At 48.2% G+C, this 71,731-nt stretch overlaps 2 protein-coding genes, 1 long non-coding RNA gene and 1 pseudogene across 3 annotated transcripts; 1 reads left to right on the top strand and 3 right to left on the bottom strand.

Annotated features, from left to right (window-relative positions):
* The first annotated feature begins 15,212 nt into the window (after positions 1-15,212).
* LOC146177882 (G-protein coupled receptor moody-like) lies at positions 15,213-17,517 on the top strand. Its single transcript, XM_084580628.1, has one exon. It carries the CDS (start codon positions 15,308-15,310, stop codon positions 16,421-16,423), a length of 1,116 nt encoding a protein of 371 aa, XP_084436754.1. The 5' UTR covers positions 15,213-15,307; the 3' UTR covers positions 16,424-17,517.
* Positions 17,518-18,142: 625 nt separating this feature from the next.
* Positions 18,143-26,487, bottom strand: LOC146177881 (uncharacterized). The gene is made up of 2 exons (XR_014701100.1): positions 26,373-26,487; positions 18,143-18,661 (listed from the first exon to the last, which is right to left on the bottom strand). It is a non-coding gene; the product is annotated as an uncharacterized LOC146177881 (long non-coding RNA).
* Positions 26,488-29,087: 2,600 nt separating this feature from the next.
* LOC146177880 (uncharacterized) lies at positions 29,088-32,165 on the bottom strand (annotated as a pseudogene).
* Positions 32,166-48,124: 15,959 nt separating this feature from the next.
* Positions 48,125-57,447, bottom strand: LOC146177879 (cystatin-2-like). The gene is made up of 3 exons (XM_084580627.1): positions 56,839-57,447; positions 49,192-49,299; positions 48,125-48,574 (listed from the first exon to the last, which is right to left on the bottom strand). The coding sequence occupies exons 1-3, from the start codon at positions 57,031-57,033 to the stop codon at positions 48,494-48,496; spliced, it is 384 nt and encodes a 127-aa protein (XP_084436753.1). The 5' UTR covers positions 57,034-57,447; the 3' UTR covers positions 48,125-48,493.
* Between the last annotated feature and the right edge of the window lie 14,284 nt (positions 57,448-71,731).

Below are 71,731 nucleotides of genomic sequence, written 5' to 3'. Positions count from 1 at the left end.
GGCCCAGCCTACAGCACCGGTTGTTTTCGTCCAACCCCGTGAGCCTCCCCGCTTCCATGGACGACCGGATGAAGATTTAGGAGACTGGATGGACCTTTTCGACCGTGTGGCAGAATTCAACGGCTGGAACGACGCTGCGAAACTCCGGCAAGTCTACTTTGTTCAAGGACATGCCCGAGTTTTGTTCGAAAATCACGAGGCTTCTTTCAAGGATTAGGAGATATTCAAAGCACAGTTTTTACTGGCCTTTGCAAAGTTCTCTCCGAAGTGAAAGAGCTCAGGCCCTCCTCCAATCAAGACTACAACTCCCTAACGAGCCCGTCCTGTTATACGTAGAGGAGATGAAGCGCCTGTTTCGCCGCGCAGACCCTAACATGACCGAAGGTAAGAGAGTGAAAGTGTTAATGAGAGGCTTTAAAAAGTCGCCTTTCGCAGGACTTTTCCGGAACCCGCCGGAAACTGTGGACGAATTTCAATGGGAAGCATCAACCATCGAGAAGACGTTGGATACCCGGATGCGCCACTACGAGCGACCACTTCAGCAGGACTACTCAAGCCACTACCCCAGCGCATCTGCAAGCTGAGAGAACATTCGGGACCTCATCCGGGAGATCGTGCGAGAGGAACTCCTCCGATTGCTGCCATCATCGCAACAAACCCTGGTGGCGACGCTCGCGGACGTCGTCCGTGAAGAAGTCCAGCAGGTGCTGGGCGTTCCTCAAGCGATGGCTGCAACTGTTACAGCAGAAGAGGCAACAGTGATGAATTACGCTGCTGCATTACGTCGCCCTGCGCCCCGATTTGATGACTTTCCAAGCCCTCGCCACTACCGTCCTGTTCATGAAAGCCGCCCCCTTGGCCCACCAAGCCTACCAACGATTCCCAAGCCCAAGGAAGTGCGATGCCTGGAGGACAGCGAACAACCGGCCGTTAGGCGTCCACTGCTTTGAGGCCGGCCACATTCTGCGCCACTACCCGTACCGACGAAACGGTCTCCGCGGATTTGCAGTCGACGCTCCACGACCACGCCCTGGTGAACGACCGCAAGGAATCGACAACTATCGGCGTAGCAGTGCGATTGCGCCACCAAGCCGTCGGTTCAGGTCCCCATCGCCGTTTAGGGCCCGCTTCGCGTCGCCAGGACGTAACTACGATGAGAGTGTAGCGGAAAGTCACCTAGCCCTCGTAGTGGAAACTAAAGGCAACCTTTGGAGGTGAGGTTGCACAACGGCGCAAAGACGAAGATCCTCCGCCGCCGACGACCACTAACGACGACGCAGCCATTTCATTGCCCCTCCACACGACGACATCGACGACAACGCGCCCGGAGTGCAAGCCGACACCGCCACCCAGAAAAATAACAACGGTATGCCCCGGCCATAATCTGAAGAAACAACGGATTCCAGATCGGACACCAAGGCCCACGTGCAATGCAAGGACGCGAATAAGCGACTTTGAAGTTGATGTCGACGGTCGCAGAGTCACTGCCTTAGTAGACACCGGTGCTGAATATTCTGTCATCAGTGAACCGTTAGCCTCTCAGCTCAGGAAAGTTACCAATGCTTGGGATGTCCCGCTGATTCGCACCGCAGGTGGCAACCTGATTACTCAATCGGGACGATGCACTGCAAGAATACCCGTAGATGGGCATACTTACCCTACCAGCTTCGTGGTCTTGCAGCAGTGCTCTCGAGACGAGATTTTAGGCATCGAACTCCTAAATGAACAAAGGGCTATATTCGACCTCCGAACCAAGCTCATCAAGCTCCCTACAGACAAAGCCATACCGTTGCAGCGTTGCAGTCAGCGTAGGTAGCGCAGACATCGAAACAGCTGAAGGCATCGTTGCAGAAAATATACAATTGCTCTTGGAACAAGGTATCGGCATTGCAAGAGGCATCGCGAAATTCCGGAGAGGACAAGCTAAGGTGCTGGTAACAAACTTCACCGAAGATTACCGGCATCTAAACAAGGGCACAAGCATCGCTTTTCTCGACGAGTTAGCGGACCTCAAAGACGAATTCGCCCTCCACGACCAACCACTGGAAGACGAACCGGACCAATTCAGTCAGCCCACATTTGACATCAACCCGGCATTGACCCACAGCAGGAAATACCAGATTCGCAGTCTTCTTCGCAGCTACAGAGAGGGCTTCTCGTCATCATCTAAGGTACGACAAACACCACTGGCCAAGCACCGCATAATAACGGACGAACACGACCGACCTCTACGCCAAAGCCCTTATCGCGTATCGCCGCGAGAACACCAGGCCATTCGCGATCACGTTGAGGAAATGCTGCATGATGACGTAATCCAACCATTGAACAGCCCCTGGGCAGCACCAGTCGTTTTGGTGAAGAAAGACGGCACACTTCACTTGTGCGTTGATTACCCGGCTTGAATAGCATAACTAAGGAGGATGTCTACCCGCTTCCCCGCATCGACGACACTCTCGACCGGCTCTGCAATGCAAGGTACTTCTCATCGATGGACCTGAAGAGCGGATATTGGCAAGTTGAGGTCGACGAAAGAGATTGCGAGAAGGCCGCATTCATCACACCGGAAGGCCTTTTTGAGTTCAAGGTGATGCCATTTTGCCTCTGCATCGCACCAGCCACGTTTCAACGAGTAATGGACACGGTCCTGGCAGGCTTGAAGTGGCAAATTTGTTTGGTATATTTGGACGACATCGCTGTCTTCTCGTCAAACTTTCAATACCACCTAAAACGACTACAGACAGTGGTGGAAGCCATCACGTCATCGGGGCTAACGCTAAAAGCAGAGAAGTGCCGCTTCGCCTACGAAGAACTGCGGTTCCTAGGTCACATCGTAGTAAGTATGGTACCCGCCCAGACCCGGAAAAAAGAGCTGCAATCGCACAATTTCAACAGCCTGCCGACAAGAAAGCTGTGTGCCGATTCCTTGGGTTGTGCGCTTATTATCGACGATTTGTCAGAAACTTTTCGCGCATCGCCGAACCGTTGACGCAGCTTACAAACTCTGACGTACCTTTTAAATGCCAAGCGCCACAAGGAGAAGCCTTTGACGAACTTATGCGCCGCCTGCAGGGCTCTCGTGTACTTGGCCACTTTGATGAAAACGCCGAGACCGAAATTCACACCGACGCGAGCAGTGTGGGCCTAGGAGGCGTTCTCGTCCATAAGAGTGCCGGACAGGTGAAAGTAATCGCCTACGCTAGCAAGTCCCTCACAAAAGCCGCAGTCAATTACTCGACGACCGAGAAGGAGTGCCTCGCGATTATCTGGGCTACTTCTAAGTTTCGTCCATACCTATACGGCCGACCATTCAAGGTGGTAAGCGACCGTCACGCGCTCTGTTGGCTGGCTAATTTAAAAGATCCCTCCGGCCGCCTTGCCAAATGGAGCCTATGATTTCAAGAATTTGACTTGACTGTAGTATATAAGTCGGGCAGGAAGCATTCCGACGCAGACTGCTTATCACGCGCTCCCGTCGACGCACCCCCGAAGGACGATGACGACGACGCCTTTTGGGGACCAGTAAGCGCCAGCAGTTTCGCAGTACAACAGCGATCAGACCCTGAGCTGAAAGCGCTAGCCGATTAGTTAGAAGGAAAGACCGCTTCCCCTCCTGGTGTGTCCAGGCGACATTTATCTTCATTCGTGTTTAGCAATGGCCTCCTCGTGAAGGAGAACTTCGCGCTCAACAGGACTGCGCAACTTCTTGTAGTGCCTAAAAACCTCCGGCAGGAAATTCTGTAGGCGTTGCATGATGGAGCCCACAGCAGGTCATCTCGGATTTGCACGCACGTTGCGTCGAATCCAGGAGAAGTACTACTGGCCGCGACTGCCTGCCGCAGTTGCCCACTACGTGAAGACATGTCGTGAGTGCCAACGACGCAAGACGCTGCCTATCAGACCAGGCGCCCCCAGACCTGCCCTTTCAACAAATTGGGATGGATCCACTCGGCCCCTTTCCAGCTTCGTCTATGGGTAACAAGTGGATCATCGTGGCCACTGACTACTTACCCGTTACGCTGAAGCAAAAGCACTGCCCAATGGTACCGCGGCAGAAGTTGCCAAATTTTTTGTCGAACAAATTCTCCTGCGCCACGGCGCCCCAGAAGTGCTCCACACGGACAGGGGAACGGCGTTTACGGCAGAGTTGAAGCAAGCCATCCTGGAATAAAGTATACAAGCCATCGACGAACAACTGCGTACCATACCCAAACCAATGACCTTACGGAGCGCCTGAACAGAACGATCGCGGACATGATCGCCATATACGTCGACGCTAAACTCAAGACCTGGGACGCCGTGTTGCCACACGTGATCTTCGCGTATAGCACGGCAGTCCAGGAGACGACCAGAGCGACCCCGTTCAAGCTTGTGTACGGCAGGAAGCCCACGACGACGCTCTACACAATGCTGCCGCACGTAACCAACGAGGACAACCTTGGCGTCGCCGCCTACCTGCAGCGTGCAGAGGAAGCCCGACGACTCGCACGGCTGCGTATTAAAAACCAACAACGCATCGACAGCCGACGATACAACTTACGACGACGCCACGCAGAGTACAACCCAGGAGACCAAGTGGGGGTTTATTCACTGATTGTGTGGACAATACATGGTACTGCCCGTGGGGCAGGACAAAAGGAGGTAATTAGTCTCCTGACGAGGTCCTGGCCCCACTGGGCGCAACAGCAGCGGGTACAAAGTACAGGCAATGCACATGCAACTACATACAACAATCTTCACCGTATATAACTACACATGAAACAAAAACACCAATTCGCCGTCGCGAACTAAGCGAAAAGTTGTGTCGTCGATACTTTGAGCCGTACAAAATCATTCGCCGTGTCGGACCACTGAACTATGAAGTCATTCCCGACGGAACGTCAGCAACACAACGGCGACGCGCACGCGCAGAAATTGTACATGTTGTTCGACTGAAGCCATATTACGCGCGTTAAGGAATTTGTGGTGTTTAAATTTTGTAGTGTTTATGTTTCAGTTGCTTTGTTTTGGAACATCGAGGCGATGTTTTTTTAAGAGCGGCGTAATGCCGCGAAACCTTCAAAACTCTATTTCTTGTGATCACTGTGATTCTGTAACGCGTATCAATTCTGTTTCCCTTGTTTGTTCATGCTCGTTGTCGCGATACGACGCGTTATCATTTTCTTTGTCGCGAACGATGCGCCGAGATCTGTCTCGAAGATTCCGATCACTTGTGTATGTTTCTACAATGCACCAGGTTGTGCTAGTAGCAGTTTGCGCATTTATATACATTGTTCAGCCTTTAAATTGAGCGTTGGCGAGTGTGACGGGCATTCTTTGTTCGACGATCAACGAGCACGTTTGTTGCTATCGCCGCAAAGTTGCTTAGTTCCTTTGCGGGCGCAAGTCAGCCCAATAAAGAATTTCTTCAGTGCAATCACCGACTCTTCATTTGTGTCATCCACCTTGTCACCACCACATAACAATATAACCAGCTCTTATAGATAGCATTCATTGATTACGAAAAATCATTTGACTCAGTTGAAACTCCGGCGGTGATGCAGGCATTGAGAAATCAGGGGGTGGACGAGCCGTACGTGAAAGTGCTGGAAGATATATACAGTGGCTGCACAGCAACCATAGTTCTGCATAAAGAAAGTAACAAAATTCCCATAAAGAAAGGTGTTAGGCATGGAGACACGATCTCCCCAGTACTATTCACAGCTTGCATAGAGTAAGTATTCAGAGACTTGGAATGGGAGCAGTTAGGGATAAGGGTGGATGGAGAATACGCCTTGCTAAGTAACTCTCGGGATGAGCTGCGAATAAAGGTTAATGACCTATACAGGAAAAGCAGAAAGGTAGGCCTAAAAATCAATATGCAGAGGACTAAGGTTATGTTTAACAGCCTCGGGAAGAACAGCAGTTTACGTTAGGTAGTGAAGCACTGGGAGTAGTAGGCGATTATGTCTACTTAGGATAGGTAGTAGCCACAGATCCGGACAATGAAAAGGAAATAAGAATAATATTGGGATGCAGTGCATTTGGTAAGCACTCGCTGATTATGAGTAGCAGCTTACCGGTATCGCTCAAGAGGAAAGTATACAACAGTTGCTTCTTACCTGTACTCACATATGGGGCTGAAACGTGAAGGATAACCAAGAAGGCTCTACTTCAGTTGAGGACAACTCAGATGGCTATGGAACGAAAAATGATAGGGGTAACATTAAGAGAGAAGAAGCGTGTAGAGTGGGTCAGAGAAATAACTCAAGTTACTGACATTCTAGTGGAAATGAAGAAGAAATGGGCATGGGCAGGACATGTAGTGCGAAGAGAGGATAACCGATGGTCGCTTAGGGTAACAAACTGGATTCCAAGAGAAGGAAAGCGTAGCAGGGGGCGGCAGAAAGTGAGTTTGGCCAATGAGGTTAAGAAGTTTGTAGGGGTCAAGCGGATGTAGCTAGCACATAACCGGGTTAATTGGAGAAATATGGGAGAGGCCTTCGCCCTGCAGTGGGTAGAGTCAGGCTGATGATGATGATGATGATAAAATGAAATCGAGGATGAGATAAAAGAGCTGCGTAAGTAAGTTCAGGAGCTGACGCAAGAAAACGATGAACTTACTGCAGAAGATCGTCTTCTGAATACCAATACCAGAGACCTAACTATTTAGAAATAAAGGTGTACTGGACGCTAGTGATCTTTGTGATGCACTCAAAAGGATTGGGGCTTTGTTAGATAAACCAATCGATGACTCAGATATTGATGTCTGCCACCGCGTGCCTATACGTTCAACAAAAGCAGAAAAAACAGTTGTTCCATTTTGTGCAACGCACTAAACGTCAACAATGTCGAAATTTGGGCTTTTTGGTTCATACTTCCAAGCTGTAGCGCACACAAGACGAGGGACTGAGAACGAGAGGACACATTCAGCGGTGTGTGTCCTCTCGTTCTCAGTCCCTCGTCTTGTATGCGCTACACCTTGGAAGCACTAAACGTGACAAGGTCCTGCAGAAGTTCAGAAAGAAGAGGCTGACAACTAAAGATATTGAATTCGGCGGAGAAAGCAGGTCTGTGTTTGTACATGAACATTTACCAGGGGCAAACAAGAAGCTCCTAGGTGCTGCGGTTGCTAGAAAGAAAACAGAAGGATGGAAGTTTGTGTGGACCTCCTATGGAAAAACTTACGCGCGTAGGAATGAGACTTCGGATGCATCAGAATAGCCAACATGCCTGATGTGGACAAAAGAAGCTAACAGGAATCACGACAATCAGCATGAACGCCTTGAACGCTCATTTAGCAGTTGCTATGGACATAGCTCAATGTTGTTATTGTGACTCTGAAACATTTGATAAACACTTTAAACAAAAAGACAGCTTTCAACTATCCATTTAAACATGCACAGTTTAAAAAAAAAAGGTAGATGATTTAGTAATATTCCTCCAGTCTCTGAAAGTAAAATTTAGAGTAAAAGTTTTTCAGAAACATGGTTAACAAAGGGCGATACTCCTCCTTACCTGCCAGGCTATAGGAGTGAAATCATATACAGAGAAGGAAGCGGGGAGGTGCAATAGCTGTATATATGGAGGAAACTATACCCTATGAAGTCATACACAATTTAACGAAATGTGACGAACATACAGAAAGGTTGTTTGTTAAGTTAGCTGGTATCACGATTGGAGCAGTATACAGACCGCCATCTGGCAACGTGTCTGAAATTTGCGATTTCTTTGAAAATGCACTTGGTTTGGTTGGATCCATCACAAAATCGTGATCGATTCTTGGAGATGTAAATATTATTATGATGTCGGACAGTCCATATGCAAATGAATTTCGTGACCTTGTCCCCCTATATGCTTGTACTAATGTAGTTACAATCCCAACAAGAGTGACCATCGACACAGCAACGTGTCTTGACATCAGTGTTACAAATTTAAATTGTGAGGACATTGATCAGTTCAGTTCAGTCGCTCAGTCGTGTCCGACTCTTCGTGACCCTATGGACCATATCACGCCACGCTTTCCGGTCTCACTATCTTCCTAACATCACATAACTTCATCTGCAGCGCCTCGAGGATGCCATCTAACCATCGCGTTCGCTGCCTACCCCTTCTCCGGTGACCCTCAACCTTTCCCAGCATCAAATCTTTCTCCTGCGACTCCTCTCTTCTCATCAGATGACCAAAGTAGCTGAGCTTTAACTTTAAAATTAGACCCTCCAATGAGCAGCCAGGGTTTATGGTCGACAATATCGACTGATCTTCTGGCCGCCCAAGGAACTCTCAAGATTCTCCGCCAGCACCACAATTCAAACGCGTCAATTCTTCGGCGGTCAGCCTTCTTCACAGTCCAACTTTCGCATCCATACATCACAACTGGAAATACCATAGCACGAGTTATACGGATCTTAGTTGGCAGACTAATGTCTCTGCTCTTTACTAGGCCGTCAAGGCTAGCCACGGCTCTCTTTCCCAGAGTAGGCGTCTCCTAATTTCATGGCTGCAGTCTCCGTCCGGGGTTATCTTGGAGCCCAAGAAGAGAAAATCTGTCACAGCTTCCACTTCTTGTCCCTTCATGCTCCAGGACTTGATGGGGCAAGACGCCATGATCTTTGTCTTTTTAATGTTCAGTTTAAGCCCAAACTTCTCACTCTCTTCTTGTACACGCATCAGAAGTCTCTTGAGTTCCACTTCACTTTCTGCCATTAAAGTGGTATCATCCGCAATATCTAAGGTTGTTGATACGTTTCCCAGCAATCTTCACTACAGCTGCAGACTCGTCCAGACCGGCCTTCCTCATGATGCACTCAGCATATAGGTTAAATAGGAAGGACGACAGTATGCAGCCTTATCTCCCTCCTTTCTCAATCGGAAATCAATCAGTAAGACCATGCCCAGTTCTGACTGTGGCCTCTTGCCCTTCATACAGGTTCCTGAGGAGATAGATGAGGTGATTTGGAACTCCCATCGCTTGGAGAGGTTGCCACAATCTGCTGTGATCTACGCAGTCAAACGCTTTCGCACAATCAATAAAGCAGAAGTAGATGGGTTATTGGAACTCTCTTGCTTTTTCCATGATCCAGCCAAGGTTGGCAATCTGGTCTCTAGTTCCTCTGCCCTTGCGAAACCCAGCTTGCACGTCCGGAGGCTCCCGATCCACATACTGCTGCAGCCTACCTAGGAGGATTTTCAACATCACCTTGCTAGCATGCGAAAAAGCGCGATCGTGCGATAGTTGGAAGAATCGTTGGCACTGCCTTTCTTTGGAATAGGGATGTAAACTGACCTCCTCCAATCCTGTGGCCACTGCAGGGTTGTCCAAATTTGCTCACATAATGTATACAGAACGTTAACAGCGTCGTCATGGTTGAGGTTTTGAAGCAACTCAGCTGGAATGCCATCAATTCCGCTAGCTTTGTTCTTAGCAAGGCTGGCTAAGGCCCATTCAACTTCTCTCTTCAGGATGCCCGGCTCGAGATCAGTAATCACAGCCGTCTTATGTTGGGTTTGCACATCCGGGTCCTTCTTTTACAGTTCTTCTGTGCATTCCTGCCACCTCTTCTTTATCTTTGAGGCTTCCGTGAGGTCCCTGCCTCGTTTGTCCTTTATCACGCCCAGCTTAGCACAGAAGCTTCCTTTGATATCTTTGATTGTCTTACACAGAGCTCTTGTGTTCCTCAATTGGCTGTTGCCCTCAACTGCTTGGCACTGTATGTTCAGGAGGGCATTCTTATCTCTTCTTGCGATTTTCTGAAAATCCGCATTGAGAGCCTTGTATCTTTCTTTTTCCCCCATAACTTTTGCCATCCTCTTTCCTCAGCTATTTGCAAAGCCTCTTCAGATAACCAGTTTGCTTTCTTGAATTTCTTTTGCTTTGGAACTACCTTAGTAGCAACTTCTTGTATTATATCACACACATCAGTCCACATCTCTTCAGGCTCTCTGTCTTCTAGATCTAATTCTTGAAATCGATTCCTCACTTTAACAGCATATTCTGATGGAAATTGATCCAGATCATACCTTAAAGGCCTTCTAGTTTTCTGCGTTTTCCTCAATCGAAGCTTAAATTTGGCAACAAAAAGCTGATGATCGGTGCCACAATCGGCCCCAGGCCTTGTTTTTACTGCTTGTATAGCGCTTCTCCATCTCTGCCGCCAAACAATATAATCGATCTGATTCCTGTACAGACCGTCTGGTGAAGTCCATGTGTACAGGCGCCTCTTGTGCTGTTGAAAATGAGTATTCGCTATGGTCAGGTTGTTTTCTTGACAAAACTCTACTAGCCTCTGCCCAGCTTCATTTGCCTCACCGAGACCGAATTTGCCTGTAATTCCGGATATTTCTTCACTTCCCACCTTAGCATTCCAGTCTCCAATGAGAAAAAGGACGTCTGATGAGGGAGTGCGGTCTAAAAGGCATTGCAGGTCCGCATAAAATCTCTCAACGTCAGCTTCTTCAGCAGTAGTGGTCGGTGCATAGACTTGGATAACTGTTATGTTGAAAGGCTGACCTTGGATCCGAAGTGAAATCATTCGGTCGTTTTTGGGGTTGTACCCTAGCACTGCTTCGCCCATTCTTCTGTTTACTATTAGAGCGACCCCATTCCTTCTCCTGGATTCGTGCCCACAATAAAAGACATAATGGTCGCCAGAATTAAATTTTCCCATTCCGGTCCACTTGAGCTCGCTGATACCCAAGATATAAATGTTCAATCCGTCCATTTCTCGCTTGACGACATCCAGTTTACCTTGCGTCATAGATCTTACATTCCATGTTGCTATGTGATATATCTCCTTGCAACATCGGACTTTCCGGTCGCTTCCCGACACATCCACAACTGAGCGTCCTTTTGGCTTTAGCCCAGACGCTTCATTCGTCCTGGAGCTACTAGGAATCGCCCTTCGTTCATCCCCAGTAACATGTGGGACGCCTTCCAAACTGGGGGGCTCATCTTCCGGCGCCATATCATTAATGGTATTGTGACTGCCCATAGGGTTTTCTTGGCAGGAAATACTGGAGTGGGTTGCCATTACCTTCTCCAGTGAATCACATTTTGTCAGAACTCTCTGCCGTGACCGGTCTATCTTGGGTGGCCCTACACAGCAGAGCTCACGACTTCATCGAGTTTCGCAAGCCCCTCCGCCGCGACAGGGCAGTGATCCATGAAGGGGAGAGTATATTGATGCGGGTGTTGTATTATGCGACCTCAGTGATCATCTCCCTGTTTTCTGCTTGGGACCGCCTCTAACTAGCAAAAATAGACAAAGCCAAGAAAAGACTTCGTATACCGTAATAAGGGATCAAAACATAAGTTTTTGTACACTCATTGAAAACGAACGTTGGGACGATGTATATAAGGAAAAAAATGCCACAATTGCCAACAGAATATTTCTCAACAGGTTTTTGGAGTGCTATGATGCAGCTTTTTACTTGAACGAGCATAAAGTGAAGCGGGAAAAAATTCGAAAACCTTGGATGACACTGGAATTGCACAAACGAATCAGAGACAAATAAGAAGTTTCATGCTTTTAATCAACCTCGCGATCCGAAATTGATTTCCGACTTCAAAACCTTCAGGAACAAACTGAACACAGATTTAAAAAATAATAAAACCGAGTATTTTCAGGCTGAAATTCTTCGTGCTCGCAATGATCATAAAAGGCTATGGGAGATGGTAAGTAATCTCATGAACCGAAGACGCTCGTGTCATTGCGTACTAGATATTGCAGTTGATGGTGAACGTCTCTCTGATGCACAGCTTGCAGAAGAAATGAATCGTAGCTTCATTAGCTCGGGAAGTTACACAGGTCCTCTAGCTAGTCGATACAATTTTCCACATAAAAACAGTCCAGTCTCACTTTTTCCAAGCACCCCATCTGAAATGAACAAAACAATTGGGAGTTTAAAAAACGACGTATCACCTTGACATGACGGCCGGTATCAAGGTTTTGCCCATTAAGCTTGTCGCAAGCCATATCAGTCAAGTCTTGTCATATATAATCAACCTGATGCTTTTAAAGGGAGGTTTTCCGGAAGAGCTAAAGATTGCAAGAGTAGTTCCCGTATATAAAGGTGGCGGTGCAACAAATATTAATAATTATAGGACAATTTCTGTCTTAACTATATTCTCTGAAATATCTGAGCGCGTTATTAACGACAGACTCGCTGCTTTTTTTCTGAAACATAACATAATAGCTGACGCCCAGTACGGCTTCCAAGAAAAAAAGTGCAGAACAGGCACTTTTATATATAAAAGATCAAATTAATCAAAACATAGAAAAGAAACTTCCAACTCTGGGTTTGTTTATGGACCTTAGGAAAGCATTTGATATATCGATAGAAAAGCTAGAGATGTTCGGAATCCGGGGCGTTGCGCTTAGGCTAATTGAGACCTACCTAAAGGGCAGATCCCAATATGTAATTATTAACAATCATATATCGAGAAAATTGGAGTTCCAACACGGAGTCCCTCCAGGGTCAATTCTGGGCCCTCTACTTTTTCTAGTATACGTCAATGACACAACTATGATACCAGGATCCCGTCAGCTAATCATGTATGCAGATGACACTAATATACGTACTTCCCGCGGTCCTGTATTGGAAGAAGAGGAGGCTTGGCGGGATAAGCAGAAGAAGAAGAGGAAGCTGGTTCTGCCCGCTCTCGTGTGCTAATCTCTAGCGCATCCTAAGATCTGTCTAAATAAACTTCGTAACAAGTGTGGTGGAGTTTACGGGCTAAAGATCACCACGGAACCTCTCCTACACCGCCGAAGCAGAAGAATTGCTGGGCTACCCCCCCCCCCCCCCCCCCTACGGACGGAGATGGCGCAAGCAGATGTGTCAATATGTTTTACTGGAGCAACAAAAGAATGTGTAGAAAAAATGGCTAATGATTACTTATTAACTCTCCACGTGGTTGCAAGCCAATCGTATAGGCCTAAATGTAACAAATCTAAATATGTAATTTTCAAACCCGTCAGTAAGCGAGACCTCACCTCTATCAGCTTCAAATATTAAGGTATCCTGCTGGAGGAGGTCTCTGAGCAGAAATTTATGGGGCTTGGTTTAGCTGTGATCTTTCATGGAACACCCACATCGATAGCCTTAAATCTGATTTGTCACGAGTTACAGGTTGTCTTTACAGAATTCAACACTTAATCCCATCTTGGTTGAAACAAGCCCTCTATTACTCTCTTTTCTACTCAAGAATAACCTATTGTATATTTGTCTGGGGCACAACTATGGATCACAATTACAAAAAATAATTACTTTACAGAAGCAGGTATTTCGTATATGTGAAAATTATCATGATGAGAAACAAACTAAGAACTCACCCACTCTTTCTGAAATACAGCATAGTGAAGGCAGACAAGGTTTACTACTTTAGGCTGCTGCATTTGATATATAAGAATCGTTTACACAGCACTACTACAGACAGAATAAGCCTGTATGCAATCAAGGATCTTAAAATAAAGATGCCTATAACCAGAACAAATTATGGGCGCCAAACACTGTCCTTCAAGGTTAAAAAAATGCTCAATAGAAGAGATATCCTCATACATTACTATCAACCCTTTTCTGCATTTAAGAAAGATTGTAAGAGATTTCTTTTGGGTAGTGATATTGCATAATCTCAGTAATATTACTCTGTCCGCGTATGCTTTTGATGATTTGTTGGTCTTTGTTTGCTTACCAGCGAGTTATTGTACTTAAATTGTTTGTCCGGCGTAATCTGTAATTGATTGTGCATTTGGTTACATGACTTATGGCTTAAAATGTAAGAAAAAAAACTCACCTGTCTGATATAGGATTTTGTACTGTGTATATTTCTTTTACTTTCATTATTTTTGTATGCCTGTGATACTCATCGTAAAATTGTGCTATTAAGGGTCTTCATTATATTCATATTGTGCCTACATATATTTTTCTGCCCACACTGCGCACAAATGTCACTATTGGTTTTGAAAATGTAATGGTCACTGACCAAGGTCAAAAACGAATGACGTTTCGGGAACGCTACGGCTCCAATGAGCCGTAGCGATTGTGAACAAGGGAGCCGTAGCGTTCCCGAAACGTCTTTCGTTTTTTGACCTTGGTCAGTGACCATTAAATTTTCAACCATGGTTCCTGACCAGACGGTATGCCGTCAAACTATCGACTACACTATTGTTTTGTTTCTTTCCTTTTATGTCTTGATCAAGGCTACTGTTGTGTGCTAGCCTGCCGCAATATTGTATTTTCGATTCTTACTGATCATGTAGCAGGAGGCTGAGGCCACGTCAGGCGACCGCGCCTTTAGCCTCCTTTTAGGCAAATGTCTAAGAAACAAATAAAGAAAGACATTGTTACGAGGAGCTCGAAACCTAGGAGTGCAATACGTTATATAGACGTAACTGTGACAACGTGAGGGATTCTAAGAAGCATACTTGAAGCAACACACAACTTTCAATTACAGCATTTGCAAATTTTCAGTCTAGGTGTGGTATGGTAGAGGGCACTAAACATGTCAAAGTGGGGTTTGTATATTTTTCAGTGCACCGATTCGAGCAACCACGGCGGCAAATAGTAGCTGAAGCTGATAAAACCTTCGCTCGACACTGAAAGCATTCTAGCGTTTTTTCTACTTTTACGGCGTACATTGAATGCCTGTTTAATATAGAAAATGCGAGTGGGTCACGGAAAACCTGGCTGGCAATCTCCAACCGGTCGCCAAGCTAGTAATAGGTTAGGGCTGTTTAGGTCCTTTTACCGGTCAACTGCACCAAATTATTTTCGGTGCTTGAGTTCAAAGCGTCGTCCTGTGTATTTCCCTCACGTGTTCCGTTTCAGGATTCTTCTTTAATTAGTGAACAATGTGCGCCTGCTGAAATATTTCAGTTCAGCATGGTGGTCATGGTGGTAGAAAAATAAGCGGTTGTTTTTCCTTGTCTATTAAGATTGTAGAGTTACCAATGTTTACGAATGTGGTTCTCCACATCGTAAGCGTCGCTCGAACGACGACACGCTGTTGGCAGTACGAGGCTTGCACTCCTGCGCGCACATTTCCGGAGTGCCATGTGGGTCGCGTGAATGCGTAGCGGGGTTTGTCCGACGAAATCGCACCCAAACGACTCAGACTGCAAGAGCTGAGATTAATGAAATAGGCGCGTCAACTTCCTTCCTCTTGGTCGAAGTGCGGAAATGGGTCTTCCCATATCGCGCGCGTCATCCGGACATCTTGGGGCACGTGCGCTTCCTCTTCTCGCGCGCTGTGTAGCACGCTAGCGAGAAGATAGTTTGACAGCGGGCAGACCGAGCTCTCGAGAGACGAGCGGATTCTGGTGGTCAGAAAATGGAAACTACTACGCTGCTGGCCTTAACTTCAGTCCCATCAAGCGCCACCACGAACGAAACGACTGAAGACATCGCTACCAACATCTCGTCCGGGGTGCTGCGCTTTGAGGATTACCCACGGCCGATCCTTACCGGAGGTTTTGTGGCCCTAGTGATCATGTGCGTATTTGGCGTGCTCTCCAATGCCGTGTCCATGGCGGCGCTGCTTCGCTCCTCTAAGCTGCTCAAGAACGCAACCACGGCGCTAGTGATCAACCTGTGCTTCACCGATCTCCTGTTTTCGGCTCTAAGCACACCGCTGGCCGCAACCGTGTTCTGGAATGCAGGCTGGGTGTACAGCGATGGCCTGTGCGTGGCGTACGGCATAAGCCGCTTCTTCAACACCGGCGGCTCCATATTCACCGTTATGGCCATCAGCATCAACCGGTACGTGGTGATAGTGAAGCCGAGGTTATACACACGCGCTTTCACCGAGGGTAACAACCTTCTCGTCGTGACCATCACCTGGTTGCTCACACTCTCATTGCTCATCTGGCCCACGGCTGCCGTGTGGGGCCGCTTCGGCTGGGACGCCGACATCGGAACTTGCAGTGTAGTTCCCCACAACGGGCGCAGTAGCAAGGCGTTCCTCTTTATGGTGGCTTTCTTTGTTCCCGCCATCTCTTTCGTAATTTGCTACAGCCGCATTTACTGGATTGTGCGCAAAACCCAGCGCAATCTGCGCCAGTACAGCACCAGCCACAAGTCGGCGGCGTTCGTGGCGCGGCTCTTTGCCCAGCGCAAAGACGGCGGCGCAGTCTCCGAGGAGAAGATACAGCGCCACCAGCGTCGCATCGCCAAAGACTGGCGGCTTCTGAAGACGGTCTTCGTGATCTTCGCGGCCTTCACTCTCTGCTACCTGCCGCTTCTCACACTAAAGGCGTTCCGACTGCTTGACAACTACCCGGGCATTCAGGTGTTTGCCTACCTGACCTTCTATTTCTCGGGATGCGTGAACCCTATCATATACATCTGCATGAGCCGCGAGTATCGGCAGGCCTACAAGGAACTATGGCCATGTGCCAAGAGCGCTGCTCTGTCAGAAAGCACAGGAAGCCAAGAGACTCCGGTGTGAGGCATCGCCCGAGGAGTCCCGGCCACCATTGACGTGTTTCTCATGGGTCTGTAGGATCTTTGGCCGTGTTGACCTGTATGCACGACATGTTCCATTATAATAAGAATATTTGCCAGATGTGCTTGGGCTACAGCCGCCAAGTCGCACGACCAATGAAAGCGAGAAGCGGCGGTCACTGACTTCGGTGGACTGCAACACACCGCCATATATCATGACGCACCGAGCCCGCGCTAAAGATCGCCTGCAGTCACTTTCGGTGCTAGGAGAGGATGCCCACAGTGTACGACGGTGTGTGTTTTTCCTGTGTAGGCCATTGAATGCGACTGCCTCTTTCATACTGTTGTTTTGTTTTAATTAAGACCCATCTATTTTGTCTTTATTGGGGAGTGTACTCGTGTAGCGACTTCTAAAGAGAACGAATAATTATTATTGCTCCAATTGTTTTTTTTTTTTACCGTACAGTAATGACTTCAGTTGTAGGCTTTACCGTCCTCAATAGACTCAGGCTGCGAGCGCCGCCATAATGAAGAGATACGAATACATTCGGCGTCAGCCTCCTCTCAACCACACCGTCGTGTGTCGACTCTAAAGGAAAGCGGCCGCTGCGGCCTATGGATATAGTTATCGATGAAAGTTCACTGTACACGGCACAAAAACCAATTCCGCAGGGCACTAAAGCAAGCACACATGCATTGCCACGTGGCAATGCTTTCACAATTCTCTTCATTTATTCTTCGGAGACGCCCCACTTTGCTCACGAGCGTGTAAGCAGGCGGGTTGTCACTTGGAAAAAAAAAATATCATTATTACAGCCCACATTATTATCACAGAATTGGTTCCACTTAGATTCTAAACTGAGCAAGTTTGTGGGTTTACATTTTGGGTGACGTGCAAGAAAGATAAGGACGAAAGAGGAGCGCACAGTACTGCTTACTCAGGAGTGCTTTTACTGGAAAGGCTAACACAATAATATACAGCGGAAAAAACAATTCAAAACGCTCCAGATTTCCTGTCGTTGAACATTTTTGTTATATTTATGGCTATTTATTTCTTTTTCCTGATCAATAAAATTGTTTTGTGGTTGACGTTTTAAATGCTTAGAGTTAGCTTCACTGCCTTTATCTGCAAGTTTCGCGTCACTCCGCGTTTTGCCTCCGCCTAGTAATCCGTGAACCCTAAAGATTGGGACAGTACTCGTGCACCGCATGTTCTTTCATCTCGCGTTGCGCAGCACACATCTTCGTCTTCATCGTTATGAGAGCCCTATGCTCCCGCGGCAGCAGATCACGCCAGCTGTAAAACTGTAACGCACTCTTGGGCTCTGTAGTTTTCATTAAGTTCCAAAATGAAATATACTCTCGCGTTGTCAAAGACCGTCTTGGTATACAAACGGAGAACGCAGCCGTGTCAAGCAAGCTACGAGCAAAGAGAAGAGCTTGTTACCGAGGAGGTTCCCACGCGCGGCAGCGAGCATTGATTGAAGCAGCGACTGCTGCCGATGGGCAACGCTCGTGAAACTTGATTCAAAGATAACTCTAAAATAAAAAAAAAGTGATCAGGGCTTGAACTTTACCAGATTATGACTCTTTCAATTTGTCTTATCACTTCATTTTGGTAATATGCATGTTCTTTGGGGTTACCACCTAGGTCAACTAAACCTTCACTTCAACTTCACTTCGGAAACTCCAAAATAGTGAAAACTGCAATTTACTCCTCCTGTTTGCGCTCTCGTCTCCTTACGTCGTGCAGGAACAGAAGACGATTTATTTCCATAAAAGTACAGTTTAATGCGGAATTAGGGGGGAAAGTTGCTCGCGTCGTGTTGACTAGTCCTCAAATTGTATTGTGCCAGAGGCTGCAATGCAAATATATGCGATAATAAAGGAATTAAGATTTCATTACCTTTTCCTGCGGGCCGGGATTGAGGACACCAAGAGCGACCTCTTGGCGCTCCTAATCACAATCTTGGTGTTATACGACCCCAAAATTGGCTGAAGGCTCAGCTTGGTTAAGCCTGGAAGATTGCGAAAGCTGCGCCTTGTTCGGCTGGTGGTGTGCCATGGGTGTCCGTGCTTTTGGCAAGCCGTTCTTCTCTCTGTTCAGGCGTTTCTTCGGGGCACGGCGTTTTCTTCTGTTGAAGTTGTAGCGTTTCATACTGTTCATAGATGCAGCATCTTCAGCAGTTGAAGCAGCCATGATAGTCACATCGGCATTAGAAGCGTCCATGAAAGTTGAAACCTTATTGAGATTGGCAGCAAGGAAAAACAGTCAGACGTTCCACCAGTAACAAAGGACGAGGTCAAGACAGCATTAGAAACTATGAAAAGGGGAAAAGCAGCAGGACAGGATCAGATAACTATAGATTTGTTGAAGGACGGGGGGATATAGTGCTAAAAAACAGGCCACCCTGTATACGCAGTGCCTGGTGTCATCAGCGGTACCGGAACAATGGAAGAATGCAAACATTATCCTCATTCATAGGAAAGGGGATGCTAAGGACCTTAAAAATTACAGACCAATCAGTATTTTACGTATAAGGTATTTACTAAGGTAATCGCTAATATAATCAGGACAATCTTAGACTGCAGTCAAGCAAAGGACCAAGCAGGTTTTCGGAAACGGTACTCTACTATTGATCATATTGTCACGTAGTGGTGACGAGGTCGACGACACAATTGAAGGGTCGATGATTGCACTAAAGAAACTGTTTATTTGGGCTGACTTGCGCCCGCAAAAGAACTAAGCAACTCGGCGGCGGCGATAGAAACAAACGTGCTCGTCGATCGTCGAACAAAGACTGCCCGTCACACTCGGCAACGCTCAATTTAAAGGCTGCACAGAACAATCTAGATAACGTCGCAAACAGCTACCAGCACGGGCTGGAACATTGTGGAAAGGCACCCAAGAGGCTGGAACCTTCGAGACAGATCTCAATACATCTTGCGCTACAACAAAAGTGATAAAGGTGTGACTCGCGACATCGAGCATTAACAAACAAAGATTACGGAACTGATACGCGGTCCAGAATCAGAGTGATAGGCCTGTATGCCGGCGGCTGTTAAAAAACAACAAAGACTGTTTTGAAGGTTTCGCGGCATTACTCCCCCCTTAAAAAAACATCGCCTCGATGTTCCAGAACAAAGAAACTTAAACATAAACACTGCAAAGTTTAAACACCACAGATTCTTTAACGCGCGTAATATGGCTTCAGTCGTACAACATGTACAATTTCTGGGCGTGCGCGTCGCCGTTGTGATGCTGACGTTCCGTCGGGAATGACTTCATAGTCCAGTGGGCCGACGCGGCGAAGAATTTTGTACGGCCCAAAGTATCGACGCAACAACTTTTCACTTAATCCGCGACGGCGAATTGGTGTCCAAACCCACACTTGGTCTCCTGGATTGTACTCTGCGTGGCGTCGTCGTAAATTGTATCATCGGCTGTCGGTGCGCTGCTGGTCTTTAATACGCAGCCGTGCGAGTCGTCGGGCTTCCTCTGCACGCTGCAGGTAGGCGGCGACGTCAAGGTTGTCCTCGTTGGTTACGTGCGGCAGCATTGCGTCGAGCGTCGTCGTGGGCTCCCTGCCGTACACAAGCTTAAACGGGGTCGCTCTGGTCGCCTCCTGGACTGCCGTGTTATACGCGAAGATCACGTACGGCAAGATGGCGTCCCAGGTCTTGTGTTCAGCGTCGACGTACATAGCGATCATGTCCGCGATCGTTTTGTTCAGGCGCTCCGTAAGGCCATTGGTCTGGGGATGGTACGCAGTTGTTCGTCGATGGCTTGTGTGACTGTATTCCATGACGGCTTGCGTCAACTCTGCCGTAAACGCCGTTCCCCTGTCCGTGATGAGCACTTCTGGGGCGCCATGTCGCAAGTAAATTTGTTCGACAAAAAATTTGGCGACTTCTGCCGCGGTACCATTTGGTAGTGCTCTTGCTTCGGCGTAACGGGTAAGGTAGTCAGTGGCCACGATGATCCACTTGTTACCCATAGACGAAGATGGAAAGGGGCCGAGGAGATCCATCCCAATTTGTTGAAAGGGCAGGATTGGGGCGGAATCGGGTTTAGTAGTCCTGCTGGTCTGATCGGCGGCGTCTTGCGTCGTTGGCACTCACGACACGTCTTCACGTAGTGGGAAACTTCGGCAGGCAGTCGCGGCCAGTAATACTTCTCCCGGATTCGACGCAACGTGCGCGCAAATCCGAGGTGGCCTGCTCTGGGCTCGTCGTGCAACGCCTGCAGAATTTCTTGCCGAAGGGTTTTAGGCACTACGAGAAGCTGCGCGGTCTTGTTGGGTGCAAAGTTCTTCTTCACGAGGAGGCCATTGCTTAACGTGAAGGATGATAAATGTCGCCTGAACACACCAGGAGGGGAAGCGGTCTTTCCTTCCAAGTAATCGGCTAGCGCTTTCAGCTCAGGGTCTGATCGCTGTTGTTCTGCGAAACTGCTGGCGCTTACCGGTCCCAAAAAGGCGTCATCGTCATCGTCCTTCGGGGGAGAATCGACGGGAGCGCGGGATAAGCAGTCTGCGTCGGAATGCTTCCGGCCCGACTTATAGACTACAGTCATGTCAAATTCTTGAAGTCGTAGGCTCCATCTGGCAAGGCGGCCGGAAGGATCTTTCAAATTAGCCAGCCAGCAGAGCGCGTGATGGTCGCTTACCACCTTGAATGGTCGGCCGTACAGGTATGGACGAAACTTATAAGTAGCCCAGATGATCGCAAGGCACTCCTTCTCGGTCGTCGAGTAATTTACCTCGGCTTTTGTGAGAGACCTGCTAGCGTAGGCGATTACTTTTTCCTGTCCGCCAGTCTTCTGGACGAGAATGGCTCCTAGGCCTACACTGCTCGCGTCGGTGTGAATTTCGGTCTCGCCGTTTTCATCAAAGTGGCCAAGTACAGGAGGGCATTGCAGGCGGCGCTTAAGTTCGTCGAAGGCTTCCCCTTGCGGCGATTCCCATTTAAAATGTACGTCAGCCTTTGTAAGCTGCGTCAACGGTTCGGCGATCCGCGAAAAGTTTCTGACAAATCGTCGATATTAAGCGCACAGCCCAAGGAATCGGCGCACAGCTTTCTTGTCGGCAGGCGGTGGGAATTGTGCGATTGCAGCTGTTTTCTCCGGGTCTGGGCGAATACCGTCCTTGCTAACGATGTGACCTAGGAATCGGAGTTCTTCGTAGGCGAAATGACACTTCTCTGCTTTTAGCGTTAGCCCCGATGACTTGATGGCTTCCAGCACTGTCTGTAGTCGTTTTAGGTGGTCTTCAAAGTTTGACGAGAAGACAACAACGTCGTCCAAATATACCAAACAAATTTGCCACTTCAAGCCTGCCAGGACTGTGTCCATTACTCGTTGAAACGTGGCTGGTGTGGAGCCGAGGCCAAATGGCGTCACCTTAAATTCATAAAGGCCGTCCGGTGTGATGAATGCGGTCTTCTCGCGATCTCTTTCGTCGACCTCAATTTGCCAATATCCGCTCTTCAGGTTCATCGATGAGAAGTACCTTGCATTGCAGAGCCGGTCGAGAGTGTCGTCGATGCGGGGAAGCGGGTAGACATCCTTCTTCGTTATGCTATTCAAGCGGTGGTAATCAACGCAGAAGCGAAGTGTGCTGTCTTTCTTCTTGACCAAAACGACTGGTGCCGCCCAGGGGCTGTTCGATGGCTGGATTACGTCCTCACGCAGCATTTCCTCAACTTGATCGCGAATGGCCTGGCGTTCTCGCGGCGATGCACGATAAGGGCTTTGGCGCAGAGGTCGGGCGTGTTCGTCCGTTATTATGCGATGCTTGGCCAGTGGTGTTTGTCGTACCTTCGATGACGATGAGAAGCACTCCCCGTAGCTTCGAAGCAGACTGAGAATCTGGTCTTTCCTGTTGTGGGTCAATGCCGGGTTGATGACAAATGTGGGCTGACGGAATAGGTCCGGTGCGTCTTCCAGCGTTTGGTCGTGGAGGGAGAATACATCTTGAGGTCCGCTAATTCGTCGAGAAAGGCGATCGTCGTGCCCTTGTTGAGATGCCGGTATTCTTCGGTGAAGTTTGTTGCCAGAACCTGAGCTTGACCTCTCCGGAATTTCATGATGCCTCTTGCGATGCCGACACCTCGTTCTAAGAGCAATTGGATATTTCCTTCGACGATGCCTTCAGCGGTTTCGATGTTGGCGCTACCTACGCAGACTGCGATACTTGATCGGGGCGGGACGTTCAATTCTTCGTCGAGGACGTTTAAAGGGATGTGTTGCATCGACGTCGTGGTAGCAGAAATGGCTTTGTCTGCAGAGAGCTTGATGAGCTTGGATCGCAGGTCGATGATAGCCCTATGTTCATTTAGGAAGTTCATGCCTAAAATCACGTCGCGGGAGCCCTGCTGCAAGACCACAAAGCTGGTGGGGTAAGTACGCCCATTTACGGTTATTCTTGTAGTGCATCGTCCCGATGGAGTAATCAGGTTGCCACCTGCTGTGCGAATCAGCGGGCCATCCCAAGCGGTGGTAACTTTTCTTAGCTGAGAGGCTAACGATCCACTAATGACTGAATAGTCAGCTCCGGTGTCTACTGGGGCAGTGACTCTGCGACCGTCGACATCAACTTCGAGGTCACTTGTTCGCGTCCTCGCATTGCACGTGGGCCTTAGTGTCCGATCTCGGCTCCGTCTTTTCTTCAGGTCATGGCCGGGGCATACCGTTGTTACTTCGCTGGGCGGCGGTGTCTGCTTGCACTCTGGTCGTGTTGTCGTCGATGTCGTCGTGTGGAGCTGCGATGAAATGGTTGCGTCGTCGTTAGTGGTCGTCGGTGGCGGATGATCTTCGTCTTTTCGCCGTTGAGCAACCTCACCTCCAAAGGTTGCTGCCTTTAGTTTCCCCTACGGGGGCTTGGGGACCTTCCGCGCACACTATCGTCATAGTTACGTCCTGGCGACGCAAAGCGGGCCCTGTACGGCGATGGAGACCTGAATCGACGGCTTGGTGGCGCAATCTCACCGCTAGGCAGATAGTCGTCGATTTCTTGCGGTCGTTCACCTGGGCGTGGCCGTGGAGCGTCGACTGCAAATCCGCGGAGACCGATTCGTCGGTACGGGCAGTGCCGCAGAATGTGGCCGGCCTCACCGCAGTGGAAGCATAATGACCGGTTGTTCGCTATCCTCCATGCGTCGCACTTCCTGGGGCTTGTTGGTCGTTGGTAGGCTTGGCGGGCGGGAGCCAAGGGGCGGTTTTCAGGAACAGGCCGGTAGCGGCGAGGGCTCGGAAAGTCATCACGTCGGGGCGGAGGGCGACGTAATGCACCAGCGTAGTTCATCGCTGTTGCCTCTTGTGCTGGAACAGTCGTAGCCGTCGCTTAAGGAATGCCCAGCGCCTGCTGGACTTCTTCACGGACGACGTCCGCGAGCGTCGCCACCTGCGGTTGTTGCGATGATGGCATCAGTCGGCGGAGCTCCTCTCGCACGATCTCCCGGATGAGGTCCCGAAGGTTCTTTCCGCTTGCAGATGCGCTAGGGTAGTGGCATGAGTAGTCTGGTTGAAGTGGTCGCTCGTAGTGGCGCATCCGGGTGTCCAACGTCTTCTCAATAACAGACGCTTCCGTTTCAAATTCCGCCACTGTTTTTGGCGGATTTCGGACAAGATTTCCAAAACGCGATTCTTTGACGCCTCGCATTAAAAGTTTGACTCTCTCACCTTCAGTCATGTTAGGGTCGGCGCGGCGAAAGAGGCGCTTCATCTCCTCAACGTACGCCAGGACAGACTCGTTAGGAAGTTGCAGTCTTGACTGAAAGAGGGCCTGGGCTCTTTCCCTTCGGACGATGCTTGAAAATGCAGTCAGAAACGCTTCCTTGAAAGTCTCCCAATCCTTCATAGTTGCCTCATGATTTTCGAACCAAACTCGGGCATGTCCTTGAAGAACAAAGTAGACTTGCCTAAGTTTCGCGGCGTCATTCCAGCCGTTGAAATCTGCCACACGGTCGAAAAGGTCCATCCAATCTCCCGCATCTTCACCCGGTAGTCCATGGAAGCAGGGGGGCTCCCGGGGTTGAAAGAAAATAACCGGTGCTGTAGGCTGGGCCATTGTCAGCGTCGATGCCTTCCGAGATCGAATGGGGTCAGGCAGCAGACCGTGTTCGGGTTGTAGGCCTTGAAGTCGGCGGCTGGCTCGGTGACCTGTAGGCTGGTCTTCCAGGGCGACAGGAACACGGCTTGGGTCTTCGCTCGAAGGATCAAAGGCAGCACCTCCACCAGATGTCACGTAGTGGTGACGAGGTCGACGACACAATTGAAGGGTCGATGATTGCACTAAAGAAACTGTTTATTTGGGCTGACTTGCGCCCGCAAAAGAACTAAGCAACTCGGCGGCGACGATAGAAACAAATGTGCTCGTCGATCGTCGAACAAAGACTGCTCGTCACACTCGGCAACGCTCAATTTAAAGGCTACACAGAACAATCTAGATAACGTCGCAAACAGCTACCAGCACGGGCTGGAACATTGTGGAAATGCACCCAAGAGGCCGGAACCTTCGAGACAGATCTCGATGCATCTTGCGCTACAACAAAACTGATAAAGGTGTGACTCGCGACATCGAGCATTAACAAACAAAGATTACGGAACTGATACGCGGTCCAGAATCAGAGTGATAAGCCTGTATGCCGGCGGCTGTTAAAAAAACAACAAATACTGTTTTGAAGGTTTCGCGGCAATATCCATACCATCTACCGGGTGATAGGAAAATGCTCGAAATAAAACCAGCCCTTATGCATAGCATTCATTGATTACGAAAAAGCATTTGACTCAGTTGGAACTCCGGCGGTGATGCAGGCATTGAGAAATCAGGGGGTAGACGAGCCGTACGCGGAAGTGCTGGAAGATATACATAGCGGCTGCACAACAACCATAGCTCTGCATAAAGAAAGCACCAAAATTCCCATAAAGAAAGGTGTTAGGCAACGAGACACGATCTCCCCAGTACTATTCACAGCGTGTTTAGAGGAAGTATTCAGTGACTTGGAATGGGAGCAGTTAGGGATAAGGGTAGATGGAGAATAGCTCAGTAATCTGCGATTTGCTGATGACATTGCCTTGCTAAGTAACACGGGGAATGAACTGCAAATAATAATTGATGACCTAGACAGGAAAAGCAGAAAAGTAGGTTAGGAAATCAATATGTAGAAGACTAAGGTAATGTTCAACAGCTTCGGGAAGGAACAGCAGTTTACATTAGGTAGCGAAGTACTGGAAGTAGTAGGCGAATATGTCTAATTAGGACAGGCAGTAACCGCAGATCCGGACCATGAAAAGGAAATAGCAAGAAGAATAAGATTGAGATGGAGCGCATTTGGCAAGCACTCGCAGATTATTACTAGCAGCTTACCGATATCGCTCAAGAGAAAAGTATACAATAGTTGCATCTTACCTGTACTCACCTATGGGGCTGAACCGTGGAGGCTAACCAAGAGGGTTCTACTTAAGTTGAGGACAACCCAGTGGACTATGGAACGAAAAACTGTAGGGGTAACATTAAGAGGTAGGAAGCGTGAAGATTGGGTCAGAGAAATTATTCAAGTTGCTGACATTCTAGTGGAAATCAAGAAGAAATGGGCATGGGCGGGACATGTAGTGCGCAGAGAGGATAATCAATGGTGGATTCCAAGGGAAGGAAAGCGTAGCAGGGGGCGGCGGAAAGTTAGGTGGGCGGATGAGGTTAAGAAGTTCGCAGGGGACAAGTGGATGCAGCTAGCACAGAACAGGGTTAATTGGAGAAATATGGGAGAGGCCTTCGCCCTGCAGTGGGTATAGTCAGGCTGATGATAATGATTTAACTTGTCTCCGAACTACTGGCTGTCTTCATAGTCTCGCTAACGTTAACACCGCTCATTAAATTAGGGCCCTGAACGTGTAGGTGCACCGGAATCAAGACATGTTGATCGGCGCGCTCGCCAGGCTGCTGCATACGCACGTTGTTTAGCTCGCCGTTGTTCCCGTTCTTCTTCTGTTTCTTTAGCATGGCGCCGCGCTTGGCTGCTGCAGATCGTTCCAGCCTCGCCTTATACGCATCATCCGACATACCGTTAGGCTGCGCTCCGACAACTGCGAGGAGCCGAGCCAGAGCCCTATTTATCCTCCTAGCGTGACGTCACAAACAGCGAGCGCCCTCTCTCGGCTGCGACAAAGCGCCGTGTATGGACTCGCCGCCACCGTCCGATGGCGCGAGCTGGGGACCCATCTCTCGGTCTGGCGTGACGTCACACGGTCACGTGAAAGGCCATGTATGGAGGCGCCACGACACGCCAAAGGCCAACACCTCCTATATATTCTCAAGGCCTGTGCCCAAAATGTCACGACGTCAGCGACGTCACGCGGCGGCGGCCGACCCGCTCCCGCTCGCTCGAGCGCGGTGCGTGCCGAATCGCCGCATACGCCATAGTGCCCGGTTTCAGCAAGTGTCCTCTTTCTCTTTACACGCAATTCAGTTTCCTAGTTTCTAACATTTAATGAAAAGTATTGCACGCTAGCATTGAGGATGCTGAACGGTATGGAACATTAAATTATCAGAACTGCAAAGTACAATACGCACTACTTCCTTCAAAATGGGCGCAGTAGACCTAGGTTTGTTTTCTTAGCGGTGGTCACTGACTAGCGGAAATATCAAGCCAAATGTTACAACACATACAGAAACCGCAATGCGCAGCGTTTATTTGAAATTATTCACAAAGCTTTAGTGATACAGCATTAACAGATTGTAAGGGGAGCATACAAGAGGGTAGTTTGCAAAATAAGCACAAAAGAACAAATACCGTGAACTGTAATGCCTCTGAAATTCAAATTATTGCAATGTGTATCCTATACATACAAGGCAGTTAAAATAGAGTGTGGGCCAGGATATCAGCAAAGAATACTCACAAGTATGTACAGCATAAATTAGGTATGCAAAAGGTTTTTTATTGCAATATAGTCAACTATTGCTCTTCATGCGATTAATTGAATTCACCAGATCTTTAAACACTACACTGACATTGAAGTATTCACAAGGAGCGTATAGATTTGCAGCAGAAAAAGAAAATGGTGTATACAAACTTAAATTAAAAGAGTGCTCAATTACACAAAATAAGCAGGTTTAGTTACAAGCAGCAGCACACAATACACAATGTACATTGCACATGAAAACAAGTCAGAAGCAGTGCATACATAACATTCAGAATTATTCATTTTGAACAACAGCCAACAGAATGGAAAGACGTCAGTGTAGTACTAAAGCACAAATGCTCATTTCTCAGTAAAGATACGAGCTTACCTTTTTTTTTTCATTTTCTTTTGCAACACGTGCAAGGTCATTTTTCTGCTTGCAGAGGTTATTCAAAAGTATGTTTGTTGCACAGTTTGCTAGCAAACTGGTTAATTGTTCATATGTGTGCCCTTTCATGCATGTTATCATTTTCTCACTCTCCGGAAGAGATTCCATTATGAGTTTGCTGACCAGCTTCTTTTGGTTAGAACCACTCAGTAACTCTGCACAATTTTCTTTCTCGGCAAGCTTCTTCACTATCACTTCTGCATGCATTACAAGGGTGACAACAAATGGTGACGGAAATTTTAAACCACCTCGATCCAATTGTCTGATTAATGAATTAATGTCATCATCATCATCATCCTCTGTTTGAGCCTGCTCTCTGGCAGTGACCAGATTTTCCCAGCAAGTGTCGCACTTGCGTGCTTTCAATGCAGCATGCGCACAGTATCCCGCAATGTAGGCAACAACAGGCATGCGAGAACTTAAAGCATTTAGGTCATTCTCACTGACAGAAATAGAGAAAGAGCTCTCCACGCTGCTCGAAGTACTGCTTTCTATGTTCTGCAAGTCATCAGCAGTTATTACAGGTAGAGTGTTCTACAGACGTATTCTGCCCTCACTTTCATAGAGCTGCCGCACTGATATATGATATTGGCTGCCTGCCAGCTGTCTATATTGCCCGAAGCGGCTCTCCAGGCAGTCGGTCTGAATTTTGCCGAGCAACACATATCTGTGGCCAAGCTCCTGCAAACAGTACTTTGCAAACTCCGAAAGTGAGTACACGGATAACCTCAATGCACTGAGCGTTTCTTTGGTGAGAATTCCAGCGTCATGTTTAAGGAATTCCCAAACATCCAGCCATGTGATTATGGCATTCAGAAAAAGAATTTTGGGATCATTCTCAGTTTTTGAAATTGGCTCTTCAAAAATGTTGCGGTGGTGGATGCCCTTCAAAGGTGTCTTTACGTTTACGATGCTCCACCACCGAACAATAATCGTGATGAAGTCTGCTGTTGATTCCGCGTGGTGTAAAGCTGGTTCACTCTTATTAGCCCTCAAGGCTTCCGCTACAAATGGGCTGAAAACCTGCCATGCCAACTTGACATTTTGGCACTCCAAATTTCTGGGATTTAGTGCCCTAAAGGTTAGTCCATATCCGCACTTCAAAAGTTCTGTTGCTTCTTGTTTATACAGCTCTCTTACATCCTTAAATGATGCCCAATCGATACTATCAGGATGGATGCTGCTGTTGGACAGGTCAAAATGGGGGTAAAAAAGACAGGTGCCTGGGTTTTTTTGATTGATCCAATTATTCAGTATGCTTTTCAAAAGGTGTCCCGCATTAACCACATAAAAAAGTGGTCGTGAAGGGTCTGCAGGATGTGGGTAAAGAATCCTTAATTTATATGGTTTTGAAAACATCATCATAGTTTTTCTGTTCAGTGAATTGTTGTCGGAGACAACTGCCAAAACCTTGTAGCCTATATGCTCCAAGCGTAGAATAACCTTCTTTAGAATGTCATGCAGCTGGTCAGCAGTCACCGTTTTCACAATGTGTGCCACTTCTTTAAAACTACTTAGAAGACTGTGAATCATGAACACATGAGCTGACGTTGCAGCATCACTAGAACTGGCTGCAGCACCACAAATGTTTCCGCGTTTATAATCTAGCCAAAGTTTAATGTGTATTTCGTCTAGCATCAAAATGACATGGTTCTCGTGGGGCTTCAGCTGCTTGAATCTCTGCGCCACATACTGTAAAAAAGTATTGTCTGAGGACTCGGCTTCAGGAGACATTTGGAATGAGGAGCAAACCTTCCTTATGGTGCTCGGATGGGGCAAGGTCAGTGTTCCCGTACTTCTGAAGAACTTATAAGCATGAGCTGATATTGTGTACAGAATGCACGCAGACACCATCAGCTGTGCATTGTACTGAATGCGACTTGTACTAAGCAGCAATAAGTGATCTTTTAAAAATTTTACAGTCTCTTTTTTTACCTGCAATACTAATCTCCAGCTTCTCAAGAAGCACACTTATAGCAGTGAATAAGTGCTCACAGCTTTGCTTTTCAGCGGCCTTGTTTTCAGTGGATAACAAGCACAGATTTTCCAAAATCAACATCAGTGAATGTAAATCATGAACCCTTTCGGGTACAACACTGCTCCCAAGCCTTGTGCAAGAAGTTCCCTGAAAACATGCGCAAACGCGGAGATCATCAAACACTGTCACAGAAGCTTTCAGGCACGGTTCACTTCTGTCCACTATGCTCAAAAACATTGTACACTTTCTCTCATAGATTACAGTCCAGGGTTCTGGCACTGATTGTGCTGGAAGGCATGTTTTCATTTCTTCGAGTGTTGAAAAACAAAGCTTTTTCTTCTCGGCTGCGAACGAAGCAAGAGAGTCTTCAAGCGCACGAGAGAGATGAGAAACTTCCTCCCTGCTCCTTTTCACATCGGGCGCTTCTCTCGACGTCTGCTGCACCTTCGAAAAATACGAAGGGCAGCCCGGAAATATAGTGGGTACTGAACCATGGCGTAAACGCGACACTTCAATCACCTTCCCAGTCGTCGAATCAGTGTACGCTGTCGTTTGCTCGATGCATTTCGAGTCGAAATGATCAACGCACACCTGCATCAAAAAAATCTGGGTTTCAGAAATGCATTCGTCTTGGATAAAGAAAAGCAGCGGCTAGCTATTTTAGAGTTGAGAAGAGCGTGTTGCCGGGCTAGTTGGTGATCCATTGGGTAAAAAATTGCGCAAAAAACACAAAGGACAAAGAAGAACACATAAGACGTATGACAAGCGCTAACTACCAACTCTTTATTCAAGCCAAAGACACAGCTTATATATGAAAAACTCGAGCATGCGCAGAAGGGGGCAGATAAAACAGTAGCAGTCAACACAAAAACATGTCTAGAAAGGCACATTCCGCCGAGTACAAGTGTACAGACGTATCGCTAACACAACGATCGGATAGCTTATCGATATGATATGCCTCTAATAGAAGTCTAGCCTTATTTTAGAGCTATTTTAGAGCGCAGCTCTTTGGCGCTCGTTCCTGGGTTTCGCCTCGGCGTCGGCGTCGGCCTCGTAACCAGCTCCGCCCCCTTTCATCCCCCCAGTTCGAGCCGGCGCTTGGCAACCGAAGCCTCGCAGGAAGCGCGGAGCAGCCGGAGAACACAAGGAAAGGAAGGGGGTTGGGGGGGGGGGGGGGAGGGGTCGCCGGAGGAAGCGCTAGCAGCGACTGTCTGATGCCGCTGCCGCCGCTAGCGAGTCAAGACAACGTGACCGCGTAGATAATAATAATAATTGGTTCACAGGAAAGGAAAGGCGCAGTATCTGTCACACGAGTTTGTGGACACCTGAAGCGCGCCGTAAGGGAAGGGAGGAAGGTGGGAGTTAAAGTGTAAAGAGAGAAAGAGGAGCCATAGTGGAGGGCTACGGAGTAATTTCGACCACTTGGGGATCTTTAACGTGCGCTGACATCGCACAGCACACGGACGCCTCTTCGTTTCGCCTCCATCGAAACGCAGCCGCCGAGGTCGGCTTCGAACCCGGGTATTCCGGACAGTAGTCGGGCGTCTTACCACTGTACCACCCCGGCGGGGCATGACAGCGTAGAAAAACTGATTTATTTTTTATAGGAAGGGAAAGGCGCGGTAACTGTCTCACTTGTTTTCAGTGGACACCGCAACCAAGCCGTAAGGGAAGGGAGGAAGGCGAGAGTGAAAGTGGAAAGAGAGAAAGAGGAGTCGTAGTGGAGGGCTACGGAGTAATTTCGACCACCTGGGGATCTTTAACGTGCGCTGACATCGCACAGCACACGGACGCCGCTTCGTATCCCGTTCCTCTAGCTCGTAACGCGTCTCACGGCTGTGACAACCTCGCGAGGCACTTGTATAGATCTCGTCTTTGAGAATCAAGCATTGGTGTACCAAATCGAACATATATCAGTCTATTTCTCCGACCACAAAGCTTCTTTCATGACTGTCAAGAACTGTTAGTGGAGTCTTTGTTAAAGGAATACGTGTGAAAAATAAAAAAAAATGTGATAGCGCATACATGTGTTGCTCGATTTCTTTGCCTCAATCTATCGAAAAGGTGAAACAGCTTATTTGCTGCGCTCAAAATTCGCATTAGAAAGTAACGTAATCGTCGGTAATTTTTTAAGGCGATGTCAGCAATGCGATAAATTCACAGCACGTCCGACTGTTCGCAGACTGCACGCACAAGCATGACATTTTCCAACAAACAGTGCGTGTAGAAGAAGAACAGCCGCATAAATACTAATGAAAGAGTTTTACCTTGGTGTAAGCAGTTGGTTTGAAGTCTTTTCGAGGAATGGCACGCATCCACTTTTGTAGCGTGCACTCATCTTTGGGGAAGGAAAAAACTTGCACCTTTTTTCCAATAACGTAATTGCCGGTGCATCCCGGCACACAACACTTGTTCGGCATCGTACATGCCATCGAGGACACGACGATGCGATCCACCTCAGCTGCCGCAGACGAAGCACAAAACACAAAACAAGGAACCTCGTTTTCAGCGACAGCGGCGAAGCCTAACAGCCGGACGAACACGCCGCGGTGGAATCATGCAGAGTGATGGCGCTGCCGCTGGGGCTGCGCTGCTGGGCAAACCGGTCTAGGCCGGCGGCTAGTGACGTCAGAGGTTGAGGCGCAGGCCTTGACAAGTATAGGAGGTGTTGCAAAGGCTCGACGTGCTAGCAGTATTGCTTTCGCAATAAAAGAATCTCGTAGGTTTCCCGTATGTGTATCGTTTCTCACATGCGTTGACCAATATCACCGTTGAGGTGGGCAACGTAATGTCATGTCCCATCAAGTTATGTCGTTCGTTAGCATTTGTTTGAAATCTAACACCCTTGCTACTTCAACCACAAATACAGGTTTGTATACACGCGCTTGAAAACCACTACGGAACAGAGAATACAACACAAGATGGAGGCTTTGTCGGGCTGGTTGGTTCATGATGATCGAAATAAAGGAACAGCGCTAACAGACAGGACGAGTGGAAAGGCGAGAGACACATGCGCTGACTAACAACCATCTTCTCCTCTTTCCGCTCTTCCTATCTATTATATTCAGTTTCGTTCAAGACAACACAAAAAAGATTACGACACCCCATGTGCACACTAAAAACTGTTTATTGGAAGAAAAGAAGCGTATTTAAACTATAGACCAAGCATGCCTACAACGCTTAATCGCTCTCAGCCCAGCCGGTAACAGGGAGCATGAAATGGCATAAATAAACACATATGATTTGTTTGTTTTGTTTTGTGGTGTTTAACGTCCCAAAGCAACTCAGGCTATGAGAGACGCTGTAGTGGAGGACTCCGGAAATTTGGACCACCTGGGGTTCTTTAACGTGCACTGACATCGCACAGCACACGGGCGCCTTGCTTTTCGCCTCCATCGAAAAGCGGCCGCCGAGGCCGGGATTCGATCCCGCTTCCTCGGGAACAGTAGTCGAGCGCCGTAACCGTGCACTGCGCCACCCCGGCGGGGTACGAATATGATTAAACACTTAGAACGAAGGTAGCAGAATATAAACCAAGCAAATTTTAGCAGTAGTGTAGTAATTTATTCGTAGCAAAAGCAGTGTCACGTAGTCGAAGCAATAGCAGTCAAAACCTAAAACGAGAAAACAAACAAAAAACAACGTAAAATAACAAAAACAAAGGTAACGAACAAAGCAGCAACTACACATTGCCACCCAATACAGGCCGTCAGACACTGAATAAAAATACTGTATGGCGAAATAGATCTTCTTAAAAAGGTTTCAAGATAGCAAATTTCATTTTTTCGAAGAGCCATAGAGTTATCGCTGATACGCATGCTCCCCTTTTTTGTAAACAAAAAGGCTTCAAGAATTTCTCGTGCCACCTGAAGTGGACTTTTAAAGCGGAAAGTTGGGCTACCCTATTGAAAAAAATCTGTATATAGGACCTATTCATATGGGGTTATTGGACATGGGAGTTGTGGGAGTTGAGGGAGTGGTAGGAGTAAAAGGAGTAGTAGGAGGCGCAGGCTATGTGCGTTGTCGAATGTGGTCAGCGCCCCTCGTTGTGGGAAAAATGAGGAGCAGGCTAAAAAGACGTTCAGGTAAATAAAAAAATGCACGTAAATAAAAAAAATGAAAAAAAAATCTTGCCGCACCAGGAATCGAACCATAATCTCACGGGTTACGCCGTATAAAAGCCCAGCACGCTAACCACTACACCACGGCGGCAGATGGTTTCTATGCTTATATTCGTCATTTTATATTTCGATTTTCTGTTTCGCACTTTGCATCCTTTTCTTACGTGCGGTCGTCCTTCGACGATTGCCCTGTAAACACGCTGAACCTTTTTCTTTTCTATCAATACACATAGGCAATATCATCTATCATTCAAACGTATCAGTGTTTTGCACGTACACCTAAGAATATGCGAATATGTTACGTACTGGCTATTTTTTCGCCGTGTTAGAGCGCATTTTTCTTTCTACTACAGAGATATCTCGTACTGATCCGCTTGTCATTAAATGACCTTTTAACTTCCCATGCTGCCAGCGGAGCAGCGGCGGCGGTATTTTACTTCCCATCGCTACCTTTGAATATGCAAACCCTTAAATAAGCATCGCTGTTGATATGCAGCTATCAATGAATGGTTCGGTAGGCGGCGACGTGTGTTTTGAGTTCTGCTCGAACATACTTATGTTCATGTGCAAAGGCGAATTTATTCCCTGCACTTCCGTATTGCAGACTCGTCATCAGTTACAGATATGAACGTGCGTCATAAGGTCGGAAGACGTGCAGCGATTGTTGATTGTAATTACCGCATGCGCTCACAGCAGCGCATGCAGAAATCGAAATGTAAAACAAACTTTCATGTTCATTTCATTCAAATTTGAAAAAGGCTTTCTTGTTTTTAATTCTTGATTGAATTTAGTGGGGACACCGCATGCGTATATCAAACTTTGCCTTTTCAAACCTCCATAAACAAATCCTGATTAAGGAGCCCATCCAACTCCTGTATCATGGTACATAGGACCTATTCACAACTCCGATAACTCTTAATATATATCCCACATGTGATATACAGGAGATAAATGAATCTGAAAAGGAGTAACAGGACCTATATGCATATCCTGCGCGTCCTCCTACTAGTCCTGAATGCGTCTTTATGGGTCCTTTATGCCCCATTTCGGCTCCTGCATACTCCCATATTATTTCATACAGGACCTATAAAAACCGCAAATAGGTTTTTTCAATAGGGTAGTTGGTGATCATTAAACTCAATGCACATGGTAACTAGCGCTAAAGACAGAAGCGAACACCACCAATGCTAGTGTCCGCTCCTCCTCTGTCCCTGTCTTTAGCGCTAGTTACCATGTCTATTGAGTCTGAAGTGGACGTCTGCCATTTATCCTGATAGGGCTAAGTGCTGGCTGACACCTGCAATATCTATACAGGGGAGAGACAAATTCGACCCTCCTACTTTCTGTAGCAATTTTTCATGCTCCCGTGCTCTGTAACTGTTGCAACGACCCGCATGGTCGATTTAGGCCCTTCCACATGTTAGTCGGGTTTCACACACCCCGCCGACGGCACAGGAAACAAAAGGCTTACCATGCCTCTTATCGCACTCAAGTTTCTTCTTTTGCGCAATCTTTGAGCACAACCCTCTTATCTTTCTTGGTGCAGAGAACCATGGGAACCTTGTAGCGGCTTCTTACCTTCTTTAGGTTGTGCGCCACTCGGTGTATAAGGGGACCACTTGTGGTCGCCGAGTTGCCTTCTTGCAATTAGGATTCTTCTTGCCTTTCAATTTTTGAAGGAGGGTTTTAGCGACACCACAAATGACAGAACACAGCAATTTGAAGCCTTTCAATCTGATTATGGAAAAAATCAGATTGATCCCACCAGGCAGTCTTGGGCTTAGCCAAAAACCAGATTTACCAAAAGTGGGACTTTTTCTTTCTGTTTGAGAGCTCATATATTTATTTCTCGCTTTTGATTATAATTTTGCCAGGTGTGACATGCAAGTTTTTCAACGCTAACGGAAGTTAGTGTGCCGACATCACATTGGATTGGTAAAACGTTTATTCGGGGCCTACAGTAGAACGCACGCTCGCGCGCGCGCGCTCCGGACGGGGCCTACGTCGTCGTCTGGGCACCGGCCGCGCGGCCTGGGTCCCCGCTCGCCGCGGCCGGCTCGCTGGTTCCCTGCCGGGCCAGCGCCTTGATGACCTGCTGGACGGCCCAGAGTTGCTCCTCTTGATTGTCGCTCCCTGCGGCTGCTTCCTGTCGCGGCGGGATCCTCCCCGACTTAGCTTCTTCCTGGTACTTGGTACAATTCCACAGCATGTGTGCGAAGCCGGCCGTCTCCGTTCGGCAGACTCTGCATTTGTCTGTCGGGTGCGTCTCGGGATACATTCTATGCATCAGCGACGGACTGGGGAGTAAGCCCGTCTGTAGCTGTCTGAATAAAATGGCTTGCTCTCGACTGAGCCCCGAGCAAGGGGGTGGAAGAGTTCTGCGAGCTAGGCGGAACACCTTGGTTATTTCGTTGTAGTCGGTCATTCGGTCTTTGGTGCTGAACCACAGCGACCAGTCGACCGAGGCGCGGTCTGTTAGCGCGCGCGCCTCGGCGTGTGCCGTCTCGTTGTGGTTGGCGTTGCGGTCTGACGCCTCGCCCGCGTGCGCCGGGAACCACTTGATTCTCACTTGTCTGCTGCCATCGTCGTTTGGTTGCCTGCAGTATGCGCACAGCTTCTTTCGCTATCCTGCCTTTGGCGTAATTTCTCACCGCCGGCCTGTCGCGGTCGGCGATGGCCAGGGCGATGGCCACCTCCTCCGCTTGCTCTGCCTTGGTGCATCTCGTGCTGGCGGTCGTACGACAAAAGACATTCACAATGGCTTATCTGCAGTAAAGCCTAGGAGATTGCGAAAGCAAGAGAGGCGAAGTGTCTCCAATGGAAGACGACACCACCTGTTAGGGTGCCTCGATGCGCCCTCGAAGGGTGGAGACAGCTCCGCCATATTTTGGCCCACCCTTCTCATAGCGCTTCAGGAGCGTTCCTGTCATCTGCAACCCTAATCTTGAACGCGCGCCAAGGAACGCCACGCGACAGGAGCGATGGCGTACCATCCAAACGCACACTTCTCTTTTTTTTATTGCCTGGTCTTGACACGAGAACCAAATATACAAAAATCACTCAAATGCTATTTACAGACGCTATTCACATATGGCATGCTAAACTTCACGCATTCACAACAAAGGCTCTAGCCTTGAGAGCCACTCGGGAGGTTCTGCTGCAGCTTTCTGGATTGCCAAATACCTGTCCAAGCTTTCCCGAAAATAAATCCTCGCAGGCCGTGCATCTTTATCGCAATGGTAACCCGCCATTCTTGAGCGCCATATACAGTGGAGGCCCATGAGCATAATTAAATCAAACCCCATCCTCACTTTCTACGCATAAGTACCGAATGCCATGCGGGTCTAGCGGAAAATCTTTCATTAGCGTTCTTTGCAATACGTCCCAAAAATATATTCCTTCCCAACAGTGTAAAAATAATATGGTCTATAGTTTCTGGCTTCCTGCATATTAAACAGTGTGATCCCCAGGTTATTAATTATCCCTTTTTCTCCAAAAATGTTTTCACCGGCAAGGTTCCGGTGTGCCGATTAAAAAAGAAGGTTTTTTGCTCCTGGCGTCACCTGCATTCTTTTTACCCTTTTTAAAACATCTGCACCTTAGCCTCCATCGTACAAGACCCTGTACAAAGGCATAGGGAGCATAATGTCACACAATGCGCGATATAATTTCCTTCGTTTTACTGTAGACAAATAATCCCTTGAGAACCACGCTGAAAGGAACCGAACACTTGCTACGACTTCTCTATAAAAGCCCTTAATCCCTGCGGAAAAATCTTCCATTGAAACCACGTACTCCGGTAGCAGCCGGCTCAGCCTGACTTGGCATACGGTGCGTAAGAACGGGTTGGTCGTGTCTCTAAAAAACAAAAAACGACTGTCCAGCTGTCGCAAAAGCAGGTGGCCCAATCCTAGCCCACCATCTTTTACTCGTCTGAACAAGTAAGTCCGGCTGCAGCGCTCCCATTCAGGTGCCCAGACAATTACAGCGAAATTCCTGTGCAGTTTCTGAATATTTAACCGAGAACAGTGCAACACCTGAATAACATACCAGAGCTTACTGATAAAGAACAAATTGCAAACTGTGATTTTTGCAAAAATAGATAGGTTGGTCCCACTCCACTTTTCAGCTTTATCCTTTATCTCTTTAGCCTGCCCTCTCCAATACTGTTCACTGTCACGGTAAGCCATAAGCGGAACTCACAAGTACCTATCTGGTGTCGTCGCCCAAGGCACACATGCAAACCGTTCAGGCGTAGATGACCACCTTCCATGCCAAAGTTCGAGGCATTTCGACCAGGTAACTCCACTACCGGTGACGCGACTGAATTCGCGCAAACACTTCACAGCTTGGCATATGCCCCCCTCATCATCGGTAAAAACAGCGATGTCGTCTGCATAAGCTAACAGCTTTACTTCGGCTGCATGTACATTGAATCCCTGAATGGTATTATTATTGAGTAATTTCAAACAAAGGGTCTCTATATAGATGTTAAATAAATAAGGGCTGAGTGGACAGCCCTGGCGTACGGAACACTGTACACTGATGGGGTCCCCTAAACATTTGTTAACAATCAATCTTGTCGTGCAGCTCCGGTACGCCAAAGCCACACCCTCACGGACAACAGAACCAACATTCACATAGTCTAAAATGGCAAACAACAGTTCGTGAGCGACACAGACAAGTCAATGCTTTGCTAAGTCAATCTGGAGAAAGGCAACCCGACCATTACTGTCATCACAGTATTCTAATACACTGCGCGCTTTATGGATATTAGTGAAAATGGAGCGCCCTTTGAGTTATTTCTCTGACCCACTCTGCACGCTTCCTATCTCTTAATGTTACCCCTACCATTTTTCGTTCGGTTTGGTTTGGTTTGCGGGGTTTAACGTCCCAAAGCAACGTAGTCTTTGAGAGACGCCGTAGAGGACTCCAAAAAATTCGACCACCTGGGGTTCTTTAACGTGCACTGACATCGCACAGCACACGGGCGCCTTGCCTTTCACCTCCATCGGAAAGCAGCCGCCGAGCCTGGGATTCGATCCCGCGTCCTTGGGAACAGTAGTCAGCGCCGTAACCACTGAACAGCGCCGTAACCACTGCGCCACCTTGGCGGGGCCATTTTTCTTTCCATAGCCATCTGGGTTGTCCTCAACTTAAGCAGAACCCTCTTGGTTAGCCTCCACGTTTCAGCCCCATAGGTGAGTACAGGTGAGATGAAACTGTTGTACGCTTTCTTCTTGAGCGATACCGGTAAGCTGCTAGTCATAATCTGGGAGTGTCTGCCAAATGCGCTCCATCCCAATCTTATTCTTCTTGTTATTTTCTTTTCATGGTCCGGATCTGCGGTTACTACCTGTGCTAAGTATACATATCCGCCTACTACTTCCGGTGCTTCGACACCTAACGTAAACTGCTTTTCCTTCCCGGGCTGTTGAACATTTGCTTAGTCTTCTGCATATTGATTTTAGGCCTACCTTTCTACTTTTCCTGTCTAGATCATCAATCATTATTTGCAATTCATCCCCCGAGTTACTTAGCAAGGCAATGTCATCAGCAAGTCGCAAATTACTGAGTTATTCTCCATCTTCCCTGAATCCTAAGTGCTCCCATTCCGAGTCTCTGAATACTTCCTCCAAGCAAGCTGTGAATAGTACTGGGGAGACTGTGTGTCCTTGCCTAACACATTTCTCTATGGAAATTTTGTTACTTTCTTTATGCAGAACTATGGTTGCTGTGCAGCCACGATATGTATGTGTATATATATATATATATATATATATATATATATATATATATATATATATATATATATATATATATATATATATATATATATATATATATATATATATATATTGAAAGGGGTTTTTTACTGTGTTTTAACAGGGATAATAGCCCTCTCGAAGTTGCATGGCGAACCACACAAGAGCACAGCCAGTCTAGGCCTCCACAAGCGAGCTCGAGCAGCGCAGCGGCACTTCGTCGTCCTTATCCTCGTCTTCGTGATATTCTCGCCTACGTCATCCTCGTCTTCGTATATCCTCGTGTAGTTCACTACAATTTCCCCCGGAGCGAGGAGGAGCCATCCTGGCGACCTATGGAGAGGGCAAGAGGAGCGGATCGTAGTACGTTTTGAGGCGGCTCACGTGCACAGTTTCGCGGCCGCAATGACGCATGTCCGAAGAGGTAGTGAGTGGCTCCACGATGTAATTCACAGGGGAGGTTTGACGGATAATGCGGTAGGGGCCGTGATACTCAGTTCAAAATTTTGATGACAATCCCGATGGGGTGCCGGGAACCCAAAGCCAAACAAGGGATCCTGCAGGAAAAACGTGTGGCGTCTTATCTTTGTCGTGGTGATGCTTTTGGCGGCCTTGAGATTCCGATGTAAAACACCGGGCCAACTGGCGACATTCCTCCGCATGTTTGGCAACGTCTGAAAGAAGAGTACACTGGGATATATATATATATATATATATATATATATATATATATATATATATATATATATATATATATATATATATATATATATCTTCCAGCACTTTCACGTACGGCTCGTCTACCCCCTGATTTCTCAATGCCTGCATCACCGCCGAGGTTTCAACTTAGTCAAATGCTTTTTCGTAACAAATGAATGCTATGTATAAGGACTGGTTATATTTCGAGCATTTTTATATCACCTGGTTGATGATATGGATATGGTCGATAGTAGAGTACCGTTTCCGAAAACCTGCTTGATCCGTTGCTTGATTGCAGTCTAAGGTTGTCCGGATTCTATTAGCGATTATTTTTGTAAATACCTTATACGTAACAGACAGTAAGCTGATTGGCCTGTAATTTTTAAGGTCCTTAGCGTCCCCTTTCTTATGAATGAGAATAATGTTTGCATTCTGCCATGGTCTCGGTACCGTCGATGACGCCAGGCACTGCGTATACTGGGTGGCCAGTTTTTCTAGCACGATATCCCCTCCCCCCCCCCCCCCCCCCCGTCCTTCAGCAAATATGTATTTATGTGATGCACACGATCTGATTTCCCCTTTTTCATACTTTCTAATGTTTTCTTGACCTCGTCCTTCAACACAGGTTTCGGAACGTCTGACTTTTTCCCTACCGCCAATCTCATTACGGTCCTGACTACTTTCGCTACTGTATAGAACTCCTCGGCTACTTTGACTATCTTGTCCATATTCGTGATGATGTTGCCCGCCTTGTCCCTTATCGCATACATCTGGTTTTTGCCTATGTCCAATTTCTTCTTTATCGCTTTAAGTCTTCCCCCGTTCTTTACAGCATGCTCAATTTTCTGCATGTTATACTGGATTATATGGGCCACCTTGCGCTTATTGATTAGCTGTGATATCTCGGCCAATTCTATCTGGTCTGTTGGATTGGAAGCTTTCATACTGTGGCGTTTTTTAATCAAATCTTTCGTCTGCTTAGGCAACTTACTGGTATCCTCTCTATCCTACCGCCTACTTCTACGGCGCACTCAGTAATGATGTCTCTGAAATTATTGTTCATTGCTTCTAGGGTAATGTCGCCATCCTCATTTAGAGCTGAATATCTATTCTGTAGCGAGATCCTGAACTCTTCTGCCCTCCCCCTCACCGCTAATTCATTGATGAGTTTCTTTGTTATTAATCTGTTGCTTTCCTTCTTCAGATTTAGGCTAATTCGGGACCTCACCATCATGTGGTCACTGCATCGCACTTTCGCGATTACCTCAACATCTTGCATAATGGCGGTGGTTGAACACAGTATGAAGTGGCAGCGGTGGCGTAGCGATAGAACATCCGCCTTGCATGCAAGAGGACCGGCGCTCAAATCCCGGTTCCGCGCAATTCTCAACAAGAATAAAAAAAAAAAACAAAAAACTCTGCGTGTCGATGAAATTGCATAAACAGGTTTGGGGCGCGAACTGATGCCGGTGAACACCTCCGGCAACGCACTCCCTCACCAGAACAGGAGTTGGCCACGGCGAACACGTGGCTTACCCCTCGTAGTGCAGCTACCGCTTCAAATCGACGAACGCATTTTCGCCGCTAGCCCAATGAATGCGACAGCGAGATCCTTGGTGCTTCTGTAGTCTTCTGGTGGGACTGCCGGCGATGATGCTACTGGCGAACACGTGATTGGAAGAAGGCTATTATCCAGGTGAGAAAGGTGACAAAAAGGTGAGAAACCATCATGGTTGAAATTCCATGCCAGTAACTGCGTCACCGATGAAACCGCTGAAGCGTCGACAGGAGATATGTGCCCAGCAAAGTGACTTGCTGCATGTAGAGCAAAAACGGGTTTGTGAGCGTCTAACGCATTGTGGGGAGGCTAAGAACGAAATTGACCTGTTCTAATTGTCCAGGATGTTGAGGTAAGCGGAAAGCCTTAATGCACAGACCCCAGGTTGGTAGGGTCTCGATTTATTCTGAATTTTTAGAGGGAACGGAACCGATTAGTGAGGGAGAAGTTCATCAAAGAATTATCGATGAGGGGAAAAGTAGAATTCATGCTCTCGCTGCGCAATAGATACTCAGTGCTAACTAAGGAAACCGACATTATCCTACAAGCAATGAACAATAATTTCAGGGACATCATTACTGCGTGCGCGGTAGAAGTAGGTGGTACAAGTTTAGAGGGGATACCGGTAAACTACCTCGAATTTTGAAGTCGTAGATAGCCGTGACAAATCTTGCATCCCTTTTTATGAACACGCTCTAGCTTTTTTTCAAGGATTTTAGTGAGGTGGTTCCAAGATACGCACGCGTATTCTATCACCGGCCTGATATTAGACAGGTACAATGTTTACATCGTGAAGTTTGAGCAATAAAGAAGGTTGGTTTCCACATTGCTCACTTGCAATTCTACGGACCCAATTGAGACGCGAACATAGAGATGAGACAATGCAGTCCACAGCTCGCTTCCACGGTAGACGGGAGTCAATGATAACACCCAAAACGCGCATGTGATTAAATTAGCAAATCCAGGTAGAGTAAGAAGATGGTTTGCGCGGTATGAAGGATCAAGGTCGCAGGTCGAGCCAACGTTTCAACACCATTTGGCCCAGACGAAGACAAGTCCACTTGTCGAAAAATTGGCGAATATAGGAGGGCCCAACACCTAACTGCAACCTCTTTCAGTAGAGCTGGCGGAGTTTTTCTCGCTCTAATACCTGTTCCGATCATCCTGCGGTGACAGCCGATGTCTCATTACTATTTCACTTTATCGTAGTTTTTCAAGCCGCCGCCTAACACGCTATTGATTTCTACCGACCATTCAGCAGAGAGAATAGATGCTAATCTCTGTGCCCGACAATGCCACTCAAAGTGCCTCCTTTGAAGATACGCTTGAAATCTGTCAAATACTCTGCCATATATCAAGCAATGAAGAGCGGTTGCTGATTGTCTTGCGGTTCCCAACCATTACCTTGAATGACAATTAAGCCTCCATGCCTTTCCATAATATTTTATGTAATGCGCTTTTAGCGTTCTCACGGATTTCCTTTTTTGGTTTGTTGAGCCTACTTCCATGCCCAACTGCTCAAATATTTGAAGACGTTCTCTGACCGTGCAACTCTCCATCTTTCACGCCGGCCGCTTGACGTTTATGAATAGGCTTGACGCTCGCTAACTCACTCTAACAAAACAAGCGCCAGTATTTCACAGCCATACACAAATGTACTCGCACAGCGACTGTCGGGGAAACTACGACGCTTCCCCTCCTTGAGAGCGGCCCTGCACTCGACGGACGCTCGCGAGGGTCTCCAGAAGAAGTGCTCTCGCATATATATCATGGAAAATCGTTAGCACTCAAACTGTCCAATCTAGAGGCTGCACATGACGGCGGCCAGAGTGGTCCTATCGAAGGATAGATACTTGGGCTTGTTGGTACATGACCGAAGGGAACAAAATGTAGCGCACCAAGACAAGGGCAGGACTCTGTCCTTGTCTTGGTGCGCTACATTTTGTTCCCTTGGTCCTATCGACCAGCGCCCTGATCGCCCGCTTCAAACCTACCACGGCGCGAAGATGATTGCCGCTAGGATTAAGGCGCCAGGTTGTCTGGCATTTTGCGGACGTTGACGTTCGCCGATGCTTTCTTGCAATGCGCGGCTGGCTTGCGAAGCAGCACTGGAGCTTGAAAAGGGGCGTTAGCAGGAGAAATTTGACGTTGGGCAGAGAGGAATCCGGGCGGCCTTCGCGGACACGACAACGCTTCCTCAAACACTTTTTCTTGTTGTAGACGGTATCCTCCGCCCCACAAGTTGTTAAACATGGAGCAGTCGGTGTCTTGGCGACAGCTACAACCAAATTCTTATCCATACTTGCCTTTATACAGCAAGATACATCCGACCGTATACAGGGACACGCCCCTGCTGCGGACAGAAACCTACAATTTATCATATCACATAGGCCTGCCAGAAAATAGATGCAGTGCCTATAATTCCCAACGCCACGCCGGAGCAGTGGGAGTCTGCGCTGTCCAGTTTGGAGTCGAAAGACCAGCCTTGGCTGATTGAACGGGCCAGCCGGGCAGCAAAGGCCGCGGAAGTCTTGGAATGAGGACCCAACCACGAGAGCTCTACAGTATTTTTTTTGCATTATATAGAGCTTCCTCTCTCTCTCTCTTTCTTATTATGTTTGAACAATGGCTTCACATTTTCTTTCCAAAATATTTTTAATTTTGTTTTTTTTCGTTTTGTTTTTCGTTTTTATTCATTCGGGAAATTTTTGTTCCCTTTTATTTCCCTGTTATTCTCATTATTTATAACTGTTCTTTCCGTTCTCCCATTCCTATTGCGCATCTTTCATTCTACTGCCGGCCGGTGTGGTGCAGTGGTTAGGGCGCTCAATACATATGCGCAAGGATGCGGTATCGAATCCCGGCCACAGCGGCAACTTTTTTGGAGACAAAAAGCTAGGCGCCCGCGTAGGGAAAGGCGCATTATCTCTCACACTTGTTGCTGTGATCACCGGAACCGCTCCATAAGGGGAGGAAGTGGGAGTGAAAGTGAAAAAAAAAAAAAAAGAGACCGGAGCCGAAGTGATTTCGACCACGTGCGCTGATATCGCGCAGCACACGAACGCCTTTTTAAGATATACGATTCAGTGAGTTTTCTCGCAGTTCATTTTTCTTATCTGTACTTACTCCTTGCATCAGGGAAAAAATTATACAAAGAATTGATATCTATGATGTTCTTGCCTCCATTATACAGTTCACTCTATTCGAATTGTATGGGACATGATGTGTTGAGAAGAGTATGTAAAATGCCGATTTAGCCTTGTACTAAATGTTTTTCTTTAAACTTCATGCCGAAGTTTTACCTGTAATGTGTGGCATCAGAAAAAAAAAATTATTGTTTCGTCTGTTAATTGTGGGGTATGTGATACACCTGAAACCATCGAACACTGTTTATTTCCTGCAAAGATGCGATATTATTTTTGGACATTCTACAAAGAACATCGACGAAAGACTTTGTATTGAAGGAGGAGGAGAAAACATTTATTTACTATGATATGATTTGGGAAGGGAGGTGCGTTTCGTTGTGGAGCTGAGCGGCAGACCCTATTCCGAGACGCCATTGGCTGCCGGCGCTGCCCGAGCTCTCTGGACCAGGACACGCTGGGCGTCCAGGTCCGAGCCGGACAGGACCGCCTCCCGGCCCTCCCTAGTTGGCTGTTTTATGGCTTTTAGTTTTGTATTTTGCTGGCAGGCCCATACCATGCGGTATAAGTCAGCGTACTGCCCGCAGAATTTGCACCTACCCGTGAATGTCGGGTCCATGTGCTTTAGTATGGCGGGATTTAGAAAACATCCGGTTTAGAGCCGTCTAAGGTGGCACTCCTCAGATCTGTCGAGACCTTCGGCGGGTCCCGGGAGTGCCCTCCTGCAGAGGCGTAGATTATTTGTAATGTCCGCACAAGTTATGAGCGGGATTGGTATGATTGCCTCGTTAGAACCGGAGGATTTAGCGGAACCCCGGGGGAGGAACGCTCGGCCAGCCGCGTGAGCGGTCTCATTCCCCTCCACCCCCTGGTCACCGGGCACCCATATAACCTGTTATTTACTATTAGCCGAATCTGAATTTTTTTGTATGTGCCAATTATATTCTGCGGGCGAGTGGCGCTATCCTACCCCGCATGTAATTTCGGCAGGTCGGTTGCGAGTCCGACATTATGTAGGCTGCGTCGCAGTGGGTGGCGGCCAGTGCAATAGCCCCTTCCTCCAACATTAGCGCGTCGTTCGTTTTTACTGAGAGCCCGTATTGAATTCTTACAGTGTGAGTTCCCTAATGGCCACAAACAGGACCTGAACCCTTTGACATGATTTTCCTCCTTTCACTGCACAGCCTGTGGAAAACGCATATGTTAGAACGGAATACTGATCCTCTCGTTTCCCCCAGTTCTCGTTTCGGCCAGATGGTGCACCAGCTCAGAGACATTTATAAAGACAGTGACTATAAACCGGACTGGCTCCCATTATTGATGTGTTATTTTTCTTTGCCACCGTTTTAGTGGAATTGTCTTAGGACGTGTTTTAATTGTGTGTTGTGTATTCTGTATTTCAATTGAAGTTGTTCTGCTACAGTTTTATTACTTTGTAAATAATGTATGTAGCTCTTTCCTCTCTATAAACGAGTGGCATAAATACCATGCTGAAAAAGAAAGCCCGGCGTAGAGTAGTAGTTAGCGCGCTCGGCCGGGAATCTGAAAAGTGGTGGCTTGACTCCTGGTTGTGAGGCGTTTTTCTTCAAGTATTCGAATGGCATTTTGCAGTCACAGTTTGTGGTCACACTCTCCGGCCACACTAAGGGGAAGGCAAAATTTATACTTCACCTAATAACAACATTGAGAAGGAACCAACTTTCAGGGATAAATTGTTTGGATAAAGCTTTAAGGCTTCCGAAATAATAAATATGCCATTGGGAAGATAACGCAAAACTCTCAAGGCAAATTTAAACTGTACAAAATGAAAAGGTCAGTTTCCTTTCGCACTCGCAGAACGTCGTCATTTGTAGTGGTGTGATTACACACTTTTCTGTGCAGAGAAACGTTTGTTTTGTTCCCTTTGTTCTGTGAGCGCATTTGAAAACAATCTCAGCGGCATCGTTGTCGTCATGAATGAGCGTCCAAAAAACTTAGTTCACATATTTTTAAACGAGCAGTGCAAGTCTTTAAAAGGAAATCGGCGTTTTTTCGCCGAGAGCCAAATAGTTCAAACACGAGAAGTATATATATTTTTTCATCTCTAATATTTTCGTCCTCCTGTGTAATCAGGCAGCCAGTTTAATTTTACTCACAAAGCAATTGGAAGCATCGTGGCGCAGTCCTAACTGTGCAATTCAGGCATGCCTTTTATTTTTACCTTCTCGAGTCGGGAACATTGTTCAAGATGGGATAGTTTTTAAATGGTTGCAAAAAATATTTGTTCTTAGCAATCAACAGAATTTTCAGGCTCCACCTTTCGAATATCTCATGTTTCATGAACACGCTATTTCGGGGTGCTTAATGTTCGTTCTCAATGTGCCAATTTCGCTCACACAACAGCAGCCTCTTCCATTGAAAGAAAAGCATTTTAGAAAGTCTGAAGCTGCAAGAAAATCTAGATGTAATTAAGGTGCACTGAACATAACTGCATTGGTCCCCCTGCGCTACAATTTTGTATCTTATTATTAATTGGCAACCTTCCAGCAACCATAATCACAACTGTGACTGTGTTTACTTAAGTGATCGTATCTGTTTTATGCTGGAATCTGCTATTTATTTTTTGCTGGAGTGCTTACATTGTTCAAATCTCATGGATTAAGTATTTTTCATTTGTGTGGGCAGAAAGTTTCTACGGTCGTGTTTTTCAACTTCCGAAAGCGGCTACAGTGAAAACTCGGTACGCTAGTCTATGTGAAATGACTGATATGAACTGCGTAAGAAGAAGTGTCACGAGGCAGTATCCCTTTTGATGTTACCCCTATTTCTGTGTCGCAAACAAAGAAATGAATAAGTTCAATTCATGGCATACTCGCACAAAAACGAGCACGGCAAAAAAGACAATGCCACGCAAGCGCTCACTCGCAACCCGAGTTGCGAGTGAGTTCTTGAGTCGTGTTGTCGTCTTCTCTGACGTGTTCGTCTTTTTCTCCGTAGTCTACCATGAATACCAGCCAACTAGCCCAAGGCCTCACGTTAACTGAATAAAATCGAATCACATTCACAGCAGCTACAATTTTCACTGGGCGGCCAACTCATGCAGCCACACTTGAAAATTCAGCAGATGGAGACGCGGAAAAAGAAAGGCAATCTGCGGCAAAGACAAATGCACAACGCCTAACATTGTGCTTTCGTTCCTCAAATATTTCACGTCTATGCCAGTGAGTCTTAAACTTGTAGGATGGAAATGTCTTTACATCCAATTTTTTATTTCTCGTGTAAACAGCACATACCTCTCAACACGATACCGTTCTCGTTTATATTGTCAAGCCTGTCTTTGCGGGAATAAATTTAAAAAAGAATATTGAACGGCGCCGGCAGTCTTTGGCATAGGGTTTCAAGACCATTGGTACAAGGCTGAAGATAAAACATTGGCCCGCTAATTGTGGGCATCCGAGATCCACTTGTGTGACGGTGGCGAGGTTATTCGCAGCTGAGTGAGGTGAGAGACTGGAATTTCTCCCACGGCTTTTCGTAGACGATGGCTGTGCAGGTTGCCTTTGGCTACGACAAGAAAGAAACGAGCCATTAAAACGTCACTTGATATTTTCAATTTCCGCAAACATTTTTGCTAGGCCAAGGATTGTGATGAAGCTGCTCGTCTGCTGAGGCTTAAATAACGCGACATGTTAGGGCTCTTGACTGCTTGAAGGACGCGAGGTCCGACCCCAGTGACCGTTTTTTCATGGAGGTAAAAGCGCAGTGCGGTTCAGTTGGTTGAAACATCCCGGCACTATGGCGTCCCTCCTTGGGGCGACAAGCATAAATGCAAACCTTTGCAGCAAAAGTATGACTAAAACCGAACCGTTCAAGCTGGTTCACCAGAAATATTTTCGCGCCGTGGAAATGATCGGCACCACCGTAATTTTCAAACAAAACAGTTTCCTTGAGGTTTTGGCAATGAACGCGATAGCTACTTCGCGTTCTTATGCAGGCTTCCAGTATATTAGCATCGAGGAACAGAAAAAGTTCGCAAATAGTCGTAGGAAACTTATATGTTTCAACAAAAAAAAAAGCCGTGCACACAAACCTTGAATTAGGAGCCCAAAAGAACCGAATATAAGAGGGTGGAAAAAACAGGCAGGTGGCGATACCAGTGGGCTTCACCTGTAGCCACGTACCAGGTTGTCTTTTGGAGGGCAGCGCTCCTCGCTGTATTCCACCTCACCGATTTTGCAGTCAGAGGCGGCGGTCGTGAAGGTAAGCCGGTAATTGATACCCGCTACCACCTGCAGTCAAAAGAAAGAAAATCACGTAGAAAAGTCTTTTTTGGGGCTAGTTGGTGATCGCTCAAAAGCGGATGCACTGCTCAGCCAGGCTTGACTGTGCGGATGACCTAAGTAATAATAATAATAATAATAATAATAATAATAATAATAATAATAATAATAATAATAATAATAATAATAATAATAATAATAATAATAATAATAATAATAATAATAATAATAATAATAATAATAATAATAATAATAATAATAATATTAATAGTAATAATAACAATAATAATAATAATAATTGGTTCACTGGAAGGGAAAGGCGCAGTATATGTCATACTTGTTTATGTAGACACCTGAACCGCGCTGTAAGGGTACGGAGGAAGGTGGGAGTGAAAGTGTAAAAAGAGAAAGAGAAGCCGAAGTGGAGGGGCTAGGGAGTAATTTCGACCACCTGAGGAGGAGGACAAAACATGCTTATTTATTTAGTCAGCGAAGGGGGGGGGGGACCCTCAGTCCATTGGTCCCGTTGGCCATGGCTTTAATAACAGCTCGGCGAGCCAGCCTTTGCTGGCGCTCCGGGCAGGGGTCCTGCAGGGCGGCCTCCAAATCTTCCATGCATGGGTGGGGGAGAGGGCTTAAAGAAGGGGTAACTTGGCACTCCCAAACCATGTGGTAGAGCATTGCCCGCTCACCGCAATGTGGGCAGTCAGGGGAATAAAGGGAGGGGTACCAGAGGTTTAGGAGAAATGGTGTAATAAAGGTATTAGTTTGTAGGCGGCGGTAAATTACTGCTTCTTGAGTATATAGACAGGGTGGGAGAAGGAGGAGATCTTTATCATGCGCTGATGCACAGCACACGGACGCCTCTTCGTTTCGCCTTCACGCAGCCACCGAGGTCGAACCCGGGTACTCTGGCACAGTATTCGGGCGTCTTAGCACTGCACCACCCCGGCGGGGCATGACCTAAGTAAAAAAAAATAGCTGGGGCTTAGCTTTTGTTAAGCCTGGAAATTGCGAAAACAATGTCCGCTTGGCTACGCAAAGTTTTTCGCTTGTGGTGCCTCCATCAGGTTAAACGGTAACACATCCGAAGTAACACACCAGCCAGTAGGCGCTACTTTTATTCTCTTCACCCCGATAACGCACATCATACCACACGCTGCAACACACGCATCCATCACCGCAGTAAGGCCAGAAAGGTATTTGGTTGTTGGTTGTACAACTTTTAATTCCATCGGAAACGGGGAGTCGTGTGCCTGCGGATTAGAGGCTGGCAGGTGGCCCTTGGCTTGTTGCGGTCTCTTCCGCCAGATGGACGGTGCGGTGCTGGATCGCAGGATCCGCGCTTCGCAGCAGGGTATCCCAGGCTTCTCTACTTTTAATATTCTGTCCTATCCCTGGAGATAGTGGGCACTCCCAAATTATGTGGTCGAGGGTCCCTCTCGCCCCACAGTGTTTGCAGAGATCATTATCCCTAAAGTCTGGTAGCGCGTGAAACGCCCAGACCGGGTTCATGAACGTATTAGTTTGTAGCCGCCTCCACGCGACAGCTTCTCAATTATTTAGTCTAACATCTGGCGGGGGTACCAGTCTAGGTCCCAATTTATAATATTCGATGATTTCCCAGTAATTTTGCAGACGCTCGTCGTATCCCCAGTGTTCGGGAGGCTCGACGGCTACCCGGAAGTAGAGAGCTCGGGCTAGCTCGTGAGCCGCCTCGTTACCAGAGACGGCAGCGTCAGCGGGTGTCCAAATTAACTGAATTTTCCTATTTATCGTTCTTTGGGTGAGGATTTTGGCCGCCTCCGGCGATATCCTCCCCTTCCCAAAATTTTGAATGGCAGTTTTGCTGTCGCTAATTATGAACTTGGCTTCTGTTCCTACGCAAGCTAGCGCTTTTGCAACTTCCTCCGCAGTCTCTATGTTGCGGCCTCTGATGGCTGCCGCGGATACCGGTGCCCCTCGGCCATCGACTACCGAAGCTACCGCCGCACCTGTTCTGCCACTTGCCGCATCAACATAGACTACTTCATTTGCTCCTATGTTCTTGAACCGTCGCTCTAGAGCTTCGGCTCGTTTGGCCCTCTTTCGACATTAAATTCTGGATGCATATTCCTAGGGAAGGGGGGGACTATACAAGGCATTCCTGATTTCACTATTAATTGTGACTTTTTTTTGAACTCGTCTGTCTGGGTTGAGGCCTACTTTTGCAAGGATTACCCTGCCCGTCTCGGTCGTGCTTAGTGTCTCTAATTGGGAGACTCGCACTGCCTTCGCCAATTCTGCCCACGTGTTATGCACCCCGAGTTCGAGCAGTCGTTCGTTCGAGGTACCCATGGGCAGGCCTTCTTAACGCATCTTCGAATCAGGCAGTCTAACTTCTCTTTTTCGCCGGCCTTGATGTCCAGGTAGGACGTGGCGTAACTGATTCTGCTTATTACGTATACCTGGATTAGTTTTAGTAAATTTCTCTCCTTCAGGCCTCTTCCTTTAGTGGCCACCCTCCTCAAGAGCCTGAGGGTTTGCATCACGTAATTTTCTAATTTCTTCAGGCCCTCTCCGTTATGGCCGTGGGATTGAATGACCATCCCCAAAATCCTGATCTGATCTACTTTTGGCACCGGTTTGCCCCCCACCTGAATATAAAACTCCCCGCTATTCTTGCAGCGGAGGTACTTTGGGGAATAAACGAACAACTCAGATTTATGGGGGGAGCACGAAAGTCCCCTTTTATCCGCGTAATCAACAATGATGTCGGTCGCTGCCTGCAGGTGTTCCTCCGTACTCGCATCGTTCCCATGGTTAATCCAGAGGTTACTATCGTCCGCATACATGCTAAAATTTAGCCCCTTCATTTGGTCAAGTTTACCGGGAGGCCTCTCATTGCCACGTTGAATAGGAAAGGCGATAGCACTGAGCCCTGCGGTGTGCCTTTGCTTCCTAACTCTATCGTAGGAGATTCTAAATTTTGAAATATCATGCAGGCTTTTCTGCCCGATAAGAAGTCTTTTATGTAGTTGTACGTTCTCTCCCCTACTTCCGAGCACTTCGAGTCCTTCGAGGATAGCCTCGTGCCTGACATTGTCGAAGGCCTTGGTGAGGTCTAGGCCCAGGATCGCTTTGGCGTCTCTTGATCGCGAGTCTATGATATCATTGGAGCATTACGCCCTGCGTGCACAAGTGTGGTCGGAAACCAACCATTTCGTGCGGCCACAGGTTGTTTTGTTCCATGAAGCACGTTAATCTCGTCTGTATTACGTGCTCCAGCAACTTCCCTACGCATGAGGTCAGGGAGATCGTCTCAAATTTTCCAATTGCGGGGGTTTTCCCGGTTTGGGTATTAGTATTATGTTTGCCGTTTTCCACTGATCTGGCAACTGGCTCGTTTCCCAAACTTTTCCAATGAATTCCGTTAGAAGACTAATAGAGTCATCGTCCAGATTCCTTAGCATTTTATTGGTGATCCCATCGGGGCCCGGGGCTGATTTAGTCTTACAATTTCCGCCCTTACCTCTGCCTCCGGGATGGGGGCGTCAAGCGCCTCGTTGGGCGTGCCACCGTAGCTCGGGAGTGGGGAACGCTGGTTGTCTGCAACATACGTTTTTACTAAAAACTAAACGCCGCATCGTCTCCTTCAAAGGCGTGTCTGACTTTTGCCAATCTTATCCCCGACTGAGTTTTTGAATTTGTTGAGTCCAGCAGATGCTGGAGCATGCCCCATGTTTTGGAGAGATTCCCCCCCGTCTCTCGCTCTGGTATGACGCCAGTAGTCACGTGACCGACCACCGCCGCCGCTCGACCGTGGAACGTAGCTACAGCGCTCTGAAGAGTCCACTTGCTACCCTGTATCTCGCTCTGGTATGACGTCAGTTGTCACATGATCGTGACAATGACACATGACCGGTGACACATGACTTTGTCACCGACCGTGAAGGATAAGCTCCGGTACGGCCAAAAGGCGAAACCTGTCGTAGTATTGCTTTCGCAATAAAACACTTTTCTTGAGATATGTGGCGCGGACAGACGGAGGGAAGGAGACGAACAAAGCGCTGACTTTCAACAGAGGTTTATTGAAAAACAGGGGAGGGTGGGGGATTATGTATGTTTTCGTGTCATATGAATCGGACGAAGTCAAAACGTCATATGCACATGTACTGTTTTTCCCTTTCCTAACAAAGCATTGCCAAAACCGAAAAAAGCAAGTAACAAGATACACGCAATCACAAAACACAGGTGGAGCATAGACCATGAGCACATGACTCACAGCTAACCGGTCGATGAGAGCGACAAAATAAAAAGCCGGGGTTTTCATCCTTTGTTTAGCCGTGAATCGTTTTCATAGATTGTTTAGGCGTGGAAAATGTCCTTGCTCATGGTGTACGCTTCACCTGTGATTTGGGTTTTTGTGACTGGTTGTGTCTTGCTACTTGCTTTTTTTGGTTTTGTCAATACTTTGGTAAAAGAGAAAATCGACGCATGGGCTCATGACGTTTTACTTCGGCTGATTCACATGACACAAAAATGTGCACCCCCCCCCCCCCCCCCTGTTTTCCAATAAACTTCTGTTGAAAGTCAGCGCTTTGTTCGTCTCCCTCTGTCCGTGTCTGTCCCCGTACTAGTGCAAGTCAAACCTTTGAAGTTTGCTCCTGCAGCGGATGTCATGTTCATCGGTCGCCCTAAGCATGCACTAAACAAGGAAATTTGCGCAAGCGAGACATATGGGAGGTGAATTACGGTGGCAGTTGAATTTTCGAGCCATGTAAATTTGCGCGCTTATTTAGAACGTTTCGTCTAAAAATTTTGTGAAAGCATATCAGAGACGCCAACTATGTGCGCCTTAGACGCGAAAGTTTTTACAATTTAGTTTGTTTCCAAGCCAAAGAGGATGTTGAATAAGAAAAAGGGCAATTCACATAATGACGCATAATAAAGAATTGTAGGTTTAACGTTAAGACTGGTATGTGTACCATTAAGAGATAGGAAGCGTGCAGAGTGGTTCAATGAAATAACTCGAGTTATTCTAGTGGAAATCAAGAAGAAGAAATGTACATGGACAGGACATGTAGCGCGTAGAGAGGACAACCGATGGTCGCTTAGGGTAACAAATTGGATTCCAAAAGAAGAAAAGCATAGTAGGAGCAGGCAGAAAGTTAGGTGGGCGGGTGAGGTTACGACGTTCGCAGGGGTCAAGTAGATGCCGATAGGACAGGACCGGGTTAATTGGAGGAATATGTTCAATGAAACATGATTCTGGCCAAGTTGGTTATTCATACTTGGTAATAAAAATGACTACCACAGTCGAGGACATAGTTGGTTTGGTTTTTGGGGTTTAATGTCCCAAAGCGACTCAGGCTACGAGAGACGCCGTAGTGGAGGACTCTGGAAATTTCGACCACCTGGGGTTCTTTAAGTGCACTGACATCGCACAGCACACGGGCGCCTTGCTTTTCGCCTCCATCCAAAAGCGGCCGCTGAGGCTGGGATTCGATCCCGCGTCCTTGGGAACAGTAGTCGAGCGCCGTAACCACTGCGCCACCGGCGGGGTAGTAGAGCACATAGTGGTTCACCTTGTTAACGTCTAGAACGACAAGAGACACAGCGCGGTGAACCGCTATGAATAGCCATCTAGGCCCAAATCTCGCTATCTTAGGGAAGGATACGACACGAAAGAACGCTACCATAAACTTATCTTATTTTGTCTGCAACTCACATTTATATAAGCAGTCAAGTCACATGTCACACTAGGGCGGCACCAGCTATCTTTGACTAACACAACAGATATGAATGGTTTTATCGCCTCTTCAGTTGGTAAACGTAGCTATTGTCAGATACAGGTTACAACAAAGGAAAACATGTGAAAGAACTACACATGACATACGACCAGGCACGGAAGGCCTTGCAAAATGTGTTATAAATTTTTTTACAGAAAACCACGCTCAGCCGAGTACAATGTTATAGAGGGATCGCTAATGCAATCTGCTTTGTTCTAGAAGTGGAAAGCTTGGAGCAAAACTGTTGTTTTTGTGCTAAAACATCTGCCCAGAATTTTTTCTTCTTTAAAGCCGCGTACGCACTTGCATGCCATAACGTGCTTCACTAAGTTTGCGAGCTTATCGTGCTTCATTAGGTTTTGAGAGTCCTCCCTTAAACCCTGGTCGTATGTCATGTGCGGTTCTTTCATATCCGTTTTCCTTCTTTCTTGTCACCTGTATTTGAGAATAGCTACCTTTAACAACTGAAGAGGCGTTAAAACTATTCATATGTTATATGTTAGTCAAAGAAAGCTGGCGTCGCCCTTATGTGACATGTGACGTGACGGCTTATAAAATGTGACTTGCAGATAAAATAAAATAAGTTTATAGTAGCGTTCTTATGAGTCGTGTCCTCTCCCGAGGTTGTCTTTGTTGCGCTGTTTTCTTAAAAGGTATGGAGGAATAGGGGAGAGGCCTTCGCCTTGCAGTTTTTATAGTTAGGCTGATAATTACACAATAGTAAAATCGAGTGTTGGCTCCGGGGTAAAGCTAGCGCACCTCCTGCTGTGAAAAAAATTATTCTTTTAACTTGTTTCTTGTATTGTAATAATGAGACTATCGAATTTACTGCTTATTACACCAGGTTACTTATTCAGCAGTTCATGTATTTGTAACTATAACCTCTGTAAGCCATAACTAGTGCATGATGTGGCCCTAACTATTATGTGCTGTCAAAGTTCGCATGGGGACTGGCTAACTTTGTAGTTTGCCTGGTTTCGTCTGCGCGGTATTAGCGTCCAGAGAACGTTTTCGTTTAAACAGTTGAAGTGTTCTCTACCGGGTAAAGTAAAAAGCAGTGCTTTCCGTGGAGGGCGCGTTTCCAATTGTCTGTACAGCTCTTTGTGGCTGATCACACCAGATAGTGAAAAAATATAAGTATTCTTACAGTTTTAATGACTTTGGTAAAAATACTTGCATTGAAAGCACACGGTTTCTCTGACGTGACAGCTCCATACACTGTAACAAGTCGTTAGTTCAGGAAAATTGTTGAAGAAGCGGGCTTCATGAATAACGCTAGGAGCTAGAACTGGGAGAGTGCCCGAGCGCAAAGCCTGCGAGATGTTGATATTGTTCATGAAAATGTGCGAGAGAAGATATAAGTAATAATGAAAAGACAATTCCTTGCCCTTTCGGAAATAAATCTACCCTATTTTTCTCGCCGAACACATTTCCCTTGCAGAAGACTTCCAAACACACTACGTTCCATACTTTGTGTTGTGTCCTCCTCTCTTGTCCTCTATTTCGCGCTGTAACTATAAACAATTGTCACACACTCGCCCAACAACTTGCTTTGTCGAACCACAGTATGACGTTCTCAGGACTCTCGAAACATAGGACGTGAATCTCGGGCTTTATGTCGGCCATCACATCTCAAACTAGCATGCTTGCCTTCAAAGGGTGATTCTCGGCCTTGATTGCACAATGTTGTATGCTTTTGCCAAACGGTATTCACCAGGAAATGTGGTCAGACATACTATTAATACCGCAAGCGTCAACAGCGCCTCCGTTTGCTCACCTGAGTTTCCACCTTGGTGAGCTCGAGAACGGTGTCGTAGTTTTCCAGGCCTTGGACGTGTTGAGACATGGCGTAGTGGGCCAGCTGCTTGTACTTGGGGCTGGACTGGGGATCCTTGGCCGTCCAACCTCCGGGGACAACCACCGCGGCAGTGAACATGGAAAGCACAGCGATCGCACACAATGGGCGAAGCATTGTCCTTTTTGCTGAAGCTCAGTATGGAACGCAAAAGCTGCCTCTCTGCCGGCTGCAAACAGTGACGTGTAGCCGCGCGCTCTTCCTTTTTATCCTCGTTTCAGGGATCACAGCTGGTGCCAAACAAACAACCGGACGCTCATTCGGCACGATTGCAGCGCGTCGTGTCATAACTTTACGCGGAGAAAGATAACGTGTGGCGAGTAGAATGACTATTGAGAGCTAAAGAAGACAACGCCACACTGATAAGGATACAGGGCCGTTTGGACGGATGTAGTGAACAAAGGGGGAATTTGTGATGCAGTATTTACAGGAAAGGTATCCCTTACTCGCCTATTACTGTCACAATTGTTTTGACCTGTACATAAAAGCAGCTGCCAGTAGCGCGGATCGTGCAACAGCCGTCACGGCGTTTGTTACTGAATGATTAGGTTAGGTTTGGTTTGGTTTATGGGGTTTAAAGACCCAAAGTGACTCGGGCTATGAGAGACACCTTGGTGGAGGGCTCTGGAAGTTTTCGACCGCCCGAAGTACTTTAACGTACACTGACAATGCAGCTGGAGCACACGGGCGTCTTGCATTTCGCCTCTATCGAAAAACGGCCGCCGCGACCTTGGCGACAGTAGCAGAGCCACCACGGCGTGCTGTTATTGAAAGACGGCACGCGTCACGAAGCTCAACTACCAAGTGTTATTGTACTGCTCAATAGTTCAATACTTGAATATATACTCCATGAAAGAAAAAGAAAAAATCTCAGCACCGTGAACTCTGTGACTGAGATTTGAAAGGTGTATGGTTTTGTTCCGCCAGTATTCTGAGCAATGGGAGCTTTCATTGCCAAGACGACAGAGAGACCTTGTTTCAAAGCGATTCCAGCTGATAAGGGACCGAACACGTGCCCTCTTCGTCCTTTCTTATTTCATTGCTGTGCGCCCCCTGCTGCATCACCCACGTTGAACAGCGCAAATAACTGTCGCCTACAAAGGCTAGGCGCTGAGATACGCCCGAGCAAACAGTATTCCAGATACGGACTGCATACGCAGTAGTGACAAGGCCACCAAAGATATTCGTTGGGTAACTTTGGCGCCATATTCCCAAACGACCGTGACATTATCTTTGGAGCTCGTACCTATACGGTGCATTCCAGTGGGAGTGCCGGAACTCGTACTACCAAGAAATAAGAAATATATTGGACACACTTTAACATGATACTGCCCACATGCGCAGAAAACGAAATTCGGTGGCAGTGATTTCTACGCTTCGGGATACCTTGGCATTTCAATCGTTTTCCCAGTTTTACACCTCGAACCCAGTGACCTGGGTTCATTTTGCATGCAGGCATATTGTTTCTTGACACTTTTGGCACGAATTCCGCAGGTTGCATCTTGGAAATAGAGTCAGCGTCAGTTTCTCCAGAAAATTATTACAATTTTATAATTCAACTTTAGGCCATGATTGTTTCACTAAAGCTTCTTTCTCCTCCGCCGAAAGATTTTACAACTGGTTTTGTGGATACACCGAGTAATTGCAATATTATTCATTTTCAGTTTATTAAAGGAGAGGCATCAGAAAGCAGAAATATATTTCACATTAACCGGCCCCCATATCAGGGTGGCTGCGCAAATGTTACTTACTGAATACCGTTGCAAATGAGGACGGCCGAACGTTGACAAGATTGTCTCATTTTACCTAGATTTGCGCGAATAGAACAAGGATAGAGAACATAACACACAAAGCGAAAAAAGTGCTTGTGGTGCGTGTCTCCACTCTGTCCTCGTTTTATTCGCGAAGTTTGGAAGATGCACGACACACGCACTTATAAAACCTCCGAAAAATCAGACTTTATAGCAGTGCACGCTTCTCGGCGTGTTAGTCTGCGAGACCCTAGAGCACTCGTTCTGTTGCCGTTGAATGTCAACGGGCTCAGTGGATCGTCGAAAGTTCTTATATGCCTCTGGCAGATGTTTCACAGCTTATGCGTTGTTTATTTATTTCAGGGTTACTAAAGGCCTTAGGCAGAAATGGACATGCATTATAGAAGTAAACAATGCACTGCAGAAGAAGCGAATAAAGCAGACATGATGAGCCGGTATGCACAGACAGCTTTACACGCACACACTTTTAAAACGACCAGGCATAAAAAGGGAAGAAAATAAACAAACTGATCAAGAAATGCTGATGCTGCCGCAATTTATCGTGATCAAACAGCATTCCGCTTTAAGAGACTAAGAATTTTGCTTAAAGATTCTTGCAAAGGCCTGGGTATTGAGCCATTTCCCAGTTTCGGCAAAAAGTGGGTTCCAGGCGTTCACTGGTTCGGAGAAGAAGGAGGTTGAAAGGTATCGGCTTTCTGCACATCGTCCACTGAATAACTAGTTCGATATCAAGATTCTTGTGTATGCCAAGTTTAATGTGATAAAGAAGATACATGCACTTCAGTATTTCATGACTGCAGATGATCTAACGTAGCCTCTTCCACAACCAGCTGTAGGAGCTATGTACAAATCTAGACAATGTTTTTGGAATATTTTCAAGTTCGTTAATATTTTTCTTGGTATATGAATTGTGTACAGCCGAAGCATATTCGATTTTTTCATCGTCGTCGGTAAATGCCGTGCAGAAAAACTTGTTCAAAGAAATAGCAATCTGGGATTTGCATTACCCAATGACATACTGGAGAATGTTTTTTTCTGGGTGAATATTGGCGCCAGAAGTTAGCAGCTGATGAAAGAAGAAAGTTATCATAGTTGCCTTGTGGTATTTATGTTTCGCCGTTTTATGCATTACTTGAGCCGCTGCCGCATGCTGCGAATCTTAACTGTGTTAACTAAAGAAGGGACTTGTTTTCGGAGCTTTTTCGCTTTACGTTTTGGCAGTAAATTTCTATCGTCAACCAAGAATTTGTTATGTGCAGAAAGTTGGCGCTACTTGGCTCATAGTTGTTTATACATTTCAAAACAAGATTCTTGAAGGTTGATTATCCAAGGTCTAGAGAGAATGAGCAGGATTCATAAAGGTAAATAAAAATTAAAAAAAAAGCTCCCTCGTGCCTCCAAACCCCAATGTCATCAGCGGGTGCAAAGTTTAGAAATTCACGCCTTTCTTTTTTACATTTTGTAGAGGCATTAAGATATAAATTTAAGGTTCCCACGTAAATTACTTTCCCCGCGTGATACGATACGCTGACCACTTTTCTCCCACTTCTTTTACTTGCGTCTTTCATGTACAGCGGAAATCAATGAAGTTAATAAATCCCCCAATACAATCTATGCAGGATTCGATACCGTTAAATTGTTCTAAAGTTAAGCTTATCTCTGGATACATTTCCGCAATACTGGAAATTTTAAATAATACGATGCTCAACAGACCTCTTTTTCTACATTATATTCAGATTGGTAAAATAAACCCCTTATACAATAGAGGCGATCGTACTTGCATAAATAATTACCGTCTAATGGGCATCCTAGAGAAGCTTTTTATTTAAACACGGCTAATGAATTATTTCATTCCATTTAACCTTAAAGCTCCTCAACAATTCTAATTCCGACCCTAAGGAGCACAGCGAGCTGGGCGCGAAGTGCGTCTTAAGTGTGAAAACCGACCAAACAAAACCGAGAACAAAATGAAAGATGGCTTAGCTCTGTTATAGTTAAGCTCTACTATGCCTGGATATAAGGTAGCGAAAAGCAGTGACTACCTCGGGATTAGAAGAAGTTAATTTCTCCAGTCTTGTGCGCCTTTCGCCAGCAGCTAAACTCTCCTTCGCTTCCATGTCGAACGCGTCCAAGTTCAACGGTGTTCCATAATTCGTTTATAGGAAAGGAAAAGAGCAGCATCTGCCACTCGATGGATTGATGGAATATAGGAGCAACTTCTTTGAAACGGGTGTTAGCAGTTGCTATCATGCTCATTTTCCCCCTATATCTTAATTATTACTTTAGATTGGTTAACTATACCATCATTCTATTTAATGAATTTTTCTTTCTCATTACTAACATTATGTCACTTTTCTGCTTTTAAGCCACCAATCTTCAAATCGTTTTTTGCTAGCTTCCACCGCAGGTTCATTCACCCGGCCACTAGTATCTCTAAACCCCAGGGCTTCAGGAACAGTGACAGCGCTTGCATCGACTTCCGGATGGATGCCATTACATGCAAGTGTAATGTGGTTAATTGTTTCTGTGGATTTACCACTCGCGGAAGGCACGAAGCGCCGCCCGGCGCCGTTGGAGCGCACTCGGTCTCGCTTGGTCCTCATAGCTGACGGCAGATGGGTAACGTGACATTCTTGAAGTGATGTTAGGTCGTCTTCGACACGTTGAGGAAGTAATGAAGGCTGATAACTTGATCAGTAGAAGGAGATAATGAGATTATATTTACACTGAGTATATACTCTTGATAACTGATTGTCACGAAATCGGCCCACATTTTTATCAAGCCGGCGCAGCGCGAGGCCCGTGCGGCGCCGCATGGAAGCATCCACAAAGTTCGAGAAAAGCCCCCGCGCGAGAGAGCGCGTAGCTTTGTACGCGTCACCCTCTTTCTCATTACCCGGCGATGACGGGGATTCATCATCTGGAATATGCCAGAGCTCTCCAGAATTTTTTACGGGTCCTAGCCAATGACGACATGCGGCTCGACGGGAGGAAAAGGGAGCGCTCTAGCCAGCGAAGCTAAGTGTGTGTGCGCGCTAGCTCGCCTTAACAAGACAGACGTGGCGCGCCCTATTTATTGAGGCCGCACCGCTTGCGTAGCTAGTGGTTGCTAGTCAGCTAGTGGTTGCGGCGTGTTCGCCAGTGCGACAACTGGACTCCCGGGGATCACCCGTGGCTGGCAAGCCCACGGACCTGCGAGGGAGCGGGCTCGTCTTGCATGGCGGCCACATCGTTACTCTGGAGGCGTCGGACTGCAACAGTGCCCGGTGAACAATTTGGTGTTTGTTTATGTGACTCTCTCGTGTTTCATCTGCGTTGTAAAGCCTCTGGGTTATATGGAATACCTCTGTAGTTGCATGCTTAGTGTGTGTATTCTGTGAACCTATCGTCTGTGCATTTCAAGTGTTCTTGTGTATTCCTCTGTATCGCCTCTTGCTGTGCATAAGTTGTGTTTTGTTTGTTACTTCTGACTCCGAACCTTACTCTGGCTTAAACCGGCGACAGCTGGGCACCAAACGGCCACCCCCTTCTGTCACTACAAGGTAGTTGAATTCCGGCTGAGCTTGCCACGCAAGTCGAGGGCATCTCCTTTGCGACCGGAACAGCTACCCCCACTCACCCTGAGGGTGTCTGGGAGTGTGCGCACCGTTAAGCGCATCGTTAATAATCCTGCTAATTATTAACGGGTGACACTGATGTTACAACAAGGTGGCCTCACACAGAGATGCCACCGCCTTAGCAAAAGGGTACATTACATGTACAAAACATCTCGCACAGAGAACCGCTTAATTCACACAGGATGGTTGGTTTGTGCGGTTTAACGTCTCAAAGCGACTCAGGCTATGAGAGACGCCCTAGTGGAGGACTCCGGAAAGCTTATGTGCCGAGCATGGAGTCGCCAGCTGTGCCAGACTGGGCAGAACTGCTCAACCGGGTCTGATGGCCGCTTTTTCGTGGCATCGACAAACAGACATGAGGGCGGTCGCTTCCCATGATCCGCCTCAGAATTACGCAGCCAATCAAACCCGCTGATTAATAAGACCCAACCCCGGTGGGTTGGCCATAATCTCGGACCCAGGTCCTTAATTCTTTAAAATAAAAATGCAGCTTACATGCTGCACGCTGTCTCCACTCGAGGATTCAGCCTCTCCCCACCGGCGCTCGTCCTCCTTTCTCTATCCCACGGTTCACATAGGAAAATAGCCGATGCCGGCTATTTTCCTGTGAACCGTGGGATAGAGAAAGGAGGAGGAAAATAGCCGATGCCGGCGCCCCGCCGGGGTGGTGCAGTGGTAAGACGCCCGACTACTGTGCCGGAGTTCCCGGGATCGAATCCCGGCCACGGCGGCTGCGTTTCGATGGAGGCGAAACGAAGAGGCGTCGTGTGCTGTGCGATGTCAGCGCACGTTAAAGATCCCCAGGTGGTCGAAATTACTCCGTAGCCCTCCACTACGGCCCCCCTTTCTCTCTATCCACTTTCACTCCCACCTTCATCCCTTCCCTTACGGCGCGGTTCAGGTGTCCACAGAGCAAGTGTGACAGATACTGCGCCTTTCCCTTCCTATGAACCAACCAACCAACCAACCGATGCCGGCGCCCCGCCGGGGTGGTGCGGTGGTAAGACGCCCGACTATTGTGCCGCAGTACCCGGGTTCGAACCCGACCTCGGCGGCTGCGTTTCGATGGAGGCGAAGCGAAGAGGCGTCGTGTGCTGTGCGATGTCAGCGCACGTTAAGATCCCCAGGTGGTCGAAATTACTCCGTAGCCCTCCACTACGGCTCCTCTTTCTCTCTTTCCACTTTCATTCCCACCTTCCGCCCTTCCCTTACGGCGCGGTTAGGGTGTCCACAGAGCAAGTGTGACAGTTACTGCGCCTTTCCCTTCCTGTGAACCAATTATTATTATTATTATCCTCACGATCGACAAGCGCAATTATGAATAGCGTTTCACGACCCGGGGCGTGGCGAAACTCTCCTTGACTCTCCATGTCGAGCGCATCCAAGTTCAACAGCGTTCCGTTTCGATGGAGGCGAAACGAAGTGGCGTCCGTGTGCTGTGCGATGTCAGCGCACGTTAAAGATCCCCAGGTGGTCGAAATTACTCCGTAGCCCTCCACTACGGCCCCCTTTCTCTCTATCCACTTTCACTCCCACCTTCATCCCTTCCCTTACGGCGCGGTTCAGGTGTCCACAGAGAACAAGTGAGACAGTTACTGCGCCTTTCCCTTCCTATGAACCAACCAACCAACCAACCAATTCGTTTACAGGAAAGGAAAGGCGCAGCATCTGCTCGCGGAAGCCAAGAAGCGCCGCCCGGCGGCATTGGAGTGCACTCGTTCCCGCTTGGCCCTCATAGCTGACGTGCTGGTCTTGTGTATCAATTATGTGGCGTTGTCGGTGATCTCTTCTTGGCTCTTTGGTGTTGGCTGGAAGGGGTTTTGGATCTGTTACCAATGTTTCTGTCCATGGTGCTGTAAGGTGGTCCAATAAGGGCAAGTGTAGGTTAGCTTCGTCAAAGATTCGAGTGAGGAGGCGATGCCCGTTGGGTGTGTGACGCAGGTGAGTTTCATGATTGGCTCGGTGCGTAGCAATAAGTGCATCCACTGGTGGGAGCTGAGCGAATCTGTGAAGCTCCGTGATGCGCGTGTGTACGGGTAGACCAGTTATAACCCTCAAGGCAGAGTTATAAAGTAAGCCAAGTGTCTTGTAATTGGCTGCGGTCAAGTCAAAGTAAGGGGCACCGTAGCGGAGCATAGCGAGCAGAATAGCGACGGTGAGGCGACGCGCTACCTCCGTCCCAGCGCCCCCACTCTTGCTGCTGAGCCGTTTAAGTGGAGCGTTGGCCTCCATTGAGATTTTAGCTGTTGGATCCAATCCTTAGCAGTACCATGCTGATTGATGGGAACGCCAAGTATCCGGAGATAACCTTCCGGGGGTTGTGCGATGTTTTGACCGCCGAAGTGAAGGTTGACGTCCACGCCGCCAGGCGGTGGATGTATGACCAGTCTCCGCATTTATACCGACGCCGCCCTATATCATGACGATGACACCGGCATCACGTTTGCAACCACCGCTTACTACCAAGAGGGTTCACAGCTGCACGCTACTAGCCACAGTGGTCGCAGGTACTGGTCCGCAACTGAACTCGAATTAACAGCCATCGACGAGGCCCTTCAACACTGCACCAAAGGAACAGATCGTTTCATCCACATCTACACCGACAGTCAAGAGGCTATAAAAACCCTGCAAGCCCGTTCTTACAAGACCTCAGTACAACACAGCATCAAAGAGCGTTGCCGATACCTGCGAGAGACCTCACAAGTCTCGGTACGAATTCATTGGACACCTGGATATCACGCACAAGGAACTGGGAACAGAATGGCCCACGAGGCAGCTGGCGCGCAGCTAGAGGAAGACCGCCGGCATAGCCTTGATGTGGGCCCGTCCAACTCGGACCACCCTTACTGTTCTCCCGTCTCCTTCATCATGACTCTGTCATCACGCGGCTTAAACATGAGCGGAGGGGTTTGTTGCGGGACCTTGTCCCCGGTATTACTCCTCCGATCCCTTCTGGCCTCTCTCGTCCAGCCCAAGTTCTAACTCACAAGGCGCGAGCCGGTGCAGCGTACACACCGGACATCCTGAGTCAATGGCGCCGAACCAAGATCAGCTGCCCCACCTGCCCTGCTGACTCCGTTGACCTGCGGCACTTGGTCTGGACCTGTCCTGGCACGGCTGGCCTCCGCGCACGCTACACATCTGCTCACCACATTCAGAGTTACGAAGACTGGACAGCCCCCAATACCAACGCCAAGCGCAAGCTTAGTGCCCTGCTAGACTTCATGTCGGAGTCTGGCGCCCTCAACCTCACCTAACCCACCCCCTTCCCCTCTAGGCCTCAGGTCATCCTCATGAATAAAGGTTTATGAATGAATAGCTCACGGTAGAAGGGTAACGTCACATCCTTGACGTCACCCTAATTGAGTGACTTAACTATTTCAGTCTAAGGTACTTTCAAGTTGCGCGCCAATCGCAGTATGTCACTCGCGGAATTCGCTCTCATTCTCACGGTAGACAAGCGGAATTATGAGGAGCGTTTCAAGACCCGAGGCCTGCTATGTTCTTTTGGGACATACTACAAAGAACTCTTAAAAATGACATTGAAACTACACCATATACTATTAGAATTTGCCTCCTGACAAAAACTCTGTCGTGCCTTACGACCTATTTGTGTTGATGGGACTGTTCAGTCCAAATCCGCGTTTCGGGAGCAGTGTGCTTTGGTGAGGAGTGTATATGCCGCACATGAAGATTGTTTGTGTTGATGGGACTGTTCAGTCTTTGGAAAAGCCGTATGATGGACAAGAATGCTGAATTGGGCGAGTTGGTCAAATTGCATTTTAGGAAACGTAGCGCAAAAAATCTCTCATTTTGTCCTTGTCTTTGCGCTCCCTATGATGGACAGGCATGCCCAGCCACAAATATAGTCCAAATCCGTGTTTCGGGAGCAGTGTGCTTTGGTGAGGAGTGTATATGCCGCACGTGAAAATTGTTTTTGTTGATGGGACTGTTCAGTCTTTGGAAAAGCCGTATGATGGACAGGCATGCCGCACCACCAAGATAGTCCAAATCCGTGTTTCGGGAGCAGTGCGCTTTGGTGAGGAGTGTATATTCCATACGGGAAGATTGTTTTTTTTTCTTTGGTTTTGTGGAGTTTAACGTCCTAAAGCGACTCAGGATATAAAAGACGCCGTAGTGGAGGACTCCGGAAATTCCGACCACCCGGGGTTCTTTAATGTGCACTGATATCAAGTGAAGAACCTCCAAACTGGAGGCCGTATCTAGATGCATGTGCTTGTCTCCCAGAATTTTGATGTTTTGATGATGGTGCGTTGTCGGGCTAGGAATGTGGCGGGCTCGTATTAAGCAGCCCGGTAAGTTTGGACATGGACAAGATTAAGTAAGGGGAATATGTCTTGTTTTACGAAAGTTTTCCCATGCAATAAAGAAAAAAAAAGCCCGGGACGTGGCGCAGCGGTAAATCGCTCGGCTGGGTATCCAAGGGGTGGAGGCTCGATTGCAGTATGGCGACTAATTTTTTTTGGAGGCGAAAGCCTTTAATGGCTCATGCTGTCGTGGACAAGTGTGTCCCGCTTTTGCGGCATTCTGATTGGCCGAGGCGGGATGCGTCCCTGCCGTCTGCAATGCTACACTTGCACAGTGCAGTCCCTTCGTGTTGTGCCTCCAGACAAATCATCCTCGGAGATTTCAATGCCCATCATTGTGCGTGGCGAAGTGCCCGAAACACCGCGCGAGGAGACGACCTACACGCCATGGCAACACAGCTGGGACTCACACCGCTGAACACCGGCGAGCCCACCTTCCGGCGACGCGGCACAACCGGCTCCTGCATAGACGTTGCGTTCGCGTCCAGCGGCATCGAGGCGACCTGGAATCGCGCACCATCACTTTGGGGCTCTGATCACTTCTCTATCCTCATTGAGCCCACTGCCAAGGAAGCTCGCGCCACGCGCACTTACTCCATTGTCAACTGGAACCGCTTCCGCAGCGAAGTAGAAGCCGCAGCTACGTCCGGCGCGGATTTCTTCTCCAGTCTCGTCCGTAGTGCGTTCGCAGCCACTCGCCGCGTAGAGGTACGGGCAGGGCAACCAACGCCCGACAACAAGCTGCTCGACCTGAGACAAAAACCCGACAAAGCTGAGCGACGAGCACGGCGGACGGACTGACCAACCGACTGGACAGTATACAATCGGCTGGACGCAGCAGCGAGGCGGCATTCCAACAAACTTTACCACCGGCAGTGGGCATCGCTCTGCAGGAAGATGGAGGAGGACTGTAGCTCGCGGTGGCTCTTTACCATACTGCGACGCATCACAACGCCACAAGTGAACCCGCAGCCGCTGGCCGCTCTCGCCATCTCTAGCGGCCTTAGCTACGAGGAGCTGGCTGAGCGGTTTGCGGACCGCTTTGCGCCGCAAAGCCCCGCGAACCCAGGCAGCCAAACTTCACCTGTGAGTCCCGGAGACAGAGCCAGCGCTCCTACCCCTGGTGACCCTTGTGATGCCCTCTTCTCAGTGACGGAGCTCAACAATGCGCTACAGCGCTGCCACCGTCGCTCGGCGCCAGGGCCGGATGGGGTGACTTACCAGATGCTGCGCAACTTGGACGCAGATCAACGGCTGGTTCTCCGGCAGCAGATCAACCTAGTGTGGGAACGCGGGACCCTCCCGGAGGACTGGCGCACAGCAGTCGTCTGCCCCATACTCAAGCCAGGACGCCCACCAACCCAGCTCGCGGGATACCGTCCAGTGGCGCTAACATCTGCGGCTGGTAAGCTCATGGAACACATTTCATTTCATTTCATTTCATTTATTAACCTTAAAGGCCCCTTTCGGGGTATTACATGGCTTTACATCGCCTTAACGAGCAGGCTGCGGCGGCGGATTTGTTTGATGAGCGGCAGACGGGCTTTCGCGGAATGCGGTGCGCTGCGGATTCCATCTCCGATGTTGTCAGCGCGCTCGAGCACGCGAAGGCAGTGAGGCAGGTTGCGTTGCTTCTACTGCTGGACGTGTCGGGCGCGTTTGATAACGTCTGCCGCGCTCCCATTCTCGCGACGCTTGAGAGGGCTGGCGTGGGCGGATGCTTGCTACAATACGTTCGGAACTTTTTCCAGGCGCGCTCCATGCGCGTTCGCGTGGGGGGTGCTCTCTCGGCGCCTCGCCCGGTCGGCCTAGGCGTGCCGCAGGGCTCTGTCCTGTCACCTTTTCTGTTCAATGTGGCGATGTCGGTGGTGCAGGACTGCCTGCCTGCAGGCTGCCGGCATCATGTGTACATCTCCATATACGCAGATGGCATTGCTCTGTGGTGCCTGGGACCGCCGGGCGAGACAGCACGGGTGCGCGCGTGCCTGCAGGCAGCTCTGACGGCGGTGAGCGACTGTTTGCGCGGCCTAGGTCTTTCGCTCAGCGCGGACAAATCCGTCGCAATGGCCTGTGTTCCGAGCTCGCGCAAACGACCACCGCCGCTCACACTGGACGGGACCCTCTTGCCGTGGCGACGTTCGGTGCGGTACCTGGGGTTGGACATAGACCAGCGCCTTTCCTTCCGACCCGCGGCGATCAAGGCCTGCCTGCAGATGAAGAGAACCACCGCCGCCGTACACAGGCTCACTGCTCGAGGCCAGGGCATCTCCCAGCAAGCAGCGTTACTGCTGTACAACTCCGCGGCTCTGGGGACAATACTCTACGCGCTACCGCTCGTCACACTGCGCAAACCATGCTTGAAGAAGCTAGAGGTCGAGCATCGCAAGGCGCTCCGCATTTGCCTCGGCCTTCCTCAGAACTCTCAATGCGCAGCTACTTTGGCCGAGGCAGGTGCGTGGCCTTTACAACTTCAGGCCAAGCGGCGGGCGCTCCGACACATCGATCGCCTACAGCGCGCAAAGGACGGCGGCCCGCTATTACATCGGTTGCGACATCATCGCCACTCGCGCATGGCAGCGGCGCTGCTCGAGTACGAGCAGCTCGCAAATGCAACGGCCCCCTACGACCTCTTCTCGCCCTGGCCCGCTGCTACGGAGGTTCAGCGAGAGATTGTCGGAATCGCGGGGAAACACACCACACCGCCCTGTGCAGTGCAGCAGCTGACCAGAGCCGTCATCTACGAGGAACTCCAACACCACCTCCTCGTTTACACCGACGTCTCCGTGGCCAGAGTTAGTTGCTCGCTAGCAGCGGCGGCTACCATCCCCGCCCTGCAACTGCACAGACAGCTGCACCTGTCATACCTGGGTTCTTCCACCACGGCGGAGCTGCTGGGCCTACGCCTAGGCCTGGATCGACTGCTTGAACTGAATCCGCCGCTACCCAGGTGTGCCGTGCTATGTGACTCTCGCACTGCCCTCAGCCGCCTTCGAACCACCGGCCGGGGAACTCCGCTGCTGTGTCAGATACGCGCGCGTCTCAAGCGCTTGGCGGAGCGTGGCTGCGCTATACGGGCACAGTGGATCCCCGGGCACTGCGGCATAGAGGGCAACGAACGTGCCGACGAGCTCGCGACCGCAGCACATGAACTCCCTCCTAGCGACGAGCAACTCGCTTTGGAGGATGTGCGTGCGCTAATCGACGATCACCTCCGGACGCAGCACCCCGACCCACGCATCGCAAGAGGTGAGCGCAATCAAAGTGTCAGCGGCCGCTCGCTGACTCGGCTGCAACGCGCAATGATCCTCCTGTGCACGCATTGGATGTGTGTGGCCTGGGGAACGACGGATGCGCCACGGACTTGCCACTAGTGACATGTGTGACGGCTGTGGCGCGGTAGAAACTCTCCAACATCTTCTACTGCGCTGCACCACGCTAGCCGAACCACGACGTGAGTTGCTGGCGGCTTACAGAGCGCAGGGGGTAATCCCGGACAGCGTAGCTGTGCTCCTGTGGCCGCCGGGCTGTGCGCGCGTCCGCGAGCGAGCTCACGTGAGCCTGTGTGAGTACACCGAACAGGCGGGCTTGATGACCCGCCTATTTCACCTCGCCAGATAGTGCGCGCTGTGACTGAACGCTAAACGTCTGCTATTTCCCACAATAACGGCCGATCGCCCGCGACAGCCCTCAGTGTTTTGTACAGTTGACCAGTGCGTGCGTTGTGAACAGTTGCCTGGACGCAAAGCTATTGCAGAGGCCCGCCCGATGTGCCGAGTGCTCAGTGACTCAAGACATTTGCGGGTGGGCCTCAAGCAAACTACTGTATACTGTACCATAGTGTATATATTTCTTTTATTTTTACCTACCCTTTTCTTTCTCCCTATCACTCACCTCTGATTTCCTCTACCTTCTCCTCGCTATCCCTTTATTTCCGCCGCCCCAGTTCAGGTGCTTCAGTTATAAGATAGCAGATACCGGGGCTGGTAAACATCATTTCTTTCCTTTTGTACATACAATAAATAACCACTACAACAACAACAACGCTCGCCAAGGAATGCCTCCAGACAGGAGCGATGGTGTAGTGTCCAAACGCCCACTTGCCGAAGGAAGTGTGATAGATACTGCGCCTATCCTTTCCTGTAAACCAATTATAATTATATCTAGCACTGCAACAAATGCTGACAAGAGGCTAACGATGGGAGGCAAATTATAGGATAGGAAGGGTACGCTTTCAGAGACCCTCTAATTTTAAGGCGGAAGCCTTTAATGGCTCATACTGTCGTGGACAAAGTGTGTCCCGCTTTTGCGGCAGCTGTCGCGTGGCATTCCTTGGCTTGCGTTCAAGTGTGGGATTGCAGATGGCAGGAAAGCTAAACAAGATGAGGCTTCTCAGGCTTTTGCTTTTATACACTTTAGTCGCTAAAGCCCCTCGTATCTTTTTTTAGAGCGCAGCTCTTTGGCGGCCGTTCCTGGGTTTCGCGGCGGCGTCAGCGTTGGCCTCGTAACCAGTTCCGCCCCCCTTTCAGCCCCCCCGTTCGAGCCGGCGCTTTGGCCACCGGAGCCTCGCAGGAGGAGGGGGGGGGTACACTCAGCGGCGAATGATGGAGGCAGGAGCGCGCGCAGCTACCGGAGCACACGCGGAAAAAAAGGGGGGTCGCCGGAGGCAGCGCTAGCAGCGACTGACTGATGTCGCTAGCTAGTCAACACAACGTGCTGCGTAGAACACCGTCCCCGCCATGCAGAAAGAGGAGACCCCCCCCCCTCTTCCTGAGTGGAGGTGAGGGTGCTCTCCGGTTGCGGAAACGCCGACCCGCTCCGCAAGTATGCGGGCGCACCGAGACGACCGGTCCGGAGGGGGATACAATAGCGCTCGCATCCTTCATCCGCAGAAAGCAACCGTACAGCGGCGGATCACGGTGCGTGCATCCCGTTCTCACTCGCTTCCAGGCTCGCTTCACTCGCTAGCGGCGTCAGCGAGTCGCTGCTATCTGTTCGTTGCGCAACGTTCCTATGGACCCACGCGCTGCCTCCCGCAACCTCCCGATAACTCAATTGCTCTCTTCATTTCTCGGACCACAAAGCTTCTTTCATGACAGCC

Source organism: Amblyomma maculatum, chromosome 10, assembly GCF_055883805.1.
Source record: "Amblyomma maculatum isolate TAMU_Amacu chromosome 10, ASM5588380v1, whole genome shotgun sequence".
Classification (NCBI taxonomy): domain Eukaryota; kingdom Metazoa; phylum Arthropoda; class Arachnida; order Ixodida; family Ixodidae; genus Amblyomma; species Amblyomma maculatum.
Note: the sequence above shows the minus strand (reverse complement) of the source record. Positions and strands in the feature narration are given on the sequence as shown.

Excerpts from the sequence above, each read along its gene's own strand:
- LOC146177882 (XM_084580628.1), top strand. The coding sequence starts at position 15,308 with ATGGAAACTACTACGCTGCTGGCCTTAACTTCAGTCCCATCAAGCGCC.
- LOC146177879 (XM_084580627.1), bottom strand. The coding sequence starts at position 57,033 with ATGCTTCGCCCATTGTGTGCGATCGCTGTGCTTTCCATGTTCACTGCC. Across the intron at positions 49,300-56,838 it reads TCACCAAGGTGGAAACTCAG|GTGGTAGCGGGTATCAATTA; the intron begins GTGAGCAAACGG and ends TTTTGACTGCAG. Across the intron at positions 48,575-49,191 it reads GCCCTCCAAAAGACAACCTG|CCAAAGGCAACCTGCACAGC; the intron begins GTACGTGGCTAC and ends TTCTTGTCGTAG.